The sequence below is a fragment of the Helianthus annuus genome, chromosome 7 (assembly GCF_002127325.2).
Source record: "Helianthus annuus cultivar XRQ/B chromosome 7, HanXRQr2.0-SUNRISE, whole genome shotgun sequence".
Classification (NCBI taxonomy): Eukaryota; Viridiplantae; Streptophyta; class Magnoliopsida; order Asterales; family Asteraceae; genus Helianthus; species Helianthus annuus.
In genome coordinates, this window is record NC_035439.2 from 119,950,877 (window position 1) to 120,022,965 (window position 72,089).

At 36.4% G+C, this 72,089-nt stretch overlaps 4 protein-coding genes across 5 annotated transcripts; 2 read left to right on the forward strand and 2 right to left on the reverse strand.

Moving 5' to 3' along the window:
- The first annotated feature begins 7,788 nt into the window (after positions 1 to 7,788).
- LOC110868330 (nuclear pore complex protein NUP1) lies at positions 7,789 to 16,949 on the forward strand. Of its 2 annotated transcripts, none has more exons than XM_022117460.2 (9): positions 7,789 to 8,159; positions 10,698 to 10,744; positions 10,827 to 10,928; positions 11,003 to 11,210; positions 11,752 to 12,053; positions 13,594 to 13,650; positions 13,740 to 14,312; positions 15,153 to 15,440; positions 15,515 to 16,949. In XM_022117460.2, the coding sequence occupies exons 5-9, from the start codon at positions 11,799 to 11,801 to the stop codon at positions 15,521 to 15,523; spliced, it is 1,182 nt and encodes a 393-aa protein (XP_021973152.1). In that variant the 5' UTR covers positions 7,789 to 8,159; positions 10,698 to 10,744; positions 10,827 to 10,928; positions 11,003 to 11,210; positions 11,752 to 11,798; the 3' UTR covers positions 15,524 to 16,949. The 2 variants fall into 2 exon arrangements, with proteins under 2 accessions (XP_021973152.1, XP_021973153.1); XM_022117461.2 differs by having other exon boundaries at positions 10,710 to 10,744.
- On the forward strand, positions 15,531 to 16,690 carry LOC110866808 (uncharacterized protein DDB_G0271670-like). The gene is made up of 2 exons (XM_022115955.1): positions 15,531 to 15,853; positions 15,937 to 16,690. Exons 1-2 carry the CDS (start codon positions 15,531 to 15,533, stop codon positions 16,688 to 16,690), a joined length of 1,077 nt encoding a protein of 358 aa, XP_021971647.1.
- A 4,411-nt stretch (positions 16,950 to 21,360) lies between the features above and the next one.
- LOC110866807 (calpain small subunit 1-like) lies at positions 21,361 to 49,448 on the reverse strand. The gene is made up of 2 exons (XM_022115954.2): positions 49,283 to 49,448; positions 21,361 to 21,786 (listed from the first exon to the last, which is right to left on the reverse strand). The coding sequence occupies exons 1-2, from the start codon at positions 49,413 to 49,415 to the stop codon at positions 21,605 to 21,607; spliced, it is 315 nt and encodes a 104-aa protein (XP_021971646.2). The 5' UTR covers positions 49,416 to 49,448; the 3' UTR covers positions 21,361 to 21,604.
- A 19-nt stretch (positions 49,449 to 49,467) lies between these two features.
- LOC118480244 (zinc finger protein JACKDAW-like) lies at positions 49,468 to 55,959 on the reverse strand. Its single transcript, XM_035974993.1, has 2 exons — positions 55,908 to 55,959; positions 49,468 to 49,877 (listed from the first exon to the last, which is right to left on the reverse strand). Exons 1-2 carry the CDS (start codon positions 55,957 to 55,959, stop codon positions 49,468 to 49,470), a joined length of 462 nt encoding a protein of 153 aa, XP_035830886.1.
- Between the last annotated feature and the right edge of the window lie 16,130 nt (positions 55,960 to 72,089).

Sequence of the window (72,089 nt, forward strand, 5' to 3'; positions counted from 1 at the left end):
AAAATAAAGACACGTGTCACGTTAGACAGATGTGTCTGAAAAACCGGAATAAATAAAAAGATGTTTGGTAGGATTTTAATAAAAAGGGACGTCATGTTATTAAAATACCTCTGAACGACCCAAGAGCGACATGTTATTAAATCACCTCTGAGCGACCCGAATTGTTATAGATCCCAAGATCCTTAAATCATTAGATAATCATCTTATATGATAACCGGTTGCTCTCAAATAAATAAAGTTGCATCTTTATTAAGGACTTTGGAATTATAGGTTGTTACTACTGAAAATGTTAAATAAAATCCTTGTAAATAGGAACCAATATAGTTAATTCCTTTGGCCAACCATTATGAGAATCCAAGACTCATTCTTGGTAATCTCCGTCACTTTGCAAGACCCTTGTGAGTTGAAATTTAATGGGGAACATGTAAGACCTAACCAAGCATGCAATGGCTGAGCATGTGGCCCCACTACTGAAAAAGATGGGCTCATTTTGGAGTTGGTTTGAGCGCATGGTCAAGACTTAAAAGTTCACAAGTTTTTGTCCTCTGGCCATCGGTTACGGACCGCAAAGCCTTAGGCTTACGGTCCGTAAGGAGGGTATCTGGGCATGTTTCAGTAAGGTCGGTTACGGACCGTAACCATTTCAGCTTACGGTCCGTAAGAGGTCCTTATGGACCGTAAGGCCTCAAGCTTACGGTCCGTAAGACCGTCGCTGGCAGCAGATTTTGGACAGCTGCCTGCCCAGCCTGTTGCACCGACTTAGAATGTTGGTTTTTGAAATCAGGGGCTTGCTAGGCAGTATTTAGGCTCATAGGGACACCTGGGTTGATCTTGTAACCATTCTAGGCTAGCTTGGCATGATCTTGGACCTTCTAGTTCACTATATAAGAGCTTGAAGTGTGACCATTTTCATTTGCTCATTTGAATCATTGATTCAAGACTTCTCTGGAGCTTCTCTGATCTACACCAAGTTTTCTTAGGCTCCCTAATCCTTCTTAGGACTCTTGTAAGTGTCCTTAACCTCCCTTAATCCATTCTAGCTTAGTTAATTAAGTAAAAGTCAAACCGTCGTAATTAAGGTTTGACTTCGTGATTAATTAAAATGTGCTCTGTCAAATCACGAATTAAAGATACCTTTAAGTAGGTAATTAAGTGGGTAACAAACCCCTAAAAGGGTATTTCCAGATTCCCACTCTAAGCATGTCAATTGTCGAGTCAAAGCTAACTATAAAAAGTCAACAGAAAGCTTAAATTCAAATTAACTTATAATTAGCAATGTAGGATGCATGCAATCTGTTTTATCATTAATATAATTTGGTAAATGATGTAAGAACATGTTCCAACATGTTCAACTCGACAATTTTCTGTTTAGACCCGGTCCGGAACCGAAAGTCGCATAGTTTGACTTTCGCTTTGACTTTCAGTTCTGACCCGTTTTGGTTAAGGTTAAGATTGCCTTAGAGCTTCTTTTGGACCTAATTACATGTTAGTATATCCTCCTGTGATTATACAACTTGGTTCATTAGATATCTTGTTCACATGCATGTTTCCGTTAAATGCCCATATGTTAACCATTATGCCTGAATGTCTAAAAATCATAATTTTTGAAAATGTAAAAGGGTAGACATCTTAGTTACTGAAATATAGACTTATCCCCAAAATTTGACATCAGTTTGAGGTCTAGATTAAGAGTTATGCTCATTAGCGTAATTAGAAGCTTTCTTAATGAATAATTAGCATAATTAGCGCATAGCCTATTTAAACTTAGATTTTATATCAAAACCTTATACCCACTGTTATATAATAATATTTTGGGAATTTTAAAGATTTTTATTTATTTTTAGGCTGAGCATAACTTAAGGTTTTAAGCTAAATTCGGCTTATGCCGGTTTTGCCCTTTTCGGCCATAAAATGAGTTTTACAAAACATTTTGACCCCAAACCTTTTTTCTACTGATTTATTATGTTAAATATAATCATTTGAGCCTTCTGGAATTATAAAAATACCAGCTTTTCTTTTAAAACCCGGAAATGGCTCCAAATCGCCTTTTTAGGCATTTTTACGACATAGTGTATGTCAAAACTAGTCTATATGCATAAGGTCTAATACCTACTGATATATTTAGTAAAATTTCATATTATAACAGTAAACTAAAGATGAAAACTCAGATTTCCCGTTTTTACCTTTTTAGCTTATGTAAAATTACCAAAATGCCCTTATGAGGCGTAATTGGTGTTTAAATTCATTTGGGGCATAATAGGGCATATCTTACTGATATTACAACACATTTGGTGCATATAATCTCAGGAAACTTGTATATGATTTATATGGTTACCCGTTACGCACTTTCGCGTTCGGATCGACTTATGTGTCTAGTTTACGCATATTAGCCGAAACGGGTCAAACCGTATCATCTTAGTCTCTAAATTCAGAATGTGTTTAGTTTACCCATGTTATACAAGTATCCAAGCTTGTAGGGTCTAAGTCACATTCCTTTTTGGTTTTCGCCTTCCTCGCAATTAAACCATATTTGTCCTTCGAAACTAACCGGTCTAAGCTTAGGCTATGTTAAAAGACCCGTTAGGATTCTAATAGGTTATTATAAACATTCGTTCCAGAATAGGAGCCCAGTAAAAGACACTTGCATTTTGCTTTTGTGGTTTATACTTGCTCAGGTAAATACTTTTAACTTATTTTCCCTTATACGGGCTTGGGGGTACGGTATATAAAATACCGCTTGGTCGGGCAATTGACCCTAACTCATTTGTAGTTGGGTACTATCAATGTGACCCGTTTGAAAACTGGTTTTGTTTGTTTTTACGCCTTTGGGAGTTTGATGACCATGTCCCGGATATCATTGGCATCATTTTTGGCCACGACCTTGACACCCGGGTGTAGGCGTACACCCGGTATTATGTCCATATTTATTAAGGTATAAACGTTGGCTTCCCGCCGCGGACTTATACTAAGTGGTGTGTCAATTAACCTTAAACCCGACACGACTCGGGCGACTGAACGCATGACGAACATGTAATTCTTTTACAAGTTTAACTTTGATTAATTATTCCCAAGTTATAAAATGTTTGTGCCTTGTGCATTTAAATCAATTTTTTAAAAACCTTTTCAAAATGAGTCAGTTAAATTGTATTTACCAGTGTAAACTGACGTATTTTCCCCAAAAAGATTAAGTGCAGGTGCTATACGAAATAGGCTGGCCTCTCCTTAGCATCATAGAGTCTCGCAAGCTTTGGGATGCATTTATCTGTTGAACAATTTCCTTCTTTTTATTTCGATCCGCCTGTGGATCTATTTCGACTATTTGTGATACTTGATATTACATTTAATGGTTGAAGTAAATCTATTTTCATTGCTTCCGCTGTGCATTATAATTTGTGTTGTTTGACAATGATGATATCAACTACGTCACGATACTCCCCCACCGGGCCCACAGGTGACACGTGGAAATTAGGGGTGTGACACCAGAGCAACTGCCAGTGACAACACAAATGTCACCAAAAACCACTCCTGCTACTTCCTCACAGCAGATGGTAGAAAGATCTCCACCTTTACCTCAAACTCCTCCTGCATCCTCACAAAAGGACCAGGTTGTAAACACAGGGACTCCACATTATGAAGCTCTGGATCCACTCGGATCCATCTTCCATAGTCCTGATCCCAAGGACATGTCTCTTTCAACACCCTTATCCTCACCCCTGACATTACCCCAATGCATGATACCTCTGTTGCATGCAGTTGATATAGCTCAGACACAAACCAGTTCCTCTCAATCACCTATCACTGAGAGCATACTCCTACAAGTGACTGGGTCTGATGATTATACCTCTGCTATCCCTGCAGCAACTGAGGAGGTTACACCCCTTGAGTTACAAGTAAGTCAAGGAACTCTTGGTGGTAGTTCAAGTGGAGCAGTAACTACAAGTGATGGATCAACAGGTCTACATTTGGACAGTTGTTCCATTAGTAAGACTCCCTTGAAGGCAATTTCTTCTATAGCACCTCTGGTAACCACCAGTGAGTTTGTTTTAACCACTGGTACCATCGAAAGGTTATCAAGTGCTGAAGAAAGAAGTCCCCAGTACCAAGAACAAGGGGCATCAATGGATGATTTCTGGGCTTCATGTCCTAAGTCACACATTGGTACAACCACTGCTGGTGGGGAAACAAATGATTCCATTAAATTGGATGATGATTCAAAATATCAGGAATTAACGGGCAGAGTTGAAAAACTTGAAACATCAATTGCTGAAATAAAGGATATGGTGCAACAACTGTTAAAAGCTTAAAAAGCACAATCCACTGCTGTTCCAGCTCAAGCACCTGCACAACCTGCACTTGCTGCAAATGAGCTATGGAGTGTATTCCAACCCCTGCTCCAAAAACAAAAACAAGCGGCTGATCACCAGCATGCAATACATGTATAAATGCTGACAAACATGGTGGAGTCTAGGTTCAAAGATACTCAAGCAGACATCAAGGCTATAAAGGCCAGTATCCAAAACACCACTAGCAAAGCTCCTTCCACTCTACTATTCTTTGATAACCCCCCTGCAGATAATGCCAAAAAGGGGGGATACTGAAGCAGTTGAAGAAGAAGGGAATATAACATGGCCTGTGTGTTGAACCCGAGCAAGAAAAACAGACATCTAAACCACCTCCCAAAGGCTCCAAACCTCAAACCACAAAAACTCAAACTTCCATTCAAACTGTTGATATGTCAGTAGTTTCAAAAACTACTAACCAAATAGCTGTCATCTCTTCAACACACACCACTACAACACACACTACAACCACTGCCCTACCAGAACCTAAAACTATAACACCATCCACCAAATTACCACCTGCTCAAAAGCATAAGACATCTACTGACACATCAGTAGTTGTAATGACAACAGAGGTTGAAACACCAGTTGTTTCAATAGTTGTTTGCCAGTTATCCACCACTGCTCTCATCAATGTCACATCACCACCATCACCTCCTGCGAAAAAGCAGAAGACATCACATGTTACAACATCTGTTGTAATGGCAACAGTAGTTGAAACACCAGTTGTTTCAACAACTGTTAGTCAGGCACCATTCACCACTACCCTCACTTCACTTCAAACCATCTTCACTCCACTCAACAAATCACCCAAAAGCACCCCTTCAATGAATAAAATTTACTCCAGAAAAAAGAAAAATAACTCAGGCAGATGAAAACAAACATGATCCGAATGCTGCAAAATATCAACTGGAACTGGAAGCTGTAAAAAATGAGACGAGACAATTCTACACCAAGGATGATCCTTCAACAAGAAGATTCCCTTCTCTCATCGGCTTCATAGTCCCAGAAGATATGGATGAATATCTCAAGCTCAAAGCAAGACAGGCTAAAATAAGAGCAAAAGTTGAATGTGAAGGTCAAAGTGACGAAGCCATCTCTGAAAAATTGGAATTCTTGCTCACTATGGTCAAGCAGATGGAAGACTATGCACAAGATCTAAACAAAGAAAAGACAGATCAACGAAATAAAATGAGAAAAGAATATCTTGCATATATCATGAAAGAAAAATTCTATCCTGCTGAAGAAAAACAATTTGAAGAATGGCCAGTAGTTGCTTTAAAGCATGAGGCAAACAGGATTGAAAGAATTAAAAACGATCCAAAAAAGAAGAAGACAGCTCCAAATTGGAACAAATTCAAAAAGCTCATTGCTGACCTTACATCTGAGTATAAAAGAAAGAAGCAAGAGCTGGTGGATGCTAAGGTGGATACTGCTGAAGCCACAGCAAAATGGACAAAGCAGTATACCGACGAGGCTTATGAAAGGCTTAAGAAAAGAAGGATAACAGTCTCAGACACTTCTAAGAAGCCTGATTACAAAAAGCTAGAACAGCAGATTGATGCTCTTAAAACACGGATCACATCAGTAGATAACCCTATCATTGTTGAAAACAAAGAAAAAGGAAAACTGCTGACCAGTGAAGAAGAAAAAGAAAAGGAAGCTGAGTATTTCACATAAGCCATCAAGAAAATGGATCTAAAAGAAGACAAATCAGCAAAGCTTCAAGACCTTGCCAAAAAGGTTTTAACCAAACCTGCATCACCAAACACTTCAGACATGACAGACATTGAACTAGATCAAAAGAAGAGGCAAGAGCAGATTGAAAGAGAGACTGTAGAAGATATAGCTGCATCAAATAATGTCATCGAAATGGCCTTCAAACAAATGTCTGAAAGTTTACAACTTTTCACAAGACCAATTTCTTCAAACTCATCAGAAAATAAATCTCTCCCAAGAAACCCATTGGGTACAAAAGTACTAAAGTGGATGTCTGATCAAAAGACCCACGTATTGACCTTGGTCAGATCCAATGGGGAAGTGAAGTACATATCAAGGAAAGAAGCACTAGGTCTTGGTGTTGAAGATTTGCAGGATCTCCTTGAACTTTCACTGTGCAGGGATGAGGATGACTCAAGTTCCAAAGACTTTGAAGAAGAATTTAAAAGACAAGCTAGGGAACTTCTGATGAGAAATAAAAATCCAGAATAATGAAGGGTTTTGGCATTATCTGTTCCAGGGGGATATTGTTGGGATTGAACCCTACCAGAGGAACAAATAATGAAAGCCAAAACTGGTGGCTCTCTACCCACTGTCCGTATACAACTGTTGCTACCCTCTAAACTGCTGACAAAGCCCTGAAGAAGTAAACACTGCTGGTTCTATCTACTGATGACAAAGCATTGCCCACTCAAGGACTGATCAACTTTGAGGAAAACACTGATGGAAGAGGATAGCAGTACTTTAGTATATTACTTGTTTTATGTAGAATCAGTGGTTAATAATAGCAGTATTTGTATAGGAACAGTTGTTACAGGTTGTTAGGCTGTTAGACGTCGCTTTCATGGTGACGTCAGCTGAGATGCCTCAGTTGTTTGGATTGTCTATAAATGGAGCAGTACCCTGTACTGTTACATTTGATCGTCTTGAGTGAGTTCTTCTCCTCAATTCAATCATTTCATCTTGTGCAACCAACCATGGAGTAATAGGCTGAGGGGGAGTTTAGTTTGTAAGCATGCTTGTAATCTTTTGCTTTGATTTGTAATCTTTCAACTTAATGAAAAGCAAATGTTTATCAAAACTATCTTCCTCTTTGATTGTGTTTACAAAGTTTGTTGTTCATTTCCGCTGCACTTAAACTCTGTTCATTTCTATTTGATTTGTTCAAATTATACAAACAAACACAATCACGAAACCCTCCGATCCTAACAAGGTTAGCTAACGGACTAACTACCGGTGTTTGTGTTAGTGTGTTGCGTGTTCCGCAGCATCGCGCGGGTTCCTTACTATAATAATATGGTAACTATCCATTAATAAGGATCACATGTGGAGTTACATTTTGTGAATTTATTGTTTGTTGAACATTTTTTTCCTGTAAGGAAGGTACTGATCGTTCATTTGTTTAAAAGTATATTAATAACTTTCTGCATCCTGGGAAGCAATCCCGATGATGTGAAAACATTGATGTTGAATCCAATGAAATGCTTGATGTAATGAGGTCGTATTAATAAGAAATAATAATTGATATAACTAAGTTTCCCGAGCCTGGGAAGCAATCCCGGTAAAAACCTAGTTCAAAAATAAACATAAACTCAAAAACTATTCACAAAATCAACAACCCTTGTTTATTTCATTCTCAGATAAAAACCCTAATTTCCACTCTCTGAGGGTGTTTGGGGTTCCTTTTGTTGAGGAAAAAAGGACTTTTGAGGGTGTTTGGCTTTCCTTTTGAAGGCAAAAATCCTTTGCAAAATTTTTCCAAAGAGACTTTTGGAAAAGTTGAAAATAAGTTAAGCCAAACATGCCCTCTCTCTACGCAAATTCCTCCTCAAAGCTCTCCAATGGCGACGGCGGGCGACGAACTCACAACCTACCAGAGCGGCGGAGACGGCGGAAAGCTCCGGAAGCGACCAATTCGCCGTAGCTCTCAAACGACGCCGTACGATCGGCCTCCTATTGCAATCAGGAACAATAACAATAACCCTAGCTTTTTTGCGAAACTTGTGGACCCTGCGTCTAGGCTTATATACGCCGGTGCTGATAGGTTGTTTGGCGTGTTTCGTAAGCGGATTCCTACGGTTCCTGCACAACGGCAGCTAGGTTTGATACTTTTAGGTTTTGGATTATTGCTTGTTGAATTGGTTGTGTTGTTGTAGAGGTTTTATGTGTGATTGATTTTGGATTTAGGTTGTATGTGGTGATTGCTGATTCTTTGTTTGCTTAGGGTTTGTTTGATTGTATATATTATTGTATAAAAGGTTGTGTTTTTAGTGCTAATCTGTTGCATTTTTTTTTTATTATGGTGGATTGTGTTGTGTTATTTTGCAATGGGGTGTGCGTGTTTTTGTTTTGGAAAAAAATGTTTTAATTGTCTGGTATACGGTTAGGATAGAGTGGCTTAGTTTTGATATAGATGAGCTGCTAATTGATGTGATTTTTAGTTGATTGGGTTTTCTGAGTGTGGACTTGAATTGTAGTTTGATGGAATGGGGGGGGGGGGGGGAGGGTGTTTCATGGACGGGGATAGTTTTTCTGCTAATATTAAGTTTGTTGCTATTTTGGTGAACGGGCTATAAATATTCAAGGGGTATGTACTATATAGGTTTTCAGATATAAACGGAATCTATTGCTGGCATCACATTGCTCAGTTTTTGTTTCATATATGTATATTTCACTTTGCAGTATAAATGATGATTGTATGGTTCTAGTTTGTGTCTCTTATGGTCTTTTTTCGCAAGATTTCTTTAGACATAAAATTGACAGACTGGCAAATGAAGTAGTTGCTAACACAGGTTTTTGATAAGTCGGGTTACTGGAAAAGACGACTAGGAAAGCGCTTCAGGGTCTTGAGGCTATGCCTCATGTACTTCTGTGTCAAGACTGGTTAAAGTTAGGGTTTGTAAGAGACTGATATGTAAGAACAACCAAAGGGATGAAGAAATTATGAAATGTCAAAGGTTTGCCTGATAAGACGGTTGATCTGTAAAACAGTTGAGAGACTTAGCTTCTAGATGTAAATAAAGCTTATTTGGTTCAATATAGAGCAATGCTTCGCATACATGATGCACACCATCTCAGTGTTTGGGTCTTATACGCCTTCGAGCGCGTCATGCTTTTCTAAAACAAGATGACTAGCATCGCAACAATATTTTTATGCCAGTTTTGTTAGAGTGACACAAGTAAATATATAGTTTACACTTTACAGGCACATACGAGTGTGGTGGTCATGTCTTGAAATAATAATTTATAATTAAATGTACAATTAAAATATTGTATGTATAGTTGCCACCGAATCAGTAATTGCTAAACAAATATGCTTAGACCATGTGTAGTGGTTTAGCTCAATAATGCCCCCACCATGGGGCGTTTTGCGACACGTGGCAGTCCAGTCAGCATAGGGCATTATTGGGCGTTATTGTAAAAGTGGCGTAGTGGGAATAATACCCAATAACGCCCATTCCAATTATTAAACAATTATTTTTTTATAGAGAGGAGGTTAAAAAAAAAGAAACTACTAGTGGACCACTCCCATTGGCCAGTCAACATGTTCTCTTCCAATTTGAGCGTTGTTTTAAAAACGCCAATCCAATTTTTTTTCAAAAATAATGCCCAAAAACGCCCTATGTAATTGGGGGGGGGGTTTGAAAATAATGTCCCACTACGGGTGGTCTTATAAGACCATGTGTAGTGGTTTAGCTCAATATTGCCCCCACCATGGGGCGTTTTGCGACACGTGGCAGTCCAGTCAGCATGGGGCATTATTGGGGGTTATTGCAAAAGTGCCGTAGTGGGAATAATGCCCAATAACGCCCCTTCCAATCATTAAACAATTATTTTTTTATAGAGAAAAGGATAAAAAAGAAATAAGAAAATGAAGCTTACACTTGGACCACTCCCATTGGCCACATGCAATTTTGAGTTGACCACTTCAGCGTTTTTTTTTATAACGCCGGAATCAATTTTTGTCAAATAAAACGCCGGAAAACGCCGGATGTAATGGCTCCGGGGCGTTATTTGGCGTTTTTTTTCTTTTAAACCGCCCCACTACGGGTGGTCTAAGACATGAGTATGTGATTTGCTATGTGTTGTATTTTTAACCCATCGCCTTTTTTATTTTAAGCTTCGTTAGTACTTTTTTCTTAGAGTTAAATGCCATTTTAGTCCCTGTGGTTTGGGTCATTTTGCCAGTTTAGTCCAAAGGTTTCATTTTTCACCTGTGGGTCCAAAAAGGTTTCACCGTTGCCATTTTAGTCCACTGGGTTAACTTCATCCATTTATTTTGTTAACGAGAAGGCGAATTCGGTCATTTTATTTGTAATTCTGTTAACTAGAAGAGTAATTTAGCCATATAAAATAACCGAATTGGCCTTCTCATTAACAGAAAAAATGGATGAAGTTAACCCAGTGGACGAAAATGGCAACAGGGAAACCTTTTTGGACCCACAGGTGAAAAATGAAACCTTTGGACTAAACTGGCAAAATGACCCAAACTACAGGGACTAAAATGGCATTTAACTCTTTTTCTTAAATACAAAGTTATGTGAATCAGTTGTGGTCTACTCCTTTTTTTACATGTTTTATTTATGTAAAAATTTGTTATAATTTCTTCCACATTCCTCACTAAAGCTTCTTTACTAGGGACTGTTGAAGAACCAAGGAATGTGTCTCAGGAAGCAGTTCCAAATGTAAGTTTATTACTGTTTGTATTACCCTTTTTTAATTAAAAATTTTGCATCATCACAAACATGATTCACTTAATTTTGACAGTCTGCATCAAAGAATCTCACTGGAGTAGTTGAACCGAACACCAATGAAGGTGGGAATGATATCAGATCTCGAGAATATGCTTAAACAAAAGACTTTTACTAGGTTCGTTTTTTCGGCCACTTGTCAAACATTGCTATGATATGTTTTCTATTACTGATATAGTACACCACTTACAGATCCGAAATTGAGCGTTTGATAGCATTGTTGCATTCGAGAACGACAGAGTCAAATGTTGTTGAAGGGGATAAAGCAAAGCTTCCTAGTACATCGTATCAAGTTGTAAAACCTGATGCATTTGCAAGTGGCACATTGAACAAACATGTGGAAGAGAGGGAAATCAGGAACTTAGATGCTGCCATTTTAACACCTGTTGTCAATTCTAGAGTAAGTTGTATGCTTTTGTTCAAGTTTTTGTGGTTTCTTCTGTTTTAATCTTAAAAATCTTGTCTGTAGTTAGATTTTGAGTAAAATGCCATTTTCGTCTCTGAGGTTTGGCCAGTTTTGCGATCTTCGTTCGAAGGTTTGTTTTTTCGCATCTGGACACAAAAGGATTGAAATCTTGTCATTTTCATTCGGCTCGTTAACTCCATCCATTTTTCTCTGTTAAGTCAGGGGCATTTCTGTCTTTTTTGTTAACTTAAAGGGCAATCCGGTCTTTTCACTTATTTAGCATAATATACAAGTATTAAAAAAACGAATTTCCCTTAAAGTTAACAAAAAGACGAAAATACCCCTGACTGAACAGAGAAAACTGGATGAAGTAAACGAGCCGCATGAAAATGGCAAGATTATAAACCTTTTAAGCGGAAGGCGCAAAACTCGCCAAACCTCATGGACGAAAATGGCATTTTACTCTAGAATTTTTTTATCAAAAGGGTTTATGTTTTCAACAAACAGCGTTATCATGTTGTCTACTTGTCTCTAGGCCTTTGAAGATGATGTTGCTTCACCGTTGAGCTGGCAAAGGCCTATATGGGGAGTAGGCCTACCAAACTATCACTATTACCCCTGAGACCACTCACTCAAACACCAAGACAGGATTTAGCGTTGCTTAATAACACAGCCACCTTCCCGAAAACACCTGCCACATCACATACACTAAAGACCACAGCTGCTATTAAGACCTGCGAAAATGGTTCAACCACCTTTAGATCTCGAGGCAGATCTGCTTTATACGATATTCCACGCACACCGTATTACAGAGGTCCTTCAACTTTAAGTCAAAAGGTTAGATAAACCTTACTTCGTATCTAGGCCTGTAAACAAACCGAACATTCATGAACTTGTTTGGCGGGAGGTTCGTTTATGTTCGTTTGTTTAATAAACTAAAGAACATGAGCCCAATTTTTTGTTCATTATTTAATTAAATGAACGAACATGAACACATATTTTGTTCGTTCACTTCATTTATGTTCGTGAACGTTCGTTCATGTTCATTCATTTATGTATGTTTATTTACATTTGTTTATGTTTGTTCATTTATGCTTATTTCAATTTAAATATATAAATATAAATAATAAACATAATAGGAACTTTCTAACTACTCGATAAATACAACTAATCGGTAATTGGGCTTTCTAGTAATATAAATGGTTTTTCAATGGAGTTTATCGTAATTAATCACTAATTTATATAAAATATTACTTTATGTTGGTTTGTGTTTCATAAATTATGTTCATTTACGTTTCTTTAATCATGTTCATTTGTGTTTCTTTAATCATGTTCATTTTGTAAGATTATTAAAGACTGAATGATTATTATTGAATGAGTACGTTACAATATATAGGGATTACGAGTAACCCTAGAAACCTAACCGAGCCCGTGGGCCCATAGTCTAATACTCCCCCGCAGTCGTAGCGGATGGAACTAGAAGGCTTAGACTGAAAACAAAAAAACAATAATAAACCCTAAAAATCTGTCTTCGACTTCGGTCAAAATTCCATAATCTTGCAATCTTCAATCCATAATCTTCGATACATGGTTTTGAATGATCTCGTATTCCAATAAGAGACAACTAATACAGCAGTGCAGCGGCGGCTGGTAGCGGCGCGGCGACGGATCGTAATCCTGAAGGCGGCATGGCGAAGACCGTAGTCTAATGAGCGGCGGCGGCATAGCGGCAAGGGGCGACTTGACGGAGATGCGAAATCAACAGGATGAGCCGTAGCATCATCTGTGTGGTAAGAGACTTTAAGAAGACCGGTGAATCTAGAACCGAAGACGAAGCTTTATTTGAACACAAAACTGAAAAAAATGGAAACGCAAAACGAACAAAGACCGGACAGGGCGGCAGTGGCGGCACGCCGCCCTGTCTAGGGTTTTTCTCAAGTGGTGACGGCTAGGGTTTGTATATTTGTGTGTGGCGTGGCGGAAATGGTATATAGCCTAGGCTGGCTCTGATACCGTGTAAGATTATTAAAGGCTGAATGATTATTATTGAATGAGTAAGTTGCAATATATAGGGATTACGAGTAACCCTAGAAACCTAACCGAGCCCGTGGGCCCATAGTCTAATACATTTAAGTTTTTTTATGTTCGTTTACGTTTGTGAACTGTTTGTTTAGGTTTTAAATGAACGAACATAAACGAATATGAACATGGCCCTTTTCTTTAATAAACGAACATGAACAAAAAAGTATGTTGTATTATCTGTTCGTGTTCGGTTAAAGTTAAATGATATGTTTGTGTTCGTTTGGTTCATTTGCAGGCCTATTTGTATCTCTTTTGACCTAGTGATGACCGTTTACTAATACGTGCTTGATTTCAGGGTGTGGCTTCACCATCTGTTTGGGAGCATGAAGGGTCAGTCGGGTCAAGCAGAATGGTATAGTCTATATTTGATTGAGTATTGTTTTGTAATATGCTTATCTGTAACTGGTGAATTTACTTGGACTGTTTAACTTTTGACTTCAAGCTGCAAAACGTAGGAGTTCTGCACTCGATGATACTGGGTCTGGTGGTCCCATGCATAGAATTAGACAGAAGGCCAATCTACAATCACAGCAAAGCTCGCTCTCTCGGGATAAAAGTCAACTTGGTTCAACTCAAAAGCTGCTTTTACGTAACGAACCCGAGCCGAATGCTTTTAAGGCAGTAGAGGAAACTGGGGAGATCAGTAAGCGTAACCAAAGTTACGGTTCGGTTCCTACAGAGTCTAGTAAAATGGCGTTAAAAATATTCGAACAACTCAAAAGAATGAGTCCGAAGGAACAACCTTCAGGATCCAAGCTAGCTGGGACTGGAACTACTGAGAACGTAGACTCGCTAATAGGTTTGTCAAGCTCTCAAGATAAGCAGAAATCAGAGGGTAAAGGTAAACATCACGTGTTGTTTTCGGATGCTCGTGAGCCAACCTTTCAAAGCAAAGACACTGTTGAAGAAAATGGTTCAAAAAATATTGTTTCCGTTGATGGAAATGTTAAAGTGCCAGTTGAAACAAAAGCTGGGTCTGCAACGAAACGAGCTTTTTCAATGAGTGCTCATGAGGTAGGTTGAACTTGTGATCCTTCTATATGATTCTTATTCTTATATATCTTAAAACATAATGTCGGTGGTACTTACCACCAACACCCTCTTTTTTGAAATCTTTCACTTTTAACCCGTGTATTATTACTTTGTATTTACACTGTTCAACTTTTAAAAATTACAATTTTATTCCCTAGATACAACTCCATTTTACACTTCCTAAAACTTTTAAATTTGCATTCTTAATTTATCTACTATTACTTCATTTTACACCCCTCAACTTTTGAAGTTTGCCTTGTTAACCCTCAAGTTTGAATTTCGCCACCACCCCACAGGTTTTAAACTTTGCGTTCACCGTTTTTAGCCCTTGCACTGTTACTCCATTTATATCACCACCACCCCCTCAAGTTTTAAACTTTGCGTTTTTACCCCTTTCACTATTACCCCCCTCAAGTTTTAAACTTTATGCTTTTACCCCCTTTGCACTATTACTCCGTTTTTATCGCCACCACCCTCAAGTTTTAAACCTTGCGTTTTTTTACTCCTTGCACTGTTACCCCCTCAAGTTTTATTAAACTTTTCATTTTTACTTTTTGCACTATTACTCCATATTTACCGCCACCACCCCGTCAAGTTTTAAACTTTGCGTTTTTACTTATTGCACTATTACTTCATTTTTACACCTCTTCAACTTAGAAAATTTCATATGGTTAATGCATCACATAATGCTTGGAATAATTCACTCGATGTTGTGATTACTTGCGCCGCAACACGCGCAGGTTTGAGTAATTGCTAGTTTCGATTATAGTTGATGTTTCTTTCTATAACTTACAAGTTAGATTTTTTTTTGGTCTTGTGAAGGATACTCTGGATCTAGATGATGACAACCATTCTAACGGGCATGCAAATATCTCAGTCGGTGTAAATAAGAAGCTGGGGGCATCTGTGTTAGCAAACAACGGCGTTTCTACTAAGTTTGCACTACCTGAGTCCAAAAAAGGTGCCATATCTCCTGGTAGTTCTGTTGTTAATAACCAGAAGCTCGGTTTTTACGTACCTGCTTTGACTTCGTCGAGCAGTACTCAGTCAACAGTGCTTTCTCAACCAACCTCCGTAGTTGATACAGTTGAAACCACTTGGCGCAACCAGGTAAATAAGTTTTTTGTTGTAAATGAAGTTATTTGTGGTGAATCTTACGCTTGTTTCTTTCTGGTGCTATGCAGCTTTATTAATTCAACCATGAATAATGATAATGGCAACAGTCAGAAGCCGGAAAATTTGTTTGGTAGTTCAGGATCTTCGTCCTCTGCTATCCCGACAACTGCATCAGCAAATGGTGTATTTTCATTTGGTGTCTCAACGAATAATTCCGCTATTATTATTAACGGGACTTCTTCAAGTCCATCAATTTTTGCTTCTTCGTTTTCTTTTCAATCTTTCGGAACCAACACAAACAATGTTTCCAGTAGTAGCTCATCCACTGTTCTTTCTTCTACCACCACTACTACAGCTGTTAGCAGTACTTTTGCGACATCTGTGTCTGCATCCGCATTTAGTTTTGGGTCTGCAACTGCTTCATCAACTACATTGAGCAACGGTGGTAGCATATTTGGATTCAGCTACATTAACCGCCAACGGATCTCAGGCAGGCTGCATTTACTGCCGTTACACAGGCGGTCCCATTCAAGTTTGGCTCAGGGACTAGCGAGACACCATCATCCGCTTCAGCGGGGTCTCTTTTTAGTTCTTCAGCTCCTAGTTTTGGTCTTACTTCTGTCGCCACCTCATCTGGCGGCTCGACCAGTAGTTCCACCACCACCATGTTCAGTTCTGGCTCCAGTGCAACACCAAGTTTTGGACTTAGCTCTACTGTCGCCTCATCGGAGACCAAATCTGGTGGCTCTGGTTTCGGTTCAACACTGAGTTTTGGAGTTAACTCTACTGTTGCTTCGTCAGAGACCAAATCTGGATCATCTAACGCAGGTGCTTCAACGGGATCATCCTTGTTCTCATTTTCTTCAAAACTGTCTTCTCCTGCTCCAGTCGGAAACTCGACTCCTGTTTTCGGAACTTCGCCCCCTAGTAACACTGATCAAATGAGCATGGAAGACAGTATGGCCGATGACTCCAACCAAACACCAAGTCCAGCGCCTGCTTTCGGTCAAGCTTCCAGCGGCACACCACCGGGTTTCATGTTTGGTTCCGTCACGCCGACAACGGTTCAGCCACCTGGTTTCTTGTTCGGTGCGCAGATGCAACCACAAGCGCAAGCACCGTCTCAGAGTCCTTTTCCGGCAACACAGTTTAGTGCGGGAGGAAGGTTCTCGTTAGGTAGCGGTGGAGGGGACAAGTCTAATAGAAGGGTTGTTAGAGTTAAAAGACAGACCAGGAGGAAATGATAAAACATGGGAAGGGGTCGCTTGTTATGGCTTGGTTTGACATTCTACAACTTGTGTCAGGTATTGTGGTAGTTAGATTGTTCTTGTGTCTCATTTTTGGAGGAAGTGTTTTGTATGAGGTCCATCGGTATAACATCTTATTCTTTTTGTGTATCCATGTAAAAACATACAAGGTAAAGACATTGCAACTCTAGAGTCATAATGCTGATATAGCTTGTATTTCTGTTTTTATAATATATGGATGTTGTCTTTAGCTGACGTTCGACAAGGTTCTATACATGGACTGTATAGCCATTGGCTAACCGGTTCTTGTGGCCCGTTTGGCGTCAAACTGGTGCCATTTGATGATTATGTAATCGGGCCTGCGATTTTTTGTCATCTTATTTTGCTGCAATCTCCGGGTAGACCTTTGAGTGGCATCAACATCGTCATCATATGGTGTTTGCATATCCGTCTTGGCATTTTTGATTGATTGAATGTAACCAAATGGCTTTTATAACAACAATAAAGTTGACTTTTGTCGCCGAATAATTTCTCTATCAGTTTCTTAAAATCTCATCATATAAATGAAACAGGTCAAAAGTTATTGTGAAGGTTACCTTTATATATAGAGTTAATTATATAGTTAATGTGGTTTACATAAAGTAACAATCTAAGGTACTAATAGTTTAAAATTACATTCTTGGGTACTAACTTTCTATTTTTTAACATGTGAGTGTATTAATTACATAGTTAGTCCTTGTGGTGTATACAAACTAACAATCTAAGGTACTAATAGTTAACAGGGAATTAACGTTAATAACCTCACATGTTTAAATACCTCAGGATGTGATTTTAAACTATTAGTACCTTTGATTGTTATTTTGTGTAAAGCACGACTAACTATGTAATTAACTCTTACATCTATATCTATATCTATATCTATCTATGGGGACCGCTAAAATGAAAACCACCTCTAGTTGTAAGAACCATGAGAACTTTTTGATCCGGGGCGAGTTGGACCAAATTTTTTTTCATAAACGTAGATGCGTGTATTATAAACACATTTGTAAAAAAAATTCAAAAAAATATGTCGTGAGTGTAGTTTTGAGCACCACAAGTTTATTTTTACGGGTACTTGGTACCCGTAAAAACAAACTTGTGGTACCCGTAAAAACAAACTTGTGGTGCTCAAAACTACACTCACGACATTTTTTTTTGAATTTTTTTTTAATGCTTATGGTACAATAAGTTAGTAAAGGGCCAAGATGGTCTTTTCACATGAATATTAAATCTTAAAGCTTTCTAAGTAATGAGTATTAATTTACAAAACTATTATTACTATCATTTATATAAATTTTAATCTTTTAGTAAAAGAAAAATTATGATAGAAAGAAAAAGGAATTGAAGAGTCCTATGATAGAAAGAGAAAGGAATTGAAAAGTCCTCTTTTAAAAAATTAAATTTCACCTATTTAATGACTTAATATAGACATGATACAATTGCATGATGTAACAGGTACCATAATGTTGGAATCCAACTGTTTCTAGACTGTACGTGTCCATAGGAAAGTTCAAATGTGTTATTCAATTCATTAGTGAAAAAATCAACCAGTAGCTTATCATAGCATCACTCGAACCATAACTTACGACTCGATATCCTCCAAATATCATGTGGTAATCGAGACCATTCTAAGCACCAAAGCCATTTGTCAACGACGATGACATCCTCTCAGCTTATGCCAATGACCCGATGGTGGATATTCGAGCGGCTGCGATGAAGAAGTGGATCGGAAGGTTTTGTAGGCAGGGGGGGGGGGTTGGAGGATCTTGCAATGGAGATTTTGGGGATTTACATGAATAAGCTGAAACTTTTGTGTATGAGCAACTGGGAGGCTAGAGAGCTAAATGAAAGTCAAGTGGACATGTGTCGATCCTTATGCTTCGTACATCGATCAAAGGGTTGTTTTACTTCAAAATTAAATAAGTTCATGCTAGTTTTTTTGTTTCTTTTGGATTAATTTAACTATGTAAGCTTTCGTTGCGATTTCTATTTCAGCCTATGATAATAAAAAGCTTGTTCAACATTGTTTGTTTTTTTATCCAAAGAGATTTACAACATAGAAGATGAGTTAAAAATAACTTGTTTATGCATTCTCAAAGTGGTAAGAGAATATGAGTAGTGATGCAATTAGAATTTTTCTAGCTGACTTGAGCTAATCTGTTATTATAAAACAATCATAAATTAACTTGTTTCTCTCTCTATATTATAATGATATGTTATGTGGAATTTCCTTGCAACAATTTTTTTAGACGTTAAATTTTCTTCAAATGTAAATTTCAATAAAATTGTGACATTTTTTGCATGTTTTAATAGTATGTTTATTACTTAAGTAACACATAAAATATAGTATTTTAACATGAACAATTTTTATGTCAAATATCTTGATACACTTTTTAAGTTAGTGGTCAAATTAGAAAAAAGTGAAATTTAACACTTTTGCATTATATTCATACTAGGTTATATACCCGTGAGTTTCACGGGTAATGGGTTGTGTTAAAAAAAATCTGTCTATAAAATAATAACTTCACATAGTAAGACACATGTTTGACAGCCTTACCGAGACAAAAAAAACATAAATTGAATAAATTAGGGCATTTACTTCACAGAAAAATATCTTATTTAACGGTGTTGTCGGGTACATCAATGGTATAATGACATAAGTATTTCAAAAACGGCAGCAAATCAAGATTATTATGCAATTGAAATATTTTTGTAAGAATGTTTATATACCAATGAGCTTGACGGGTTATCGGTTGATTTTTAAAAATTTATATTTGCAAAAGAAATAAAAAAGCATGGATGATGCTTTTGGAATCAAAGATTGATTGATGTCCTATTTTACTATTTTGAAAAAGAGAGAGAGAGAGAGAGAGAGAGAGAGAGAGAAAAGGTTATCTCCCCTTTTATTTGTAGCGACTCTTTCAACTTATAAATATCTAATGCGGTGGGAAAGTTAAGTATTTTTTACCCAAAACATATTTTCTGTGTTTCGAGCTCCATATTGTATAAACACCGAAATTCCTCACAAAAGCATAAGATAGTTTCGTATTATATTTTAATTAGTTGTGTGTATGTATATTCGTGTATATCTTAATCATTTAATTTGGCATCTAGTAATTGGACTTGATCATTCTCAACACCGAAGTAAAAAGACTTAGTCAGACCTCCCTTCTCCTAACACCTATACCGAATGAAATTGTTGAACAAAAAATGGCTACATCAGTCCAAAGATGCATCCATAAGTTAATAATTAAGTTAGACATTACTCATGTATTCTCACTTGAATATTAATACATACAGAAAGTTGTTATATTCTTAATGTACCACTAAAAAAGATCCTATGGTAAAGAAATAAAAACAACAAAAAAACTATATGATAATTAAGCTTAATACCTGACATATATATGTGTATTTTTTTTACCTAAGTTGCACAACAAATATCATTGGTGAGGCGAGAGGCCGGGGGGAGGAGGGTGCCAGTACGCGATGGGCCAAGCCGACCAAGGAACACGCCCCACACCCACAAGCCTAATCGAACCAACCGCTTTTGTAATGAGATTGACGTAATAAAACTTAATAACTAAGAATATAAAAAAGTTATGCTATAATTAAATCGGTTGATCGACAAAAGAAAGTTTAAAAGTATAAAAATGTAAATAGGATCATGTTAATGTTATAACTTATAAAGCCAATTATAAATTATAAAAGTTATCAAGAATATAAATATTTACACATATATCATATCATTTTAATTTGTATAACCCAGGACTCAGATAGTCAGATTTATAGTTTTTTAAACTTACTTTTAACAATAACATATATCTTGTGTCACATTACTTAATTAAAAGTTTCATTTCATTTATAATGTTTTCTTATCTCTCATTGCCCAAGGTAAGAAGTTTATATATTATTAAGGTGTAATAAATTTATTGAACCAAGTTTGTTTGGCCAGACTCAATCCATAAGATCCATTTAACTGGGTCTACAATTTGCCAGTTCAATCACAAAGTAAAAAAAGAAAAAACCAGGGGCAGTCCAATCCACTCGATACGACTTGTGGAAGGTCCGATTCTTCGACCCAACCGGGCTTAACATCATAAGCTATGTGAGGCACTTCTTCCTATTTTTTCACCTTTCAACACGTATGTTTCGTAGTTTTCAAAATATATTTTCTCAATCATTTAATCTTTTTTTTGAATTACAACGATTGCTTTATTCAATTACACCAAAATATTCCTAACTAATCTCCTACGCCCAGGTTTGAACCTGGAATCTCACCTCTAAGATCACACGGAGTTTTGAATGGCACTTGTTTTTTTTTTATTATTAAAACTCCACTTTTACGTCCCTCCCACTCCGTTTTTTACCACATATCCATAATTTATATATTTAAAAATTTTTACAGATAAATTAAGCCTTTAAATCGTTCATGCATATTGAGGTGACAAAAGTTTGCATATAGATGGTAACTTTTCTTCGAATCAAAGAAGACCAATTATGATGTATAATACCCAGTTTATTTTATAACAACATTGCTATAATTGAAATCGAAAACTTCATAAATATTAGAACACAATATATAAAATAATAAAATACACAATTGGGATACAGCAAAAGCACACTCAAAAAACATTCCCTTTATGTTTATGCGTGTGTTTTTGTTTGAGTTTTTTTTTAATCAAAATTGTGAGGAATTGACACCTAGGATTAAATTAGAATGGAGGCTTAATATGAGGACACGTGGCCTATCAACTTTTCCTTTATTATATAGGAGGATAATGATCAATGAAATTACCGTACACAATATTATAATGAAAATACCGTACACAATATTATATATTGTATATATAGATTCTCCTATCAGCATCATCTTTAATCAAAATACCACGACCACCGCGGTTCATCATATATCATTTCCGGTGGTGAGTCTAACAAAAGTGGTGACGTTGGTTTTGCTCCACTGATGTCATTGTTGTCTAAGACTCCACCAACTATATCTTGGAGCAGTCCGCCACCGTTGCCGCCACCACCAACTATATCTTGGAGCAGTCCGCCACCGTTGCCGCCACCACCACCACCGCCGTCAATAGTGTTGTCTAACACTCCACCAACTATATCTTGGAGCAGTTCGCCACCGTTGCCGCCACCACCACTACCACCGGCGTTCATTGGAAGTGAAGCCTCTCTTGAGTTTTCTTCCATCCTATTTCACATACACAAAGATGCAAACCATAAATAATAAACAAACAAAGCTCTATGTTGTGAAAACCCTATCGCGACTAAATGTAGTGTCGTACTCTCTATTACTGCAAATCTTGATATGAGCTTTCCAATCCGATTGAACCGCATACTTCCTTGGACACGTTTCACAGTTCCATATCTTTTCTCCATGTTTCCGACTATAATGCTTCTTAATTGCGTGCAGATTTGCGAGAGCTCGAGAAGGGTCATGATTAGCACAGCTTTTCTCTGGACATATGTACACTTTATTCTTCACCACTTCATTCTTGTTTCTTTGCTTAAGAGTCGATGGCAAGTTGTGTCCTCTTCTATGAAGCTGTAAATTCTGGTCTCTTAGAAAACCCTTATTGCAGATCTCACATACGAAGTGATTCGTAGCGGTTAATGATGTTGGCGATAACTCGATAACCTCAGCTTCTGGATCTGTACATATTTGTCCGGTGTAAGTAAAAAAAACCCTAAATTGTTTATGAAAGTATTTAAATTGAGCAAAGAAGAAGATGGATATTGTTTTACCTGGATTACACTTTCGTTTGCCCTAGGGGTGTTCAAAACCGGATATCCGAAAATTCGGATATCCGAATTTCGGATATCCGATAAGTTCGGATAGTTCATTTCGCTATCCGAATCCGTATCCGAAATTTCGGATACCCGAATTTCGGATATCCGAAAATTCGGATACGGATTCGGATAGTGAAACGGATATCCGAAAATCTAAAAAAATCAAACATTATCTCTACTTTCAAGATAAAATATTCAAAAAATCAAACATTATTTCCACTTTCAAGATAAAAATTCAAACTTGAAGAGCATTCTACTTTTATCATCGGCAGAAGCTCAAGCAACCCAAATTTAAAATCAAAAAATGAAAGCTACCTAAATACAAAATCAAAGAAATTAAAAGTACACATGAAAAAAAACTACTCATTATAATCAAAATATACTAAAGAAAAAGCACAAGAATCCACGAGCATCTTGTATTTTGAGTATTTAGTTTGGCATCTCCAAAAATTAATTAGTGGTGGAATGAAGCACTGTCAAACAGTTCAAACCTCAAGCAGATTGAACGATGATGAAGTCACGAAGAACAGATCAAAGGGTGGAAAAGATAAGATGAAGAAGAGGTTGAAGGTATCAGATCTAGATCTCTAGAGAAAAAGGGTGGAAAAGATAAGATGGAAAGAGGCTAGGGTTTTCACTTGTTGGTATATATATTTATTATCTAATAAATAAAAAATAATATTATTTAATATTTAATTATCCGAAAATTTTCAATATTGCTATCCGAATCCGAATTTTTGGATATCCGAAATTCTGATATCCGAAATTTCGGATATCCGAATTTTCGGATAATTCGGATTCGGAATTTCGGATAGTTTGGATTCGGTTTCGGATCCGGATTTTTTTGAACACCCCTAGTTTGCCCGAACGGGAAGAATTAGGGTTAGGGTTGGAAGAAGGTGGTGATGAAAACCCAGACATCCTTGAATCTTTAATAAAGGAAAAACAAGTTTAAGCGTTAAGCAAGTGATGAATCAAGTTGTGAGATAGTTGTGAGATAGAATGTTCGTATTTGTTTAAGCAAGTGATCAATCAAGTTGTGAGATAGTTGTGAGATAGAATGCTCGTATTTGTATGAATCATATATATACACACAGCCACGGTTTGCTTGTACAATTTGACATCTTTTTTTGCTAAAAATAAGGGAATTTGGAAATTTGCAATATTAGTGGTTTGCTCAACATAGCGGACACTGGAATCGTAATACTATTTTTTTTGGTAAAATAACGGAATTTGGAACTTTGTAATATGTTTTATTTCGAATGCGAGTTTGTTAACAAAATCCATACTGGTTAGAAGGTGAACCGTTAAAAGTTTTGTATCCTACTTTATTCCGGCTCGAGAAAAATAAATGGTGTGTGGTGGTGGAGAGATAATGTTATTTAATATTTCGGATATCGGATATCCGAATTATCCGAAAATTTTCAATATTGCTATCCGAATCCGAATCCGAATTTTTGGATATCCGAAATTCTGATATCCGAAATTTCGGATATCCGAATTTTCGGATAATTCGGATTCGGAATTTCGAATAGTTCGGATTCGGTTTCGGATCCGGATTTTTTTGAACACCCCTAGTTTGCCCGAACGGGGAGAATTAGGGTTAGGGTTGGAAGAAGGTGGTGATGAAAACCCAGACATCCTTGAATCTTTAATAAAGGAAAAACAAGTTTAAGCGTTAAGCAAGTGATGAATCAAGTTGTGAGATAGTTGTGAGATAGAATGTTCGTATTTGTTTAAGCAAGTGATCAATCAAGTTGTGAGATAGTTGTGAGATAGAATGCTCGTATTTGTTTGAATCATATATATACACACAGCCACGGTTTGCTTGTACAATTTGACATCTTTTTTTGCTAAAAATAAGGGAATTTGGAAATTTGCAATATTAGTGGTTTGCTCAACATGGCGGACACTGGAATCGTAATACTATTTTTTTGGTAAAATAACGGAATTTGGAACTTTGTAATATGTTTTATTTCGAATGCGAGTTTGTTAACAAAATCCATACTGGTTAGAAGGTGAACCGTTAAAAGTTTTGTATCCTACTTTATTCCGGCTCGAGAAAAATAAATGGTGTGTGGTGGCGGAGAGATAATATTATTTAATATTTCGGATATCGGATATCCGAATTATCCGAAAATTTTCAATATTGCTATCCGAATCCGAATTTTTGGATATCCGAAATTCTGATATCCGAAATTTCGGATATCCGAATTTTCGGATAATTCGGATTCGGAATTTCGGATAGTTCTGATTCGGTTTCGGATCCGGATTTTTTTGAACACCCCTAGTTTGCCCGAACGGGAAGAATTAGGGTTAGGGTTGGAAGAAGGTGGTGATGAAAACCCAGACATCCTTGAATCTTTAATAAAGGAAAAACAAGTTTAAGCGTTAAGCAAGTGATGAATCAAGTTGTGAGATAGTTGTGAGATAGAATGTTCGTATTTGTTTAAGCAAGTGATCAATCAAGTTGTGAGATAGTTGTGAGATAGAATGCTCGTATTTGTTTGAATCATATATATACACACAGCCACGGTTTGCTTGTACAATTTGACATCTTTTTTTGCTAAAAATAAGGGAATTTGGAAATTTGCAATATTAGTGGTTTGCTCAACATGGCGGATACTGGAATCGTAATACTATTTTTTTGGTAAAATAACGGAATTTGGAACTTTGTAATATGTTTTATTTCGAATGCGAGTTTGTTAACAAAATCCATACTGGTTAGAAGGTGAACCGTTAAAAGTTTTGTATCCTACTTTATTCCGGCTCGAGAAAAATAAATGGTGTGTGGTGGCGGAGAGATTGGGGATGGATGGTCATCATAATGCTATCTCATGGAGTTGGAAAGCTTATCCAAGGTCCACTGATGAAATTCAAGAGCTAGTGGAATTGCATAGGAAGCTCACGACTTATGTGTTGAATGGAGATAAGGATATGTAGCATTGGAACAGTGACTCGGACAATGTTTTTTCCGTCAAAGAGGTTCGAAAGTGGTTAATGTCCCGTGAGCAAGTCGTATTAAACTTTCTAATTTCAGTCAGTATACTCTCACTTTACCCTATTTTGTATTTTGAGACTTGGATCATAATGAAAAATACATCGTTTTGATCATATGCTTGTTTTAATACTATGTTATGTTATTACACTTTAAACTATGTCAAACACGTAAAAACGATTGAAAGATATTCCAAATCCCAACTCTTAAATCAAGTATTATCAAGAGATTACCCTAGACTAGACAAAAATCGAGAATTCGTACGTTAATTCGGTAAATTTCCAGAAATCTGGGCTAAATCAAATAATTATAATTATATATATTAGTTAAATAACTAAATATAGTATTTATAATAATTAAATAAATAAATTAATTAAATAAATTAGTATTGTAAATAAATAAAAAGGGATTTTAATGAATTTTAGTTAGTTTAAACTAACTTAGTTAGCTAATCCTTTGTAACAATGGACTTAACATGGTTAAGTCTAACCAGGTCAATAATTACCAAAGGAAACCACTAACTGAGTTAGAAAACTCAGTTAGTTAGTTTGGTTAAGTCAAAAAAGAACAAAAAGGGGGGGGGGGGCATGCAAAATAAATTCATATTAGGGAATCGAACTCGCGACCTCGTGCATAACAAAGGATCTCTCAACCATCCGGCCGGGCATGCCACATCCAACCATATAAGGGAACTAATTAATATTATGCGGTATTTCAGACTTTCTTTTTTTTCCTTCAAACCTTGCCGCCTAAAACGATTTACAGAAATCCTTTCCTTTTATGATCCGGACTATGTGCGGTAGTAAAATCATTCCAAATACCGGTTTATCAATTATTTCCAAACACACGTCCATTACCATTCATACATGATTTCGTTTCCGCAAATACGAGACATCCGAACGGCTATAAATACCGAAACCCTTCGTCACTGCTCGACACCCTCATATCATTCTCGAAAATATCTCACACCTTCACAGCTCCAAACTCTTGCCGGAGAAAGCTACTCGTTGCCGGAGACATCCGAAGCACGACAAGGATTCATGTCCAACGATTCGGTATTCGTTCCTGTCTATCTTTCTTTCTTTTTATTTCGGTTTCGAGTAATGGTATTCGTGATTAATACAGACGATACTAACAGCGACCAGATCCTTGTTCTTGTTCGGTCTTAAGAGAAGAACTTACCGGAGCTTTCGACGGACTCGACTTGACTCGATTCGGTATAATACTTGCTATCCAATTACCCTTGTTAATGTCCCGTGAGCATTGTTATTGACCTTTTTATCTTATTTTATTATTATTATTATTATTTTATATATAATCAGTATTATTGTTAATATTATTATTAATATAAATCAGTATTGTTATTATTAATATTAATGTTAATACAAAATCAGTTATTATTTATATAATTAATAAAAAATTCAGTAAATACTATTTAATTAGTTAAAAATTCAGCATCTATTAGTATTATAAAAAAATAGATTATATAAAGCTAATTGATATAAATTCAGTAATTATATAATTATAATCCGATATTTAATCAAAATTCGGTAATTATTATATTAAATTGTTATCTGTATTTAATATATTTAATATGAATGCAATTATTTATAATGTAAATTATTATCATTATTAAGATAAAAACCATTTACTATTATTAATAACAAAATAAATTCAAGTATTATAAAATTAGTTATATTATTATTGTTATTTCTAATATTATATTTATTGTTCTTAATATCAGTAAATATTAACATTAAGAATATCATTTTATTATCATTATTATTATTATTACATTTTTATTATTGTTCATACTATTATTACCATATTTGCATCGAGTACTATTAAAATACTATTATTTAACAAATTAATAATCTGCACATTATTATTAATCCCCATCATCATTTTAAGCATTGTTCTTAACATATACTTAAAATCAAATAGGGTGATCTCTTGCGCTCGTTACAAATCTCTTGGACAACTCTTTCTCTTAATCTCTTACCAAGAAACGCAACGCAAACTAAGGTGAGTATACATGACCCATTTTCTATTTTCCACTTTTGGGTGCAATATGTATTCTATATCAAACATCACAATCACATCAAACATTTTACGCACACTCTATCTTTACCCTATGTGATACATATTAATCATGTTAGACATGTTATGCTAATGTAAACATTCATGACTATGTGTTCATTAACTTCGTACAAGCCTCCCCTAACAATGGTAGCGCTATAGGTTGAGAAACGCCCCTCTCGTTATATTAACGAGTATTGTTAGGTTAAACTATGTTAAAACCACCCGTACACTTTTGGGTTGGACACTTTAATTGCGTTAAACTTTGGTTTGGACACATAGAGTAACATCGTTTCGAGTATATACTGTCAATATGATATTGTATTTCACATTTGGATATGAGCAACATTTTAAACACGTATTATGCTATGTATGAAAACTTGTATACTCGCCAACATGCTTTTGTTGACTTTATTTTAATACATATTGCAGGTTGAATGTTCAAGAATTAAGAAACAAGCTAGGATGGCTTTAGAAACCCATTTTAGCATTTTAGTTAATGATTGAATTTATGTTTGTTTATTTGAGACAATGTACCCTACTTTAGAATTTAATAAAATGATTTAATTTATATTGTCACATTTAGTGTTATGTTGTTTTGAGCAATTTGTTCGTCTCATCCCGATGTTTCCGCCATCGGTTGGGGTGTGACAGATTGGTATCAGAGCCATAACTATAGGGAATTAGGTAGGATTGCCATACTTTTCCCTAGTCTATAGTAGGAGTACTCTGATACCAGATTGGTATCAGAGCCATAACTATAGGGAATTAGGAATGTCTTGCCTAGTCTATAGTTTAGGAGCTTTTTCACTATGTGTTGCTTAAAACAACTTCCCTTCTATCTTCTTTGCTTCTCTCTACTTTCTTTTGGACTCTTAATATGCATGCCTTCCCTAAGGCTAACACAATACACACTTGGAGGCTTTGAAGACACTCTTACAACACAATCGAAATGATTCATCAAGATAGGGGTGATTCCCACACTTGGTGATGATTTTCACTCAGCTATACTTTGATTTTTTCACGAAATCTACCCTCAAGTTAGGAGTGATATCCAAACCTTGATGGGAGTTTTCCATTTCATATTCCAGTGGACCCTTATCTTAGGATAAGTACCAACCACGTTAGGGTACGATGTTATCAAGTTAGAGGTGATACTCGCATCTTGTTTAACTAGTCCCACTCTTTGATTTTCAATCTCGCCAAAGTTTCGATTTTCCCAATCGATTAAGGACGTGTAGTAACTGGAAGGACAAATACCGTTAGTCGCTTCTCGATGAGAGTATCTGTCTAATAGGCCAAAGCACGTTTCCTTAATTCGAAAAGGACTTTGATTCACTTTGGAATTGTCACATGTTACGTTCCGTGACAATCCATATTTTACGTTAAATCTCTTTTTATGTTATCTCAATTATTATGTGTTTTACGTTTGAGCATTTCATTCATTTCTAGCTAGGAGACACATTTCGCACTATTGTCGCAATCTAAAACAATTAATGATACTCTTTCGTAAACAAATTAAATTTATTATGCCTTCACCATACAGGTTACCCTATGTGAAAATTCATGTCACTTTATTCATGTTATACTATGTGAAATTCTATGTGAAACAAGGTGCTATGTGGTGCATTCATGAAAACAAGTTTTACCTAAACAAACATTATGATCAAGGTCTTATCTGTCACACCCCCAAAATCCACCATGCGGAGTACCACCACTTGGAGGCGTGACCTGACCAGGATCGAGCCACCAATCATATTGAACAACGTATTTAAGTAAATAAAACCAACCACAATACAATTGGTGACCAAAAGCCAGTTAACCAAGTTTTAAATTAAACAGCGGAAGCATAATACGTGATACCAAAATATAAGTTCATAGTCCATAAGTTTAAAATCCAAAACATAGATTTAATAAGTTCATAAGGATTAAGTGTTTATTACGGAACATGACAGTCCGTATCCCACAACGACTCCTTCCTCGTGCAAGCTCCAAGCATTTAACGACCTGTAAGGCATGTAACAACGAGTCAACAACAAAGTTGAGTGAGTTCACGTTTAGTTGTTTAGTTTTAAGTTGTTTCTGAAAACGTGGTTTGTCTTTCGTTGGCGTAATTGCCGTGGGGGTTACCCCGTAGTTGAAAGTAAGATTAACCAGTTCATTCTTTATTACCCAAACCATTTCCATGATTAGTGGGGGCTTCCCCATGTGAACCACTAGACCGTATGATATCGACTACTACGCAAGTAAGTTGTGCCCTACATCAGTGTCTATCATCACTGATGGTTTGCCATAGTCCATTAGTACACGCCCGTCCGACTGGCACGGTGTGAGGTTTGTTAAACCTAATAGCGCTATTAACTAATGACCCGCTCGCCATTGGCCTCGGCGATTAAGTCGATATAAAATGAGGGACTTAATGATAGAGTTTTGTCTAGTAAGTTTTAAGGTTGTTGTCCTACCCAAGGAGGACGAACGTACGTAGTTCTCCCCAAGGAGAATACGCGGGAATAATATTGGCATCCTACCCAAGGAGGATGGCCGTACATATCCTACCCAAGGAGGAATATGTAGATTCAATTTTAAGTTCTTTAACCCATTCCCAAACCACCGGGAATCCCATGCCTTAGAAAGTGTGTCAACTCACCTCGGCTTGCTCGGTTAGATTCTCAAATATAGCTAACAGTCAAGGTCGGTCAATCACATCCTAATATAATTTACCAGTTAGTCATTTAGTGGCTTTCAAATAGAACACAAAGTTCCTACACGTATCTATCACACAACATGCATCGTTTTAACGGTTTATGCCCATCTAAGTTTCCCATCCATTCCCCACTCAAAATCAAACATACGATAATGCACATAACATATATAACATGTTAGATCATTCACGGATAGCATACTCGACATTTAGACACGCAAGTCACAACTTATCTCAATTCAGCATTTATATTCAAAACCGGCTGTTTTTGGACATTTTAATAAAATAGTTAAATTATTCCAAAAATTCCCAAATTTTTACAGGATGTCTTAAACGTTCCATATCTTATTGTGCAAAAATATCGAGGTCCGGTTCACTACCAATATTTTATAAAAAATCATATTCCAGACTGAACTCAGATTTATGCATTTCTGACCACAGTCCACGGAACAATTTATTAAAAATTCATCGAGTGTCCGATTTACGAAATTCCAGTGGGGTAATTACAAATGCATCGGTTGTCATCTACTGTACAAATCTCATGGTCTGATTCTACACGAAATACAAGTTACAACAGAAAATACAACACTTATTTATTGCTGTAAAAACTCAGCCTAAGCTGCTGTTACGAATCGGTTCTTTAAAAATAGTAAACGAAGTCCAAAAATTACGATTCCGGTGCCATTAGAACCGTATTTTATAACACCTAAATCTAGTCTTCAGAAAATACATTTTTCGTTAAGTTATGGTCCTGTTACAGCCTGATGAAGTCGGCTGAAATCATTACTCAGCTTGCTGTTTTGTGGTTTAAATGTTACTAAAACGTATTAACAAGTGTCCGAACAACGGGCTTATCAAAAGTTTGATGATCAAACATCATATATACATTAACCACCCTTAAACCAACAAGTTTTCATATTTATGTATCAATCATAAGTAAACTTTTATATTTATCTATTTGTTCTTGACACTTTAGTGATTTTAAACATACTACACCCTTTGATCATAGAAACAAGATTAACAAGAGTGTAACAAGAGACTTACTACTAGCTTATAGCTAGGGTAGAATCTAGTGCAAAGTTGGTAAGGAGAAGATGGTTAAAAGACTTGAAACAAGCTCCTTTGAAAAGTCCTTCAAGATGTAACCTCCATGGCTCACTTTGAAGCTTTGTATGGAATATGTAAATGAATAAGATGAAGGTGTAAGGGTGATGGTGGTGGATTCAGTTGTAGTAAACCGAATGGAGAGAGAGAGAGAGAAGTGGAGTGAGAATGATTTCTATGGAATGATGAACAATCTATGATCCATGCTTTTTAAAGATTCATTCACATATCTTGGTTACTATCACAAGTAATAATCTAATAAAATATGGCAATATAATCAAAGCAAATATTTGAAGTATGGATGTTTGATATGGTGGGGTCCATGAGGGACTAGAATCGTTGGGGGGGGGGGGTCTTAATGTAACATTGTGACCAAAGTGGTAAATAATAGTTAGACTAGATTTTATATGTTAGTGAATTGATTTCTAGCGGGTGTTATGGCATACGGGGACCATGACTAGCCAAAAAATAATTACACAATGTATTTGACAAATATTTGGTGTCCCGGGTAATGTCCGGTTGTTTGGTCAGATACTGTTCCGTTAAACTGCTTAATTAATCCGTAAAGCGTCCTACATATATATTTTTGCAACGTTTTTAATTTTTAACACTCAGGAAGGCATACCGGACTATTTAGTAACTTTTCTGTATCCTACTAGTATGTTAACAAATACATGTAAGTATAACACAGATATCAGAAAGCAGTTAAGTAATTCCACACAGTCGTCAAACACTTTAATTATCATTAATGAATTGTACGGAATACATGGGATTTTGAGGGTTGTCACATTCTCCCCCTGTTAAGAGAATTTCGACCCGAAATTTAGCGCGTGGTTACTGAGGAAGCTAGTTAAGTTGCGTTGTTTTCCTGATTTTCCTGGGGTGTCACATCATTCCCTTGTTGATTTGGAATTTCGTCCCAAAATTCTGCAGTAGCTTCAGTCTCAGTAGTGTTTGCTCTTTTCTTAAACAGCTGGGTATACTTGAGTTTCATTTGGTCTTCTCATTCCCAGGTATACTCTGGGCCACGACGGGAATTCCAACGAACTCGGACGAGAGGTATTATGGTGTGCTTGAGAATCTTAACGTCTTGATCCGTAATCTCTACTGGTTCCTCAACGAATCGCAGCTTGTCGTCGATTGTGAGCTCTTTGAGAGGAACTATGAGGGTCTCATCTGACAAATAAATGGTGTGTGGTGGCGGAGAGATTGGGGATGGATGGTCATCATAATGCTATCTCATGGAGTTGGAAAGCTTATCCAAGGTCCACTGATGAAATTCAAGAGCTAGTGGAATTGCATAGGAAGCTCACGACTTATGTGTTGAATGGAGACAAGGATATGTAGCATTGGAACAGTGACTCGGACAATGTTTTTTCCGTCAAAGAGGTTCGAAAGTGGTTAATGTCCCGTGAGAAAGTCGTATTAAACTTTCTAATTTCAGTCAGTATACTCTCACTTTACCCTATTTTGTATTTTGAGACTTGGATCATAATGAAAAATACATCGTTTTGATCATATGCTTGTTTTAATACTATGTTATGTTATTACACGTTAAACTATGTCAAACACGTAAAAACGATTGAAAGATATTCCAAATCCCAACTCTTAAATCAAGTATTATCAAGAGATTACCCTAGACTAGACAAAAATCGGGAATTCGTACGTTAATTCGGTAAATTTCCAGAAATCTGGGCTAAATCAAATAATTATAATTATATATATTAGTTAAATAACTAAATATAGTATTTATAATAATTAAATAAATTAATTAATTAAATAAATTAGTATTGTAAATAAATAAAAAGGGATTTTAATGAATTTTAGTTAGTTTAAACTAACTTGGTTAGCTAATCCTTTGTAACAATGGACTTAACCTGGTTAAGTCTAACCAGGTCAATAATTACCAAAGGAAACCACGTGCATAACAAAGGATCTCTCAACCATCCGGCCGGGCATGCCACATCCAACCATATAAGGGAACTAATTAATATTATGCGGTATTTCAGACTTTCTTTTTTTTCCTTCAAACCTTGCCGTCTAAAACGATTTACAGAAATCCTTTCCTTTTATGATCCGGACTATGTGCGGTAGTAAAATCATTCCAAATACCGGTTTATCAATTATTTCCAAACACACGTCCATTACCATTCATACATGATTTCGTTTCCGCAAATACGAGACATCCGAACGGCTATAAATACCGAAACCCTTCGTCACTGCTCGACACCCTCATATCATTCTCGAAAATATCTCACACCTTCACAGCTCGAAACTCTTGCCGGAGAAAGCTACTCGTTGCCGGAGACATCCGAAGCACGACAAGGATTCATGTCCAACGATTCGGTATTCGTTCCTGTCTATCTTTCTTTCTTTTTATTTCGGTTTCGAGTAATGGTATTCGTGATTAATACAGACGATACTAACAGCGACCGGATCCTTGTTCTTGTTCGGTCTTAAGAGAAGAACTTACCGGAGCTTTCGACGGACTCGACTTGACTCGATTCGGTATAATACTTGCTATCCAATTACCCTTGTTAATGTCCCGTGAGCATTGTTATTAACCTTTTTATCATAATAATCCTCTAAACACAAGTTTGAAAAAAAAAAAGAAAGAAAGAAACATATACAGTCGATTAGAGGGGAAGGTGATGAACCCCCTTCATTTCTTTTATTCTTATTTTATTATTATTATTATTATTATTATCATTAAATAAATATCAAAATTATAATACTATTAATTATCAGAATTATTATTATTATTATTAATATATATATTAATCAGAATTTTTATTATCATTATTATTAATGTATAAATTCAACTATTATTTTTACTATTATTATAACTATTATTATTAATATTCTTGTTGATATATAATCAGTATTATTGTTAATATTATTATTAATATAAATCAGTATTGTTATTATTAATATTAATGTTAATACAAAATCAGTTATTATTTATATAATTAATAAAAAATTCAGTAAATACTATTTAATTAGTTAAAAATTCAGCATCTATTAGTATTATAAAAAAATAGATTATATAAAGCTAATTGATATAAATTCAGAAATTATATAATTATAATCCGATATTTAATCAAAATTCGGTAATTATTATATTAAATTGTTATCTGTATTTAATATATTTAATATGAATTCAATTATTTATAATATAAATTATTATCATTATTAAGATAAAAACCATTTACTATTATTAATAACAAAATAAATTCAAGTATTATAAAATTAGTTATATTATTATTGTTATTTCTAATATTATATTTATTGTTCTTAATATCAGTAAATATTAACATTAAGAATATCATTTTATTATCATTATTATTATTATTACATTTTTATTATTATTCATACTATTATTACCATATTTGCATCGAGTACTATTAAAATACTATTATTTAACAAATTAATAATCTGCACATTATTATTAATCCCCATCATCATTTTAAGCATTGTTCTTAACATATACTTAAAATCAAATAGGGTGATCTCTTGCGCTCGTTACAAATCTCTTGGACAACTCTTTCTCTTAATCTCTTACCAAGAAACGCAACGCAAACTAAGGTGAGTATACATGACCCATTTTCTATTTTCCACTTTTGGGTGCAATATGTATTCTATATCAAACATCACAATCACATCAAACATTTTACGCACACTCTATCTTTACCCTATGTGATACATATTAATCATGTTAGACATGTTATGCTAATGTAAACATTCATGACTATGTGTTCATTAACTTCGTACAAGCCTCCCCTAACAATGGTAGCGCTATAGGTTGAGAAACGCCCCTCTCGTTATATTAACGAGTATTGTTAGGTTAAACTATGTTAAAACCACCCATACACTTTTGGGTTGGACACTTTAATTGCGTTAAACTTTGGTTTGGACACATAGAGTAACATCGTTTCGAGTATATACTTTCAATATGATATTGTATTTCACATTTGGATATGAGCAACATTTTAAACACGTATTATGCTATGTATGAAAACTTGTATACTCGCCAACATGCTTTTGTTGACTTTATTTTAATACATATTGCAGGTTGAATGTTCAAGAATCAAGAAACAAGCTAGGATGGCTTTAGAAACCCATTTTAGCATTTTAGTTAATGATTGAATTTATGTTTGTTTATTTATTTGAGACAATGTACCCTACTTTAGAATTTAATAAAATGATTTAATTTATATTGTCACATTTAGTGTTATGTTGTTTTGAGCAATTTGTTCGTCTCATCCCGATGTTTCCGCCATCGGTTGGGGTGTGACAGATTGGTATCAGAGCCATAACTATAGGGAATTAGGTAGGATTGCCATACTTTTCCCTAGTCTATAGTAGGAGTACTCTGATACCAGATTGGTATCAGAGCCATAACTATAGGGAATTAGGAATGCCTTGCCTAGTCTATAGTTTAGGAGCTTTTTCACTATGTGTTGCTTAAAACAACTTCCCTTCTATCTTCTTTGCTTCCCTCTACTTTCTTTTGGACTCTTAATATGCATGCCTTCCCTAAGGCTAACACAATACACACTTGGAGGCTTTGAAGACACTCTTACAACACAATCGAAATGATTCATCAAGATAGGGGTGATTCCCACACTTGGTGATGATTTTCACTCAGCTATACTTTGATTTTTTCACGAAATCTACCCTCAAGTTAGGAGTGATATCCAAACCTTGATGGGAGTTTTCCATTTCATATTCCAGTGGACCCTTATCTTAGGATAAGTACCAACCATGTTAGGGTACGATGTTATCAAGTTAGAGGTGATACTCGCATCTTGTTTAACTAGTCCCACTCTTTGATTTTCAATCTCGCCAAAGTTTCGATTTTCCTAATCGATTAAGGACGTGTAGTAACTGGAAGGACAAATACCGTTAGTCGCTTCTCGATGAGAGTATCTGTCTAATAGGCCAAAGCACGTTTCCTTAATTCGAAAAGGACTTTGATTCACTTTGGAATTGTCGTATGTTACGTTCCGTGACAATCCATATTTTACGTTAAATCTCTTTTTATGTTATCTCAATTATTATGTGTTTTACGTTTGAGCATTTCATTAAGTTCTAGCTAGGAGACACATTTCGCACTATTGTCGCAATCTAAAACAATTAATGATACTCTTTCGTAAGCAAATTAAATTTATTATGCCTTCACCATACAGGTTACCCTATGTGAAAATTCATGTCACTTTATTCATGTTATACTATGTGAAATTCTATGTGAAACAAGGTGCTATGTGGTGCATTCATGAAAACAAGTTTTTCCTAAACAAATATTATGATCAAGGTCTTATCTGTCACACCCCCAAAATCCACCATGCGGAGTACCACCGCTTGGAGGCGTGACATGACCAGGATCGAGCCACCGATCATATTGAACAGCGTATTTAAGTAAATAAAACCAACCACAATACAATTGGTGACCAAAAGCCAGTTAACCAAGTTTTAAATTAAACAGCGGAAGCATAATACGTGATACCAAAATATAAGTTCATAGTCCATAAGTTTAAAATCCAAAACGTAGATTTAATAAGTTCATAAGGATTAAGTGTTTATTACGGAACATGACAGTCCGTATCCCACAACGACTCCTTCCTCGTGCAAGCTCCAAGCATTTAACGACCTGTAAGGCATGTAACAACGAGTCAACAACAAAGTTGAGTGAGTTCACGTTTAGTTGTTTAGTTTTAAGTTGTTTCTGAAAACGTGGTTTGTCTTTCGTTGGCGTAATTGCCGTGGGGGTTACCCCGTAGTTGAAAGTAAGATTAACCAGTTCATTCTTTATTACCCAAACCATTTCCATGATTAGTGGGGGCTTCCCCATGTGAACCACTAGACCGTATGATATCGACTACTACGCAAGTAAGTTGTGCCCTACATCAGTGTCTATCATCACTGATGGTTTGCCATAGTCCATTAGTACACGCCCGTCCGACTGGCACGGTGTGAGTTTTGTTAAACCTAATAGCGCTATTAACTAATGACCCGCTCGCCATTGGCCTCGGCGATTAAGTCGATATAAAATGAGGGACTTAATGATAGAGTTTTGTCTAGTAAGTTTTAAGGTTGTTGTCCTACCCAAGGAGGACGAACGTACGTAGTTCTCCCCAAGGAGAATACGCAGGAATAATATTGGCATCCTACCCAAGGAGGATGGCCGTACATATCCTACCCAAGGAGGAATATGTAGATTCAATTTTAAGTTCTTTAACCCATTCCCAAACCACCGGGAATCCCATGCCTTAGAAAGTGTGTCAACTCACCTCGGCTTGCTCGGTTAGATTCTCAAATATAGCTAACAGTCAAGGTCGGTCAATCACATCCTACTATAATTTACCAGTTAGTCATTTAGTGGCTTTCAAATAGAACACAAAGTTCCTACACGTATCTATCACACAACATGCATCGTTTTAACGGTTTATGCCCATCTAAGTTTCCCATCCATTCCCCACTCAAAATCAAACATACGATAATGCACATAACATATATAACATGTTAGATCATTCACGGATAGCATACTCGACATTTAGACACGCAAGTCACAACTTATCTCAATTCAGCATTTATATTCAAAACCGGCTGTTTTGGACATTTTAATAAAATAGTTAAATTATTCCAAAAATTCCCAAATTTTTACAGGATGTCTTAAACGTTCCATATTTTATTGTGTAAAAATATCGGGGTCCGGTTCACTACCAATATTTTATAAAAAATCATATTCTGGACTGAACTCAGATTTATGCATTTCTGACCACAGTCCACGGAACAATTTATTAAAAATTCGTCGAGTGTCCGATTTACGAAATTCCAGTGGGGTAATTACAAATGCATCGGTTGTCATCTACTGTACAAATCTCATGGTCTGATTCTACACGAAATACAAGTTACAACAGAAAATACAACACTCATTTATTGCTGTAAAAACTCAGCCTAAGCTGCTGTTACGAATCGGTTCTTTAAAAATAGTAAACGAAGTCCAAAAATTACGATTCCGGTGCCATTAGAACCGTATTTTATAACACCTAAATCTAGTCTTCAGAAAGTACATTTTTCGTTAAGTTATGGTCCTGTTACAGCCTGATGAAGTCGGCTGAAATCATTACTCAGCTTGCTGTTTTGTGGTTTAAATGTTACTAAAACGTATTAACAAGTGTCCGAACAACGGGCTTATCAAAAGTTTGACGATCAAACATCATATATACATTAACCACCCTTAAACCAACAAGTTTTCATCTTTATGTATCAATCATAAGTAAACTTTTATATTTATCTATTTGTTCTTGACACTTTAGTGATTTTAAACATACTACACCCTTTGATCATAGAAACAAGATTAACAAGAGTGTAACAAGAGACTTACTACTAGCTTATAGCTAGGGTAGAATCTAGTGCAAAGTTGGTAAGGAGAAGATGGTTAAAAGACTTGAAACAAGCTCCTTTGAAAAGTCCTTCAAGATGTAACCTCCATGGCTCACTTTGAAGCTTTGTATGGAATATGTAAATGAATAAGATGAAGGTGTAAGGGTGATGGTGGTGGATTCAGTTGTAGTAAACCGAATGGAGAGAGAGAGAGAAGTGGAGTGAGAATGATTTCTATGGAATGATGAACAATCTATGATCCATGCTTTTTAAAGATTCATTCATATATCTTGGTTACTATCACAAGTAATAATCTAATAAAATATGGCAATATAATCAAAGCAAATATTTGAAGTATGGATGTTTGATATGGGGGGGTCCATGAGGGACTAGAATCGTTGGGGGGGGGTCTTAATGTAACATTGTGACCAAAGTGGTAAATAATAGTTAGACTAGATTTTATATGTTAGTGAATTGATTTCTAGCGGGTGTTATGGCATACGGGACCATGACTAGCCAAAAATAATTACACAATGTATTTGACAAATATTTGGTGTCCCGGGTAATGTCCGGTTGTTTGGTCGGATACTGTTCCGTTAAACTGCTTAATTAATCTGTAAAGCGTCCTACATATATATTTTTGCAACGTTTTTAATTTTTAACACTCAGGAAGGCATACCGGACTATTTAGTAACTTTTCTGTATCCTACTAGTATGTTAACAAATACATGTAAGTATAACACAGATATCAGAAAGCAGTTAAGTAATTTCACACAGTCGTCAAACACTTTAATTATCATTAATGAATTGTACGGAATACATGGGATTTTGAGGGTTGTCACATTCTCCCCCTGTTAAGAGAATTTCGTCCTGAAATTTAGCGCGTGGTTACTGAGGAAGCTAGTTAAGTTGCGTTGTTTTCCTGATTTTCCTGGGGTGTCACATCATTCCCCTGTTGATTTGGAATTTCGTCCCAAAATTCTGCAGTAGCTTCAGACTTTCTTTTTTTTTCCTTCAAACCTCGCGACCTCATACATAACAAAGGATCTCTCAACCATCCGGCCGGACATGCCACATCCAACCATATAAGGGAACTAATTAATATTATGCGGTATTTCAGACTTTCTTTTTTTTCCTTCAAACCTTGCCGCCTAAAACGATTTACAGAAATCCTTTCCTTTTATGATCCGGACTATGTGCGGTAGTAAGAGACTGATATGTAAGAACAACCATCCGGCCTGGCATCACATTGCTCAGTTTTTGTTTCATATATGTAATATGTATATTTCACTTTGCAGTATAAATGATGATTGTATGGTTCTAGTTTGTGTCTCTTATGGTCTTTTTTCGCAAGATTTCTTTAGACATAAAATTGACAGACTGGCAAATGAAGTAGTTGCTAACACAGGTTTTTGATAAGTCGGGTTACTGGAAAAGACGACTAGGAAAGCGCTTCAGGGTCTTGAGGCTATGCCTCATGTACTTCTGTGTCAAGACTGGTTAAAGTTAGGGTTTGTAAGAGACTGATATGTAAGAACAACCAAAGGGATGAAGAAATTATGAAATGTCAAAGGTTTGCCTGATAAGACGGTTGATCTGTAAAACAGTTGAGAGACTTAGCTTCTAGATGTAAATAAAGCTTATTTGGTTCAATATAGAGCAATGCTTCGCATACATGATGCACACCATCTCAGTGTTTGGGTCTTATACGCCTTGGAGCGAGTCATGCTTTTCTAAAACAAGATGACTAGCATCGCAACAATATTTTTATGCCAGTTTTGTTAGAGTGACACAAGTAAATATATAGTTTACACTTTACAGGCACATACGAGTGTGGTGGTCATGTCTTGAAATAATAATTTATAATTAAATGTACAATTAAGATATTGTATGTATAGTTGCCACCGAATCAGTAATTGCTAAACAAATATGCTTAGACCATGTGTAGTGGTTTAGCTCAATAATGCCCCCACCATGGGGCGTTTTGCGACACGTGGCAGTCCAGTCAGCATAGGGCATTATTGGGCGTTATTGTAAAAGTGGCGTAGTGGGAATAATGCCCAATAACGCCCATTCCAATTATTAAACAATTTTTTTTATAGAGAGGAGGTTAAAAAAAAGAAACTACTAGTGGACCACTCCCATTGGCCAGTCAACATGTTCTCTTCCAATTTGAGCGTTGTTTTAAAAACGCCAATCCATTTTTTTCAAAAATAATGCCCAAAAACGCCCTATGTAATTGGGGGGGGGGGGTTTGAAAATAATGCCCCACTACGGGTGGTCTTATAAGACCATGTGTAGTGGTTTAGCTTAATATTGCCCCCACCATGGGGCGTTTTGCGACACGTGGCAGTCCAGTCAGCATGGGGCATTATTGGGGGTTATTGCAAAAGTGCCGTAGTGGGAATAATGCCCAATAACGCCCCTTCCAATTATTAAACAAATATTTTTTTTATAGAGAAAAGGATAAAAAAAAAATAAGAAAATGAAGCTTACACTTGGACCACTCCCATTGGCCACATGCAATTTTGAGTTGACCACTTCAGCGTTTTTTTTTATAACGCCGGAATCAATTTTTGTCAAATAAAACGCCGGAAAACGCCGGATGTAATGGCTCCGGGGCGTTATTTGGCGTTTTTTTTAAACCGCTCCACTACGGGTGGTCTAAGACATGAGTATGTGATTTGCTATGTGTTGTATTTTTAACCCATCGCCTTTTTTATTTTAAGCTTCATTAGTACTTTTTTCTTAGAGTTAAATGCCATTTTAGTCCCTGTGGTTTGGGTCATTTTGCCAGTTTAGTCCAAAGGTTTCATTTTTCACCTGTGGGTCCAAAAAGGTTTCACCGTTGCCATTTTAGTCCACTGGGTTTACTTCATCCATTTATTTTGTTAACGAGAAGGCGAATTCGGTCATTTTATTTGTAATTCTGTTAACTAGAAGAGTAATTTAGTCATATAAAATGACCGAATTGGCCTTCTCATTAACAGAAAAAATGGATGAAGTTAACCCAGTGGACGAAAATGGCAACAGTGAAACCTTTTTGGACCCACAGGTGAAAAATGAAACCTTTGGACTAAACTGGCAAAATGACCCAAACTACAGGGACTAAAATGGCATTTAACTCTTTTTCTTAAATACAAAGTTATGTGAATCAGTTGTGGTCTACTCCTTTTTTTACATGTTTTATTTATGTAAAAATTTGTTATAATTTCTTCCACATTCCTCACTAAAGCTTCTTTACTAGGGACTGTTGAAGAACCAAGGAATGTGTCTCAGGAAGCAGTTCCAAATGTAAGTTTATTACTGTTTGTATTACCCTTTTTTAATTAAAAATTTTGCATCATCACAAACATGATTCACTTAATTTTGACAGTCTGCATCAAAGAATCTCACTGGAGTAGTTCAACCGAACACCAATGAAGGTGGGAATGACATCAGATCTCGAGAATATGCTTAAACAAAAGACTTTTACTAGGTTCGTTTTTTCGGCCACTTGTCAAACATTGCTATGATATGTTTTCTATTACTGATAGATATAGTACACCACTTACAGATCCGAAATTGAGCGTTTGATAGCATTGTTGCATTCGAGAACGACAGAGTCAAATGTTGTTGAAGGGGATAAAGCAAAGCTTCCTAGTACATCGTATCAAGTTGTAAAACCTGATGCATTTGCAAGTTGCACATTGAACAAACATGTGGAAGAGAGGGAAATCAGGAACTTAGATGTTGCCATTTTAACACCTGTTGTCAATTCTAGAGTAAGTTGTATGCTTTTGTTCAAGTTTTTTTGGTTTCTTCTGTTTTAATCTTAAAAATCTTGTCTGTAGTTAGATTTTGAGTAAAATGCCATTTTCGTCTCTGAGGTTTGGCCAGTTTTGCGATCTTCGTTCGAAGGTTTGTTTTTTCGCATCTGGACACAAAAGGATTGAAATCTTGTCATTTTCATTCGGCTCGTTAACTCCATCCATTTTTCTCTGTTAAGTCAGGGGCATTTCTGTCTTTTTTGTTAACTTAAAGGGCAATCCGGTCTTTTCACTTATTTAGCATAATATACAAGTATTAAAAAAACGAATTTCCCTTAAAGTTAACAAAAAGACGAAAATACCCCTGACTGAACAGAGAAAACTGGATGAAGTAAACGAACCGCATGAAAATGGCAAGATTATAAACCTTTTAAGCGGAAGGCGCAAAACTCGCCAAACCTCATGGACGAAAATGGCATTTTACTCTAGAATTTTTTTATCAAAAGGGTTTATGTTTTCAACAAACAGCGTTATCATGTTGTCTACTTGTCTCTAGGCCTTTGAAGATGATGTTGCTTCACCTGCTGAGCTGGCAAAGGCCTATATGGGGAGTAGGCCTACCAAACTATCACTATTACCCCTGAGACCACTCACTCAAACACCAAGACAGGATTTAGCGTTGCTTAATAACACAGCCACCTTCCCGAAAACACCTGCCACATCACATACACTAAAGACCACAGCTGCTATTAAGACCTGCGAAAATGGTTCAACCACCTTTAGATCTCGAGGCAGATCTGCTTTATACGATATTCCACGCACACCGTATTACAGAGGTCCTTCAACTTTAAGTCAAAAGGTTAGATAAACCTTACTTCGTATCTAGGCCTGTAAACAAACCGAAGATTCATGAACTTGTTTGGCGGGAGGTTCGTTTATGTTCGTTTGTTTAATAAACTAAAGAACATGAGCCCAATTTTTTGTTCATTTAATTAAATGAACGAACATGAACACATATTTTGTTCGTTCATTTATGTTCATGAACGTTCGTTCATGTTCATTCATTTATGTATGTTTATTTACATTTGTTTATGTTTGTTCATTTATGCTTGTTTCAATTTAAATATATAAATATAAATAATAAACATAATAGGAACTTTCTAACTACTCGATAAATACAACTAATCGGTAATTGGGCTTTCTAGTAATATAAATGGTTTTTCAATGGAGTTTATCGTAATTAATCACTAATTTATATAAAATATTACTTTATGTTGGTTTGTGTTTCGTAAATTATGTTCATTTACGTTTCTTTAATCATGTTCATTTGTGTTTCTTTAATCATGTTCATTTTGTAAGATTATTAAAGACTGAATGATTATTATTGAATGAGTACGTTACAATATATAGGGATTACGAGTAACCCTAGAAACCTAACCGAGCCCGTGGGCCCATAGTCTAATACTCCCCCGCAGTCGTAGCGGATGGAACTAGAAGGCTTAGACTGAAAACAAAAAAACAATAATAAACCAACCGCAACCACAAGCGCAAGCACCGTCTCAGAGTCCTTTTCCGGCAACACAGTTTAGTGCGGGAGGAAGGTTCTCGTTAGGTAGCGGTGGAGGGGACAAGTCTAATAGAAGGGTTGTTAGAGTTAAAAGACAGACCAGGAGGAAATGATAAAACATGGGAAGGGGTCGCTTGTTATGGCTTGGTTTGACATTCTACAACTTGTGTCAGGTATTGTGGTAGTTAGATTGTTCTTGTGTCTCATTTTTGGAGGAAGTGTTTTGTATGAGGTCCATCGGTATAACATCTTATTCTTTTTGTGTATCCATGTAAAAACATACAAGGTAAAGACATTGCAACTCTAGAGTCATAATGCTGATATAGCTTGTATTTCTGTTTTTATAATATATGGATGTTGTCTTTAGCTGACGTTCGACAAGGTTCTATACATGGACTGTATAGCCATTGGCTAACCGGTTCTTGTGGCCCGTTTGGCGTCAAACTGGTGCCATTTGATGATTATGTAATCGGGCCTGCGATTTTTTGTCATCTTATTTTGCTGCAATCTCCGGGTAGACCTTTGAGTGGCATCAACATCGTCATCATATGGTGTTTGCATATCCGTCTTGGCATTTTTGATTGATTGAATGTAACCAAATGGCTTTTATAACAACAATAAAGTTGACTTTTGTCGCCGAATAATTTCTCTATCAGTTTCTTAAAATCTCATCATATAAATGAAACAGGTCAAAAGTTATTGTGAAGGTTACCTTTATATATAGAGTTAATTATATAGTTAATGTGGTTTACATAAAGTAACAATCTAAGGTACTAATAGTTTAAAATTACATTCTTGGGTACTAACTTTCTATTTTTTAACATGTGAGTGTATTAATTACATAGTTAGTCCTTGTGGTGTATACAAACTAACAATCTAAGGTACTAATAGTTAACAGGGAATTAACGTTAATAACCTCACATGTTTAAATACCTCAGGATGTGATTTTAAACTATTAGTACCTTTGATTGTTATTTTGTGTAAAGCACGACTAACTATGTAATTAACTCTTACATCTATATCTATATCTATATCTATCTATGGGGACCGCTAAAATGAAAACCACCTCTAGTTGTAAGAACCATGAGAACTTTTTGATCCGGGGCGAGTTGGACCAAATTTTTTTTCATAAACGTAGATGCGTGTATTATAAACACATTTGTAAAAAAAATTCAAAAAAATATGTCGTGAGTGTAGTTTTGAGCACCACAAGTTTATTTTTACGGGTACTTGGTACCCGTAAAAACAAACTTGTGGTACCCGTAAAAACAAACTTGTGGTGCTCAAAACTACACTCACGACATTTTTTTTTGAATTTTTTTTTAATGCTTATGGTACAATAAGTTAGTAAAGGGCCAAGATGGTCTTTTCACATGAATATTAAATCTTAAAGCTTTCTAAGTAATGAGTATTAATTTACAAAACTATTATTACTATCATTTATATAAATTTTAATCTTTTAGTAAAAGAAAAATTATGATAGAAAGAAAAAGGAATTGAAGAGTCCTATGATAGAAAGAGAAAGGAATTGAAAAGTCCTCTTTTAAAAAATTAAATTTCACCTATTTAATGACTTAATATAGACATGATACAATAGCATGATGTAACAGGTACCATAATGTTGGAATCCAACTGTTTCTAGACTGTACGTGTCCATAGGAAAGTTCAAATGTGTTATTCAATTCATTAGTGAAAAAATCAACCAGTAGCTTATCATAGCATCACTCGAACCATAACTTACGACTCGATATCCTCCAAATATCATGTGGTAATCGAGACCATTCTAAGCACCAAAGCCATTTGTCAACGACGATGACATCCTCTCAGCTTATGCCAATGACCCGATGGTGGATATTCGAGCGGCTGCGATGAAGAAGTGGCTCGGAAGGTTTTGTAGGCCGGGGGGGTGGAGGATCTTGCAATGAAGATTTTGGGGATTTACATGAAGAAGCTGAAACTTTTGTGTATGAGCAACTGGGAGGCTAGAGAGCTAAATGAAAGTCAAGTGGACATGTGTCGATCCTTATGCTTCGTACATCGATCAAAGGGTTGTTTTACTTCAAAATTAAATAAGTTCATGCTAGTTTTTTTGTTTCTTTTGGATTAATTTAACTATGTAAGCTTTCGTTGCGATTTCTATTTCAGCCTATGATAATAAAAAGCTTGTTCAACATTGTTTGTTTTTTTATCCAAAGAGATTTACAACATAGAAGATGAGTTAAAAATAACTTGTTTATGCATTCTCAAAGTGGTAAGAGAATATGAGTAGTGATGCAATTAGAATTTTTTTAGCTGGCTTGAGCTAATCTGTTGTTATAAAACAATCATAAATTAACTTGTTTCTCTCTCTATATTATAATGATATGTTATGTGGAATTTCCTTGCAACAATTTTTTTACACGTTAAATTTTCTTCAAATGTAAATTTCAATAAAATTGTGACATTTTTTGCACGTTTTAATAGTATGTTTATTACTTAAGTAACACATAAAATATAGTATTTTAACATGAACAATTTTTATGTCAAATATCTTGATACACTTTTTAAGTTAGTGGTCAAATTAGAAAAAGTGAAATTTAACACTTTTGCATTATATTCATACTAGGTTATATACCCGTGAGTTTCACGGGTAATGGGTTGTGTTAAAAAAATCTGTCTATAAAATAATAACTTCACATAGTAAGACACATGTTTGACAGCCTTACCGAGACAAAAAAAACATAAATTGAATAAATTAGGGCATTTACTTCACAGAAAAATATCTTATTTAACGGTGTTGTCGGGTACATCAATGGTATAATGACATAAGTATTTCAAAAACGGCAGCAAATCAAGATTATTATGCAATTGAAATATTTTTGTAAGAATGTTTATATACCAATGAGCTTGACGGGTTATCGGTTGATTTTTAAAAATTTATATTTGCAAAAGAAATAAAAAAGCATGGATGATGCTTTTGGAATCAAAGATTGATTGATGTCTTATTTTACTATTTTGAAAAAAAAAAAAGAGAGAGAGAGAAAAGGTTATCTCCCCTTTTATTTGTAGCGACTCTTTCAACTTATAAATATCTAATGCGGTGGGAAAGTTAAGTATTTTTTACCCAAAACATATTTTCTGTGTTTGGAGCTCCATATTGTATAAACACCGAAATTCCTCACAAAAGCATAAGATAGTTTCGTATTATATTTTAATTAGTTGTGTGTATGTATATTCGTGTATATCTTAATCATTTAATTTGGCATCTAGTAATTGGACTTGATCATTCTCAACACCGAAGTAAAAAGACTTAGTCAGACCTCCCTTCTCCTAACACCTATACCGAATGAAATTGTTGAACAAAAAATGGCTACATCAGTCCAAAGATGCATCCATAAGTTAATAATTAAGTTAGACATTAGTCATGTATTCTCACTTGAATATTAATACATACAGAAAGTTGTTATATTCTTAATGTACCACTAAAAAAGATCCTATGGTAAAGAAATAAAAACAACAAAAAAACTATATGATAATTAAGCTTAATACCTGACATATATATGTGTATTTTTTTTACCTAAGTTGCACAACAAATATCATTGGTGAGGCGAGAGGCCGGGGGGAGGAGGGTGCCAGTACGCGATGGGCCAAGCCGACCAAGGAACGCGCCCCACACCCACAAGCCTAATCGAACCAACCGCTTTTGTAATGAGATTGACGTAATAAAACTTAATAACTAAGAATATAAAAAAGTTATGCTATAATTAAATCGGTTGATCGACAAAAGAAAGTTTAAAAGTATAAAAATGTAAATAGGATCATGTTAATGTTATAACTTATAAAGCCAATTATAAATTATAAAAGTTATCAAGAATATAAATATTTACACATATATCATATCATTTTAATTTGTATAACCCAGGACTCAGATAGTCAGATTTATAGTTTTTTAAACTTACTTTTAACAATAAGATATATCTTGTGTCACGTTACTTAATTAAAAGTTTCATTTCATTTATAATGTTTTCTTATCTCTCATTGCCCAAGGTAAGAAGTTTATATATTATTAAGGTGTAATAAATTTATTGAACCAAGTTTGTTCGGCCAGACTCAATCCATAAGATCCATTTAACTGGGTCTACAATTTGCCAGTTCAATCACAAAGTAAAAAAAGAAAAAACCAGGGGCAGTCCAATCCACTCGATACGACTTGTGGAAGGTCCGATTCTTGACCCAACCGGGCTTAACATCATAAGCTATGTGAGGCACTTCTTCCTATTTTTTCACCTTTCAACACGTATGTTTCGTAGTTTTCAAAATATATTTTCTCAATCATTTAATCTTTTTTTTGAATTACAACGATTGCTTTATTCAATTACACCAAAATATTCCTAACTAATCTCCTACGCCCAGGTTTGAACCTGGAATCTCACCTCTAAGATCACACGGAGTTTTGAATGGCACTTGTTTTTTTTTTTATTATTAAAACTCCACTTTTACGTCCCTCCCACTCCGTTTTTTTACCACATATCCATAATTTATATATTTAAAAATTTTTACAGATAAATTAAGCCTTTAAATCGTTCATGCATATTGAGGTGACAAAAGTTTGCATATAGATGGTAACTTTTCTTCGAATCAAAGAAGACCAATTATGATGTATAATACCCAGTTTATTTTATAACAACATTGCTATAATTGAAATCGAAAACTTCATAAATATTAGAACACAATATATAAAATAATAAAATACACAATTGGGAAACAGCAAAAGCACACTCAAAAAACATTCCCTTTATGTTTATGCGTGTGTTTTTGTTTGAGTTTTTTTTTTAATCAAAATTGTGAGGAATTGACACCTAGGATTAAATTAGAATGGAGGCTTAATATGAGGACACGTGGCCTATCAACTTTTCCTTTATTATATAGGAGGATAATGATCAATGAAATTACCGTACACAATATTATAATGAAAATACCGTACACAATATTATATATTGTATATATAGATTCTCCTATCAGCATCATCTTTAATCAAAATACCACGACCACCGCGGTTCATCATATATCATTTCCGGTGGTGAGTCTAACAAAAGTGGTGACGTTGGTTTTGCTCCACTGATGTCATTGTTGTCTAAGACTCCACCAACTATATCTTGGAGTAGTCCGCCACCGTTGCCGCCACCACCACCACCGCCGTCAATATTGTTGTCTAACACTCCACCAACAATATCTTGGAGCAGTTCGCCACCGTTGCCGCCACCACCACTACCACCGGCGTTCATTGGAAGTGAAGCCTCTCTTGAGTTTTCTTCCATCCTGTTTCACATACACAAAGATGCAAACCATAAATAATAAACAAACAAAGCTCTATGTTGTGAAAACCCTATCGCGACTAAATGTAGTGTCGTACTCTCTATTACTGCAAATCTTGATATGAGCTTTCCAATCCGATTGAACCGCATACTTCCTTGGACACGTTTCACAGTTCCATATCTTTTCTCCATGTTTCCGACTATAATGCTTCTTAATTGCGTGCAGATTTGCGAGAGCTCGAGAAGGGTCATGATTAGCACAGCTTTTCTCTGGACATATGTACACTTTATTCTTCACCACTTCATTTTTGTTTCTTTGCTTAAGAGTCGATGGCAAGTTGTGTCCTCTTCTATGAAGCTGTAAATTCTGGTCTCTTAGAAAACCCTTATTGCAGATCTCACATACGAAGTGATTCGTAGCGGTTAATGATGTTGGCGATAACTCGATAACCTCAGCTTTTGGATCTGTACATATTTGTCCGGTGTAAGTAAAAAAAAAAACCCTAAATTGTTTATGAAAGTATTTAAATTGAGCAAAGAAGAAGATGGATATTGTTTTACCTGGATTACACTTTCGTTTGCCCTAGGGGTGTTCAAAACCGGATATCCGAAAATTCGGATATCCGAAAATTCGGATATCCGAATTTCGGATATCCGATAAGTTCGGATAGTTCATTTTGCTATCCGAATCCGTATCCGAAATTTCGGATACCCGAATTTCGGATATCCGAAAATTCGGATACGGATTCGGATAGTGAAACGGATATCCGAAAATCTAAAAAAATCAAACATTATCTCTACTTTCAAGATAAAATATTCAAAAAATCAAACATTATTTCCACTTTCAAGATAAAAATTCAAACTTGAAGAGCATTCTACTTTTATCATCGGCAGAAGCTCAAGCTACCCAAATACAAAATCAAAAAATGAAAGCTACCTAAATACAAAATCAAAGAAATTAAAAGTACACATGAAAAAAAACTACTCATTATAATCAAAATATACTAAAGAAAAAGCACAAGAATCCACGAGCATCTTGTATTTTGAGTATTTAGTTTGGCATCTCCAAAAATTAATTAGTGGTGGAATGAAGCACTGTCAAACAGTTCAAACCTCAAGCAGATTGAACGATGATGAAGTCACGAAGAACAGATCAAAGGGTGGAAAAGATAAGATGAAGAAGAGGTTGAAGGTATCAGATCTAGATCTCTAGAGAAAAAGGGTGGAAAAGATAAGATGGAAAGAGGCTAGGGTTTTCACTTGTTGGTATATATATTTATTATCTAATAAATAAAAAATAATATTATTTAATATTTCGGATATCGGATATCCGAATTATCCGAAAATTTTCAATATTGCTATCCGAATCCGAATTTTTGGATATCCGAAATTCTGATATCCGAAATTTCGGATATCCGAATTTTCGGATAATTCGGATTCGAAATTTCGGATAGTTTGGATTCGGTTTCGGATCCGGATTTTTTTGAACACCCCAAGTTTGCCCGAACGGGAAGAATTAGGGTTAGGGTTGGAAGAAGGTGCTGATGAAAACCCAGACATCCTTGAATCTTTAATAAAGGAAAAACAAGTTTAAGCGTTAAGCAAGTGATGAATCAAGTTGTGAGATAGTTGTGAGATAGAATGTTCGTATTTGTTTAAACAAGTGATCAATCAAGTTGTGAGATAGTTGTGAGATAGAATGCTCGTATTTGTTTGAATCATATATATACACACAGCCACGGTTTGCTTGTACAATTTGACATCTTTTTTTGCTAAAAATAAGGGAATTTGGAAATTTGCAATATTAGTGGTTTGCTCAACATGGCGGACACTGGAATCGTAATACTATTTTTTTGGTAAAATAACGGAATTTGGAACTTTGTAATATGTTTTATTTCGAATGCGAGTTTGTTAACAAAATCCATACTGGTTAGAAGGTGAACCGTTAAAAGTTTTGTATCCTACTTTATTCCGGCTCGAGAAAAATAAATGGTGTGTGGTGGCGGAGAGAGAATATTATTTAATATTTCGGATATCGGATATCCGAATTATCCGAAAATTTTCAATATTGCTATCCGAATCCGAATCCGAATTTTTGGATATCCGAAATTCTGATATCCGAAATTTCGGATATCCGAATTTTCGGATAATTCGGATTCGGAATTTCGGATAGTTCGGATTCGGTTTCGGATCCGGATTTTTTTGAACACCCCTAGTTTGCCCGAACGGGAAGAATTAGGGTTAGGGTTGGAAGAAGGTGGTGATGAAAACCCCGACATCCTTGAATCTTTAATAAAGGAAAAACAAGTTTAAGCGTTAAGCAAGTGATGAATCAAGTTGTGAGATAGTTGTGAGATAGAATGTTCGTATTTGTTTAAGCAAGTGATCAATCAAGTTGTGAGATAGTTGTGAGATAGAATGCTCGTATTTGTTTGAATCATATATATACACACAGCCACGGTTTGCTTGTACAATTTGACATGTTTTTTTGCTAAAAATAAGGGAATTTGGAAATTTGCCATATTAGTGGTTTGCTCAACATGGCGGACACTGGAATCGTAATAATATTTTTTTGGTAAAATAACGGAATTTGGAACTTTGTAATATGTTTTATTTCGAATGCGAGTTTGTTAACAAAATCCATACTGGTTAGAAGGTGAACCGTTAAAAGTTTTGTATCCTACTTTATTCTGGCTCGAGAAAAATAAATGGTGTGTGGTGGCGGAGAGATTGGGGATGGATCGTCATCATAATGCTATCTCATGGAGTTGGAAAGCTTATCCAAGGTCCACTAATGAAATTCAAGAGCTAGTGGAATTGCATAGGAAGCTCACGACTTATGTGTTGAATGGAGATAAGGATATGTAGCATTGGAACAGTGACTCGGACAATGTTTTTTCCGTCAAAGAGGTTCGAAAGTGGTTAATGTCCCGTGAGCAAGTCGTATTAAACTTTCTAATTTCAGTCATTATACTCTCACTTTACCCTATTTTGTATTTTGAGACTTGGATCATAATGAAAAATACATCGTTTTGATCATATGCTTGTTTTAATACTATGTTATGTTATTACACGTTAAACTATGTCAAACACGTAAAAACGATTGAAAGATATTCCAAATCCCAACTCTTAAATCAAGTATTATCAAGAGATTACCCTAGACTAGACAAAAATCGGGAATTCGTACGTTAATTCGGTAAATTTCCAGAAATCTGGGCTAAATCAAATAATTATAATTATATATATTAGTTAAATAACTAAATATAGTATTTATAATAATTAAATAAATTAATTAATTAAATAAATTAGTATTGTAAATAAATAAAAAGGGATTTTAATGAATTTTAGTTAGTTTAAACTAACTTGGTTAGCTAATCCTTTGTAACAATGGACTTAACCTGGTTAAGTCTAACCAGGTCAATAATTACCAAAGGAAACCACTAACTGACAGTTAGTTTGGTTAAGTCAAAAAAAGAACAAAAAGGGGGGGTCTCCTGGGTGAGAACCGGCCCCCCTTGGAATCGAACTCGCGACCTCGTGCATAACAAAGGATCTCTCAACCATCCGGCCGGGCATGCCACATCCAACCATATAAGGGAACTAATTAATATTATGCGGTATTTCAGACTTTCTTTTTTTTCCTTCAAACCTTGCCGCCTAAAACGATTAACAGAAATCCTTTCCTTTTATGATCCGGACTATGTGCGGTAGTAAAATCATTCCAAACACCGGTTTATCAATTATTTCCAAACACACGTCCATTACCATTCATACAAGATTTCGTTTCCGCAAATACGAGACATCCGAACGGCTATAAATACCGAAACCCTTCGTCACTGCTCGACACCCTCATATCATTCCCGAAAATATCTCACACCTTCACAGCTCGAAACTCTTGCCGGAGAAAGCTACTCGTTGCCGGAGACATCCGAAGCACGACAAGGATTCATGCCCAATGATTCGGTATTCGTTCCTGTCTATCTTTCTTTCTTTTTATTTCGGTTTCGAGTAATGGTATTCGTGATTAATACAGACGATACTAACAGCGACCGGATCCTTGTTCTTGTTCGGTCTTAAGAGGAGAACTTACCGGAGCTTTCGACGGACTCGACTTGACTCGATTCGGTATAATACTTGCTATCCAATTACCCTTGTTAATGTCCCGTGAGCATTGTTATTAACCTTTTTATCTTAATAATCCTCTAAACACAAGTTTGAAAAAAAAAAAAAGAAACATATACAGTCGATTAGAGGGGAAGGTGATGAACCCCATTCATTTCTTTTATTCTTATTTTATTATTATTATTATTATTATTATTATTATTATTATTATTATCATTAAATAAATATCAAAATTATAATACTATTAATTATCAGAATTATTATTATTATTATTAATATATATATTAATCAGAATTTTTATTATCATTATTATTAATGTATAAATTCAATTATTATTTTTACTATTATTATAACTATTATTATTAATATTCTTGTTGATATATAATCAGTATTATTGTTAATATTATTATTAATATAAATGAGTATTGTTATTATTAATATTAATGTTAATACAAAATCAGTTATTTTTTATATAATTAATAAAAAATTCAGTAAATACTATTTAAGTAGTTAAAAATTCAGCATCTATTAGTATTATAAAAAAAAATAGATTATATAAAGCTAATTGATATAAATTCAGTAATTATATAATTATAATCCGATATTTAATCAAAATTCGGTAATTATTATATTAAATTGTTATCTGTATTTAATATATTTAATATGAATTCAATTATTTATAATATAAATTATTATCATTATTAAGATAAAAACCATTTACTATTATTAATAACAAAATAAATTCAAGTATTATAAAATTAGTTATATTATTATTGTTATTTCTAATATTATATTTATTGTTCTTAATATCAGTAAATATTAACATTAAGAATATCATTTTATTATCATTATTATTATTATTACATTTTTATTATTATTCATACTATTATTACCATATTTGCATCGAGTACTATTAAAATACTATTATTTAACAAATTAATAATCTGCACATTATTATTAATCCCCATCATCATTTTAAGCATTGTTCTTAACATATACTTAAAATCAAATAGGATGATCTCTTGCGCTCGTTACAAATCTCTTGGACAACTCTTTCTCTTAATCTCTTACCAAGAAACGCAACGCAAACTAAGGTGAGTATACATGACCCATTTTCTATTTTCCACTTTTGGGTGCAATATGTATTCTATATCAAACATCACAATCACATCAAACATTTTACGCACACTCTATCTTTACCCTATGTGATACATATTAATCATGTTAGACATGTTATGCTAATGTAAACATTCATGACTATGTGTTCATTAACTTCGTACAAGCCTCCCCTAACAATGGTAGCGCTATAGGTTGAGAAACGCCCCTCTCGTTATATTAACGAGTATTGTTAGGTTAAACTATGTTAAAACCACCCGTACACTTTTGGGTTGGACACTTTAATTGCGTTAAACTTTGGTTTGGACACATAGAGTAACATCGTTTCGAGTATATACTGTCAATATGATATTGTATTTCACATTTGGATATGAGCAACATTTTAAACACGTATTATGCTATGTATGAAAACTTGTATACTCGCCAACATGCTTTTGTTGACTTTATTTTAATACATATTGCAGGTTGAATGTTCAAGAATCAAGAAACAAGCTAGGATGGCTTTAGAAACCCATTTTAGCATTTTAGTTAATGATTGAATTTATGTTTGTTTATTTGAGACAATGTACCCTACTTTAGAATTTAATAAAATGATTTAATTTATATTGTCACATTTAGTGTTATGTTGTTTTGAGCAATTTGTTCGTCTCATCCCGATGTTTCCGCCATCGGTTGGGGTGTGACAGATTGGTATCAGAGCCATAACTATAGGGAATTGGGTAGGATTGCCATACTTTTCCCTAGTCTATAGTAGGAGTACTCTGATACCAGATTGGTATCAGAGCCATAACTATAGGGAATTAGGAATGCCTTGCCTAGTCTATAGTTTAGGAGCTTTTTCACTATGTGTTGCTTAAAACAACTTGTAGGTCCCTTTCCGGAGGATGACGAACCTAAACCTTGTTATACAAACCTACTAGCGAGTGCGGAATCCAAGCTAGCAAGCAAACCGGGATGAAGCAAGTATAAACACAACACACAAGGTTCACCGATTAACACCAATGTATTAATACGTATGAAGGTTTCGGTTACAAGCACAATGTTTACAAATCTAACTTGCAAACTCTCACTATGTGTGTGTGTGTTTCGGACAGAATGCTCTCAAGAACTCACTCTTGCTATCTGTGTGCATCTATCTGTTCTCAACACACTGCATGGGTATTTATACCCATACACTGCAAGTCTGTCCGAAGGATCAAGGGGACTGCTCGATAGATGATCTATCGAGCATCCAGCATTCGAAGGATAGGCATATACCTCGAAGGATGGTGTATCCTTCGAGGTCCAACTGCATCCATCGAATGTTCATCTTTCGAGCACGTCGAAGGATCTAAATCAACCTTCGATGTCTCGTCCTTCGAGACAGACAAATTACAACTAATTTACTAACTGTTGGCCAAGTCAAACCAGGAGGACGGTTGACTTGGTCAACTTACAGGACTGACAAGGACATCGTTTACATCGAGACCGAATACAGACAAAGTACAGACACAAGTGCACCAACAAACTCCCCCTTGGCTGTAGCTTTGTCTCGAACTTCGATGATTGTAAATTTGTCTCGATCTTGATCATCTTTGATCTTCATGTCTTCAAGACTCTGATGTCCTTTCAAGTCTTCAATGTCGGAGGATCTTCAAAGTCTTCACGTCTTGAAAGCAGAGAGTGTATCAACAAACTACCCGTATTATGTAGGAAGTGTGTTAACAAACTCCCCCTTAAGATAAGCTCCCCCTTGAGCTATGCTCGTGAATGACTTGATCTTTATGAAGTGAGATCCTTGTGGTGTTGATGATGGCCAGCGGCAACTCGATCATTTTCATCTTTTGAGCGCCTTCACGTCGTGTCTTCATTCCGAAGCTCGTCATCGACCATGTTCTCCTAGCCTTTAGAATCTGCACATACAAGAAATTTAAACGCGTAATGAGAACAACTGCTTGGAATATAGTTAACATAAACAAATGACACACGTATGACCATGTCACAATCAAACACCGTCCGACAGTTTGAAAGTTTAATAAATTTGTCAATTTAGTTTAGCTTTCAAAACTTGCAAATTTCGACCGTTTATGAAGATTTAGTCAGTTCGGTTTTCAGTCAGGTTTCAGGTAACGAAGACTAGAGTTCCAACATCGTACGATCGAAAATAAAATAGAAATAAAATCTTTTTGGCTTTTATAAAGTTTATATTAAAACACGCCTAAAATCTTTTTGGTATTTTTGAAATTAAAAGGCAACAATTTTAATATCCTTTGAATGTTATCAAACGACATCACCGCTAATGTCGTGCTGATATGCACCAAACGACGAAACTGTTTAAAAGAAAAAACAATAAAAGTTAAGCAGTAAATAAATAAATATATACAGACATTCTTTTTGCGAGTTTCGAGGGTAAGAGAATCATATCAGTGTACGGTCATGCCAAAACACTCTTGTTGTTCAGTTAGTTAACATTAAAATAAGCATCCTATAACAATTATCGGTATTGTTGTCCACTTAAGCTCAACTTATCAGATGTAATCATGGCGAGGGGATACGTTAAGGTATGATTTATACTTACCGACCGGTGTTCATCCACATCACGACACATTCCCGTATCAAGGTATGCACGAGAGTTCATCTTACCGGTGAGTATACCTATTATCATCTGTTTGACCGTATAAGCTGTGAGATACTCACTTATTTTGAGTGAAAACAAGCCCTATGTGATAGAATCACTTATTTATGAGGAACTTGATTTTCGTATGCATGAGGGCACAGGTGCAAGTCCGTGAACAGGTCAGTACTTCCGTACAGCAGAGAGACGAACTTGACACCCGGATAAATGTGATATTTTATCACTTATTTGTATTGGACATGTGATTGTTTATCACTTATTGAGGTCGAATGCAGTATGTAATATGTACACGTATGTATAGTATCATGGAAAATCTAGACTTGCGTCCCCGTTATTTTTCGGTAAAAGATACAACCATGATACCCAGATGATAAGCAGCATAAAGACCGAATATCTCAGAACCTCGGCAATCTGTCAAACGAAATTTCGGTACTAAGACCATATGCCAATGAATGGTTCCCACCAGGTCTTCAGTCGATTTAAGATTTATATCACCCTGCACACTTTAAAATGATTGAGAGCCTACCGATACATCTTATATAGAGCTGCTTATCATTTTTCATTTAAGGTTTAAAGAGGTTTGGATAGACCACTGATGTACTATCATTTTCTCTTTTGCTCGCCAGGAAACTCATTTTTGCTTTTCTATTGTTTTTGTGTTTTTGAAATTTTTTCGATGTTTTTGGATTTTCAGATTTTTGGATTTACTCCCCCTAAAATCAATAAACTAAGACAAATTTAAAACACACAGAGATATTTACAAAAATGATTTTCCGATGTTGGTTTACTCTTGCTTGACCTTAATGCCGTTTACCAATAATAGGAAGTCAAATCTAGATTTGTCAAAAGCTTTGGTAAATAAGTCGGCACGTTGGTCATCGGTGTGGACCTTAACAACATCGATTAGCCTTTTCTCAAAGCAATCACGTATGAAGTGATATTTGATTTCGATGTGTTTGGTCTTTGAGTGCTGCACAGGATTTCTAGTGATATCTAAAGCAGCAGAATTATCAACGTAAATAGGAGTAGTTAGGAATTCAAAACCGTAGTCCCGCATTTGTTGTTGGATCCAAAGAACTTGGGAGCAACAACTTGAGGCAGCAATGTATTCAGCTTCGCATGTTGATGTAGCAACGCACGTCTGCTTCTTGCACTGCCATGTGACTAGGCGATTTCCTAAAAACTGACATCCAGCCGTTGTGGATTTACCGTCGATTTTGCATCCGCCAAAATCAGAATCACTGAAAGCTACCAATTCAAAGTTATTATCCCTAGGGTACCACAGACCGGTGTCAGGGTACGCCTTCAAATAACGAAAAATCCTTTTGACAGCTGCAAGATGTGAGGCCTTCGGGTTAACTTGATATCTGGCAAGCAGGCACGTTGGGTACATTATGTCTGGCCTTGATGCTGTGAGGTACATAAGAGATCCGATCATTGCGCGATAGTTTGAGGGGCTAACAGCTTCTCCCTTCAAGTCAGGAGTAATTCCGTGATTTGTTGGCAATGGGGTACGAATGGGCGTTGCATCAGACATCTGGAACCGGCTCAAGATGTCACCAACATATTTAGTCTGATGGATGAATATCCCAGACTCTGTTTGTTGTACTTGTAGGCCCAAGAAAAAGGTCATTTCCCCCATAGCACTCATCTCGAATTTATCCTGCATTATGCGCTCGAAATTCCTACACAAGACATCATTAGTAGAACCAAAAATAATATCATCAACGTATACCTGTACCAGAAGAAGATCTCCATCTTGTTCTTTGATGAAAAGAGTACAGTCGATAACACCTCTACGAAAACCGTTCTCCAGCAGATAGTGTGATAAGGTTGCATACCAAGCTCGTGGTGCTTGATGAAGACCATAGAGAGCTTTGTTGAGCAACCAAACCCGATCAGGATGGATAGGATCTTCAAAACCTGGAGGCTGTTCGACGTATACCTCTTCTTCAACCACACCATGTAAGAATGCACTTTTCACGTCCATCTGATAAACCTTGAATCCTTTGAAGGACGCATAGGCTAGAAAGATTCGAATTGCTTCGAGACGTGCCACTGGTGCATACACTTCGTTGTAGTCGATTCCTTCAATCTGACGAAAACCTTGAACGACTAAACGTGCTTTGTTTCGGATAACAACTCCGCGGTCATCCTTTTTGCATTTGAAGACCCAACGGGTACCAATCTTCTTGTATCCAGCAGGTTTCTCTACTAGTTTCCAGACACCCAGCTTCTGGAATTGTTGCAGTTCTTCCTGGATTGCTTCAACCCAAGCATTATCTTTCAAGGCTTCTTTCCAAGTTCTTGGCTCTTCCTGTGAGACATAACACGCGAAGGACCAATCGTTTTGTTGCCCGGATTCTCGAATAGCTGCATACAAGCCTGCATTGTTGTTGTTTCGCAACATGTTTCTTGTTTGAACGCCACTTTGCACATTTCCAATGATGTTTTGTTGAGGATGGGTATTATGAATTCTTGTTTCAGGATTATCTGGAACTGGAATATTTATACCCAGGTTGTTCAGATTAAGATCAACAACCAAATCAAGGCCCGGAATTGACGAAGAGGATGATGCAGTAGCCTCAGCTGTTCTATGGGCATCCACTGGAGGAGTACCCTCTGAAGTACCATGAACTGCTGTTGTGGGAGCTTCCTGATCTGCATCTAGAAATTCATCATCCTCTAAAGATTCGTTCAATTCGTTTGCATCATGAAAATCCTCATTGTTGAGAGTATTATTGTTCACCGAAGAAGATGGTTCTTGATTAACAAGAATTGGACGAACCACCGGTGAAACTGTTGCATTGTCACTCTCGAAAAACATCCTAGCCGCAGCATTTTCTTCAACGGCTTCAACATTGATCGAATTGAAGAAGTCATCGTACTCAAACATCCAAGGTTGACCCGGATTTTTGACTGGCAAGGTGTGCCTTTGTACTCTGACCTCAGACCATTCCTCGACCCTTTTAGTCTCTAGATTCCAGACTCGTAAGTTAGGGGTGGCATACCCAAGAAAGTAGCCATCAATTGCTTTTGCCCCAAACTTTCCATTAGGGTCGATGATTGTGCATGGAGCTCCAAACGGTTCTAGATCAGACAAATCTGGTTTCCGTTTTTGAAGAAGCTCAAAGCAGGTCTTGTTGTGCCTTTTGACTGTAAGGACTCTGTTCAATGTGTAACATGCAGAGGCCACAGCGTCAGTCCAGAATGGAATGGGTAGTTGTGACTCTACCAACATTGTCCTAGCAGTCTCGATCAATGTGCGGTTCTTACGTTCAGCGACACCATTCTGTTGAGGAGTATAAGCTGCACTAAACTCATGAAGAATACCCTTTGAAGTGCAGAACTCCGCCATGGAATGATTTTTAAATTCAGTACCATTGTCGCTACGTATCCGCCTAACCTTCAACTTATACAAATTCTCAATCTGAATGATCAAGTTTTTGATAATGCCAAAGGTTTCACTCTTGTGTGCCATGAACGCCACCCAAGAAAATCTTGAATAGTCATCAGTTATCACGAGGCAGTATTGATCACCCCGAATACTCTTGTGTTTGACAGGACCGAATAAATCCATGTGCAAGCGTTCAAGAGGTACTGCCACCGTGTTGATCTTCTTTGCAGGGTGCTTCTTCTTTGTTTGCTTTCCTTTCTGGCACGAAACACAGACGTCTTGAAGATGGAAATTTTTGAGGGGAACACCATTCACCAATTCATTTGAAACCAAATGATTCATTTTGCGTAAGTGAATGTGACCCATTCGTCTGTGCCAAGAGATAGTGTCTTTTTCTGTGGCTTTGGAAACGAAACAAGTTGCTTGTGCAGATGTGGTAATAGCTTGGCTCATATCAAGGACGTACAAATCATTTATCCTTGGAGCCGACAAGAGAATCCATTCTTTTGGAATTTTGAAGCCGGGTTTCAGCACATAACATCCATTAGCATCAAAGTGTACTGAAAATTGCTTGTCGCAGATTTGAGAAACACTAAGAAGATTGTGATCAAGTTGTTGCACAAAGTTGATCTTGTCAAAGCTGACAATCCCGTTGGATATCATTCCTTCACCCATTATATATCCACCTTTATCTCCAGCAAAAGCAACATAACCTCCTCTAATAGATTTGACGTCGTAGAGAAGCTTCATGTCGCCTGTCATGTGCCTGGATGCCCCACTATCAACAATCCAATGACTACTGACAGTTCCTCCTGGAACACCCTGCACATGAACTCAAATGAATTAGTTGGAGATGGGGACCCAAGCCATTGTGGTCTTGGGTCTTCCATTTTCATCAATGACAATAACTTCTTGTCTTTGATGGTTGGTGAATTGTGATGGTCCCCCTGATTCAGTAACCGATTTAGGTTTCCAGGTCTGTTTTGTTTTACCAGTGTCTTTCTTTAAAATTTTAACTTCTTGATTGTTTGAAGTTGTAGAATTGTCTGGTTTTACAGCAACAGATTGTTTTTGAACCACATCGGTTTTAATTGCTTTTTCAATCTTCTTGACCTGTTGGCGTTTCTGTTTCTTTTCCCTTTCTTTTGCAAGGCGGGGATCTTGTTTTACAGAAATAGATCGCTTACGGTCATTGTGGTCACGGGGAACATCAACCTTTTCTTTTTGTTTATGAAGATATGGACAATTTCGAATAATATGTCCAATTGTTCCATATTCAAAACATGATCTTCGTTCAACAAACCCCGAAGTATCATGTGATCGATTAGCCGATGATGTTGAACTTTGTGAACCCGAGGTACTATGTTTTGAACTGCTTGGTTCATTCCTTTTCTGTATTATAGCTTTCTTGACAAAATCTAAGTTAGATTTGTTTTCAAAAGTCTCAATTTTGTCCGTTCCCGTCGATTTCACAAAGTTAACGTTTTTCTTCTTCTTTTGATTCGGCTTCTTTTGGGCTTGACCCGGTGATTTTTCTTTGGGCTTGGTGTGATTTTGCTGTTTTGGCACTGTTGGTAATTTCTTGTTGCCAAATTGTTTTCGAATTTCAGCCTTTGGAATAGGAGGACACTGTGTAACTGTAACACGTGGTCCTGTCTTCCCCAAAAACTTACTTGTCGAATTTTCAAAGACTTTACAGATTAAGGATTGATTAACATTCTTAATGGGAAAATCTTTGTCTGAGTAAATTTTATCATCACCAACTAGAGTGTACAGCAAATTCACACTCTCCGACTCATCTTCAGACGAGGACTCGATTGCAACAGTCTTAGCGGGTTCTGCAGGGGGATCACATAGAATGTGATTCTCGAGAGGTATGTCCTCATTTTTGGCTACCGCATCAGACTTTGCTGGGACAGTATCATCAGATTCATCATCAGAAGAATCAGCATCCTCAATCACAACTGGAGAATCTTGATTCTGTTCAGCACTTACAAATGTATCTGCTGACACATCTGAATCTGAGGATACTTCCTTTTGGTATCCGAGTCCTGCAGCAAACTCTTTCACATCTAGAGGCACAGATGGTTCAAAGAACACCCTGTCCTCTTCATCAGGCATGGCATCATAATTGTGTCTAACTGGTGGTGGACATTTCTTGTAGCCAATGCATGTGACATCCTTCTTTTCCTTCTGAACATCAATGATGTGATCCAACACATAGCTAGAGCTCAAATAACTGTCTAGCTTAAGCTGGATCGCATCGCTTTCTGTTTTCACACAAGCCATCTCTTTTTGCATAATCTCCAGGCGAGATATATACAAATTAATATCAGTTTGTTTTCTTGAAACCATTTTTGTCAGTTCAGTTTTATCTTTCTTTAAGGTCTCAATTACTGACTTAAATTCTTTTTCATGGTTTTCATAAAACATGTTGGCTTCTGTGCATTTTGAGAGATCCACAGTCAACTTCTGATTGTGGATGAATGTCACATCATATTTCTCTTGCAAAGCCTCATGCTTGCTTTGCAAGTCACACCACTCAGCACTCAAGGAACTATGTTTGTCTTGCAAGTCAAACAAACTAGCTTGTAAAGCATCATGTTTGGCTTGCAACTCAGACATGTTTCCTTTTAAGTCAGCACACCTAGCATGCAATCTATCACATTCATCACAGTTAATAGCAGTGGGTTCATCGACACATACCTGACTTGATGAACCGTCGACATTAGCCATAAAGGCTTAATGGAGAGAAGACGAAGTATAAGCAGCTTGATCCACCAGAATAGATCTTCTTTGAGCTTCTGCTGCAGCTTCCTCCAAAAGTTCATCAATATCTGCATCGATTGTTGCATTTGATGTCTCACCCACATGATCATCACCAGAATTGGATGATTCTTCATCAACACTCCTGCTGTACCCAGACGAGTCTTCATCTTCAGACGATTCACCACCACTGGCAGAAGATTCTCCACCACTGGTGTGAACTAACTTCTTCACAACCTGAGCAAAACATGTTGTTCCATTGGGAGCATCACCACCCAACTGGATTGACCAGTCACAACCTTCATCCACCTGAACTGCAAGTGCCCGGTTGGTTTGGTTGTTGACAGGCACCAATGTACGCTCATTGTTTCTGTTCTGCTGGTTGCCTTGGTTTCTGAAGGGGTTTAGATTCCCGTGCTGGGCTGGCTTTGTACATTCCCTCTTAAAGTGACCCCGTTCACCACAGTTAAAGCACTTCACTGCCTGTTTATCGAACCCATACTTGGTGTCTCTCTTACTTTCCAAGCTGGTTCTGCCAGTACTTTCCATCCAATCCTTTGCTCTTCTCACAGCACTCGCAAAGGCCCACTTGATATCCATCAAGTCCATCTCTTCTTTATCAATCTGCCGGTAGTCTTCTTGTGTCAGATTAATATTGCCAATCTGACCTTCTATCAACCCACAGTACACGCTCACTACAGTGTTAAGCAGCTCCATGTGTTCCTTGGCTACTTCTACACTGACTTTAGAAAAGCTTGAAGTGTCGAGCTGTACAGTACTTGGCTTTGATTGTTGACCAGCAGATGATGTTCCTCCATAACATGCACGTTGTTGTTGAGCAGGAGGAGGAGGAGGTGGTTGTATTGGATTTCCATACATGTCTGTGATGGGAGGTGGCTTAACAGGAACTTGCACCGGATTGCCATACATATCCGTGCTTGTGACAAACGCCGTTTGTAAAGGAGCATGTGGACCTGTTCTTGCAGACGAAGTATTGGAAGTTCCACAATACATTTCAGGATTTTGTGGCAATGGAACTCTCTTCGCCTTTAATGTTTCCTCCTGATCCTTGTTTTCCAGAAGCTGCACGAAGTCGTTGATATTTGTAGTTTTCAACACTCCGTTATACTTCAGGATTTCCAAGAAACTACTCCATTAGGGAGGCAAAGCATCAGCAAACTTTTTCACCACTTCCGCTTGAGTTGTTGTCACACCAAAATTATTCAACTCAGTAAGCAAATGATAAAACCGACTTGTCATGTCTCCCAAAGACTCCTTATCTAAACACGTGAAACAGTCGAATTCTTTCTTGAGCAGATCATGACGCAATTGACGTGTTGCTTCATTCCCTACTCCCCTGGTTTTCAAACCGTCCCACAGTTTCTTCGTAGTCTTGAAGCTGACAAACTGATGATAGATGTCTTTGCTTAACGCCTGAGTGAGAATGGCGTAGGCTTTCTTTTCCAGATCATATATTTTCTTTTGATCCTCTGGAAGGTCGGCAAAACTAGCAGTTGATGAAGCGGCGACTTCGATAGCTTGATCAAAGTCTGTGGTGAAGCGTATCCACAGCTCTGTATTTTGACCCAGAACATATGTACGGAATCTATCAGCCCAACCCGGATACTCGTTTAAATGCATCAGCTTTGGAGGTCGATTCAAACTTCCTGTTTCGCTTTCGCTCAGTAAGATACTTTGGATACTCGGAGTTTGATTCGATACCAATGCCCATTGATTTCCCTGAGAAGATGTCGATACCGGAGACTCGGCCCATGAAGGCGATAGACTTGTAGACGTGTATTTTCCACTGTCTGGCGCCGGTGTACCCCACCATGAGGGAGTGACACCAGAACTGGTATATTTTCCACTGTCTGGGGCAGGATTCCACCAATTCGGATTCATGATTGATAAGCAAAATAAATGCTAAGTTAATATTCCGAAAGATCACACAGTCGAAGGATCCTGTTTGAAAGATCTGAAATCACAGAAACTTGTTAATAACAGAAAGACCACAATCGAAAGATCAAATCTTGTTCGAAGGATCAACAGTGCTCGAAAGATCACTGTTGAATTTCGAACAATGATTTCGAAAGATTCACAAACTCGAAGGATTCACTATTTGAAAGATCCCTATATTTCGAGTATTTATCCTTATCTTTCGAATAACTGTCTTTCGAATAGATTCCCTGATCGAAAGATATGTTTCGGGCTTCGAAGGATGGGTCGAAAGATGATGATCTATCGAGCCTTCCTTGATCGAAAGATGGTCTTTCGATGTCGAAAGATATCTTTCGAGATCCACTGACACACTGACACAGATGTGACTGGTTGGTGAAAAGGTGATGGGTTGGTAAGTCAACTTTCGGCAAAAGGGATGTGCAGGTTGTACTTTCCCACCAACTTTGAAAATGTTACCCAAAATAAACACCCCTTATCCAGAACCAGTCACCGGAATACTTACCGGAGATATGGCCGGAAATTACCAAGTCACTTAAAAACAAGTTTTCAAGTTACCCAACCCAACCTAGAACACTCCCGAAGGTTTAGAACTCGTTTTTCAGTTTAAAAGTGCAATAAAAACTCCAAAAACGGGTGCAAAACCAAATGTCCAAACACACCAAGAACTTGAATAAAACCCGGTTTTAAACAAGGTAAAGAGCCTTAGCTCTGATACCACTTGTAGGTCCCTTTCCGGAGGATGACGAACCTAAACCTTGTTATACAAACCTACTAGCGAGTGCGGAATCCAAGCTAGCAAGCAAACCGGGATGAAGCAAGTATAAACACAACACACAAGGTTCACCGATTAACACCAATGTATTAATACGTATGAAGGTTTCGGTTACAAGCACAATGTTTACAAATCTAACTTGCAAACTCTCACTATGTGTGTGTGTGTTTCGGATAGAATGCTCTCAAGAACTCACTCTTGCTATCTGTGTGCATCTATCTGTTCTCAACACACTGCATGGGTATTTATACCCATACACTGCAAGTCTGTCCGAAGGATCAAGGGGACTGCTCGATAGATGATCTATCGAGCATCCAGCATTCGAAGGATAGGCATATACCTCGAAGGATGGTGTATCCTTCGAGGTCCAACAGCATCCATCGAATGTTCATCTTTCGAGCACGTCGAAGGATCTAAATCAACCTTCGATGTCTCATCCTTCGAGACAGACAAATTACAACTAATTTACTAACTGTTGGCCAAGTCAAACCAGGAGGACGGTTGACTTGGTCAACTTACAGGACTGACAAGGACATCGTTTACATCGAGACCGAATACAGACAAAGTACAGACACAAGTGCACCAACACAACTTCCCTTCTATCTTCTTTGCTTCCCTCTACTTTCTTTTGGACTCTTAATATGCATGCCTTCCCTAAGGCTAACACAATACACACTTGGAGGCTTTGAAGACACTCTTACAACATAATCGAAATGATTCATCAAGATAGGGGTGATTCCCACTCTTGGTGATGATTTTCACTCAGCTATACTTTGATTTTTTCACGAAATCTACCCTCAAGTTAGGAGTGATATCCAAACCTTGATGGTAGTTTTCCATTTCATATTCCAGTGGACCCTTATCTTAGGATAAGTACCAACCATGTTAGGGTACGATGTTATCAAGTTAGAGGTGATACTCGCATCTTGTTTAACTAGTCCCACTCTTTGATTTTCAATCTCGCCAAAGTTTCGATTTTCCCAATCGATTAAGGACGTGTAGTAACTGGAAGGACAAATACCGTTAGTCGCTTCTCGATGAGAGTATCTGTCTAATAGGCCAAAGCACGTTTCCTTAATTCGAAAAGGACTTTGATTCACTTTGGAATTGTCGTATGTTACGTTCCGTGACAATCCATATTTTACGTTAAATCTCTTTTTATGTTATCTCAATTATTATGTGTTTTACGTTTGAGCATTTCATTCATTTCTAGCTAGGAGACACATTTCGCACTATTGTCGCAATCTAAAACAATTAATGATACTCTTTCGTAAACAAATTAAATTTATTATGCCTTCACCATACAGGTTCCCTATGTGAAAATTCATGTCACTTTATTCATGTTATACTATGTGAAATTCTATGTGAAACAAGGTGCTATGTGGTGCATTCATGAAAACAAGTTTTTCCTAAACAAACATACATTATGATCAAGGTCTTATCTGTCACACCCCCAAAATCCACCATGCGGAGTACCACCGCTTGGAGGCGTGACGTGACCAGGATCGAGCCACCAATCATATTGAACAACGTATTTAAGTAAATAAAACCAACCACAATACAATTGGTGACCAAAAGCCAGTTAACCAAGTTTTAAATTAAACAGCGGAAGCATAATACGTCATACCAAAATATAAGTTCATAGTCCATAAGTTTAAAATCCAAAACGTAGATTTAATAAGTTCATAAGGATTAAGTGTTTATTACGGAACATGACAGTCTGTATCCCACAACGACTCCTTCCTCATGCAAGCTCCAAGCATTTAACGACCTGTAAGGCATGTAACAACGAGTCAACAACAAAGTTGAGTGAGTTCACGTTTAGTTGTTTAGTTTTAAGTTGTTTCTGAAACGTGGTTTGTCTTTCGTTGGCGTAATTGCCGTGGGGGTTACCCCGTAGTTGAAAGTAAGATTAACCAGTTCATTCTTTATTACCCGAACCATTTCCATGATTAGTGGGGGCTTCCCCATGTGAACCACTAGACCGTATGATATCGACTACTACGCAAGTAAGTTGTGCCCTACATCAGTGTCTATCATCACTGATGGTTTGCCATAGTCCATTAGTACACGCCCGTCCGACTGGCACGGTGTGAGGTTTGTTAAACCTAATAGCGCTATTAACTAATGACCCGCTCGCCATTGGCCTCGGCGATTAAGTCGATATAAAATGAGGGACTTAATGATAGAGTTTTGTCTGGTAAGTTTTAAGGTTGTTGTCCTACCCAAGGAGGACGAACGTACGTAGTTCTCCCCAAGGAGAATACGCAGGAATAATATTGGCATCCTACCCAAGGAGGATGGCCGTACATATCCTACCCAAGGAGGAATATGTAGATTCAATTTTAAGTTCTTTAACCCATTCCCAAACCACCGGGAATCCCATGCCTTAGAAAGTGTGTCAACTCACCTCGGCTTGCTCGGTTAGATTCTCAAATATAGCTAACAGTCAAGGTCGGTCAATCACATCCTAATATAATTTACCAGTTAGTCATTTAGTGGCTTTCAAATAGAACACAAAGTTCCTACACGTATCTATCACACAACATGCATCGTTTTAACGGTTTATGCCCATCTAAGTTTCCCATCCATTCCCCACTCAAAATCAAACATACGATAATGCACATAACATATATAACATGTTAGATCATTCACGGATAGCATACTCGACATTTAGACACGCAAGTCACAACTTATCTCAATTCAGCATTTATATTCAAAACCGGCTGTTTTTGTACATTTTAATAAAATAGTTAAATTATTCCAAAAACTCCCAAATTTTTTCAGGATGTCTTAAACGTTCCATATTTTATTGTGTAAAAATATCGGGGTCCGGTTCACTACCAATATTTTATAAAAAATCATATTCCGGACTGAACTCAGATTTATGCATTTCTGACCACAGTCCACGGAACAATTTATTAAAAATTCATCGAGTGTCCGATTTACGAAATTCCAGTGGGGTAATTACAAATGCATCGGTTTTCATCTACTGTACAAATCTCATGGTCTGATTCTACACGAAATACAAGTTACAACAGAAAATACAACACTCATTTATTGCTGTAAAAACTCAGCCTAAGCTGCTGTTACGAATCGGTTCTTTAAAAATAGTAAACGAAGTCCAAAAATTACGATTCCGGTGCCATTAGAACCGTATTTTATAACACCTAAATCTAGTCTTCAGAAAATACATTTTTCGTTAAGTTATGGTCCTGTTACAGCCTGATGAAGTCGGCTGAAATCATTACTCAGCTTGCTGTTTTGTGGTTTAAATGTTACTAAAACGTATTAACAAGTGTCCGAACAACGGGCTTATCAAAATTTTGATGATCAAACATCATATATACATTAACCACCCTTAAACCAACAAGTTTTCATCTTTATGTATCAATCATAAGTAAACTTTTATATTTATCTATTTGTTCTTGACACTTTAGTGATTTTAAACATACTACACCCTTTGATCATAGAAACAAGATTAACAAGAGTGTAACAAGAGACTTACTACTAGCTTATAGCTAGGGTAGAATCTAGTGCAAAGTTGGTAAGGAGAAGATGGTTAAAAGACTTGAAACAAGCTCCTTTGAAAAGTCCTTCAAGATGTAACCTCCATGGCTCACTTTGAAGCTTTGTATGGAATATGTAAATGAATAAGATGAAGGTGTAAGGGTGATGGTGGTGGATTCAGTTGTAGTAAACCGAATGGAGAGAGAGAGAGAGAAGTGGAGTGAGAATGATTTCTATGGAATGATGAACAATCTATGATCCATGCTTTTTAAAGATTCATTCACATATCTTGGTTACTATCACAAGTAATAATCTAATAAAATATGGCAATATAATCAAAGCAAATATTTGAAGTATGGATGTTTGATATGGTGGGGTCCATGAGGGACTAGAATCGTTGGGGGGGGGGTCTTAATGTAACATTGTGACCAAAGTGGTAAATAATAGTTAGACTAGATTTTATATGTTAGTGAATTGATTTCTAGCGGGTGTTATGGTATACGGAGACCATGACTAGCCAAAAATAATTACACAATGTATTTGACAAATATTTGGTGTCCCGGGTAATGTCCGGTTGTTTGGTCGGATACTGTTCCGTTAAACTGCTTAATTAATCCGTAAAGCGTCCTACATATATATTTTTGCAACGTTTTTAATTTTTAACACTCAGGAAGGCATACCGGACTATTTAGTAACTTTTCTGTATCCTACTAGTATGTTAACAAATACATGTAAGTATAACACAGATATCAGAAAGCAGCTAAGTAATTCCACACAGTCGTCAAACACTTTAATTATCATTAATGAATTGTACGGAATACATGGGATTTTGAGGGTTGTCACATTCTCCCCCTGTTAAGAGAATTTCGTCCCGAAATTTAGCGTGTGGTTACTGAGGAAGCTAGTTAAGTTGCGTTGTTTTCCTGATTTTCCTGGGGTGTCACATCATTCCCCTGTTGATTTGGAATTTCGTCCCAAAATTCTGCAGTAGCTTCAGTCTCAGTAGTGTTTGCTCTTTTCTTAAACAGCTGGGGATACTTGAGTTTCATTTGGTCTTCTCATTCCCAGGTATACTCTGGGCCACGACGGGAATTCCAACGAACTCGGACGAGAGGTATTCTGGTGTGCTTGAGAATCTTAACGTCTTGATCCGTAATCTCTACTGGTTCCTCAACGAATCGCAGCTTGTCGTCGATTGTGAGCTCTTTGAGAGGAACTATGAGGGTCTCATCTGACAAAAAATGGTGTGTGGTGGCGGAGAGATTGGGGATGGATGGTCATCATAATGCTATCTCATGGAGTTGGAAAGCTTATCCAAGGTCCACTGATGAAATTCAAGAGCTAGTGGAATTGCATAGGAAGCTCACGACTTATGTGTTGAATGGAGACAAGGATATGTAGCATTGGAACAGTGACTCGGACAATGTTTTTTCCGTCAAAGAGGTTCGAAAGTGGTTAATGTCCCGTGAGCAAGTCGTATTAAACTTTCTAATTTCAGTCAGTATACTCTCACTTTACCCTATTTTGTATTTTGAGACTTGGATCATAATGAAAAATACATCGTTTTGATCATATGCTTGTTTTAATACTATGTTATGTTATTACACGTTAAACTATGTCAAACACGTAAAAACGATTGAAAGATATTCCAAATCCCAACTCTTAAATCAAGTATTATCAAGAGATTACCCTAGACTAGACAAAAATCGGGAATTCGTACGTTAATTCGGTAAATTTCCAGAAATCTGGGCTAAATCAAATAATTATAATTATATATATTAGTTAAATAACTAAATATAGTATTTATAATAATTAAATAAATTAATTAATTAAATAAATTAGTATTGTAAATAAATAAAAAGGGATTTTAATGAATTTTAGTTAGTTTAAACTAACTTGGTTAGCTAATCCTTTGTAACAATGGACTTAACCTGGTTAAGTCTAACCAGGTCAATAATTACCAAAGGAAACCACTAACTGAGTTAGAAAACTCAGTTAGTTTGGTTAAGTCAAAAAAAAGAACAAAAAGGGGGGGTCTCCTGGGTGAGAACCGGGCCCCCTTGGAATCGAACACGCGACCTCGTGCATAACAAAGGATCTCTCAACCATCCGGCCGGGCATGCCACATCCAACCATATAAGGGAACTAATTAATATTATGCGGTATTTCTGACTTTCTTTTTTTTCCTTCAAACCTTGCCGTCTAAAACGATTTACAGAAATCCTTTCCTTTTATGATCCGGACTATGTGCGGTAGTAAAATCATTCCAAATACCGGTTTATCAATTATTTCCAAACACACGTCCATTACCATTCATACATGATTTCGTTTCCGCAAATACGAGACATCCGAACGGCTATAAATACCGAAACCCTTCGTCACTGCTCGACACCCTCATATCATTCTCGAAAATATCTCACA

What these genes read in the sequence shown, in the direction of transcription:
- LOC110868330 (XM_022117460.2), top strand. Translation starts at nt 11,799, where the DNA reads ATGGGGAGTAGGCCTACCAAACTATCACTATTACCCCTGAGACCACTC. An exon ending in CTTCAACTTTAAGTCAAAAG is followed by an intron (nt 12,054 to 13,593) that starts GTTAGATAAACC and finishes GCTTGATTTCAG; the next exon opens with GGTGTGGCTTCACCATCTGT. An exon ending in TTTCAATGAGTGCTCATGAG is followed by an intron (nt 14,313 to 15,152) that starts GTAGGTTGAACT and finishes GGTCTTGTGAAG; the next exon opens with GATACTCTGGATCTAGATGA.
- LOC110866808 (XM_022115955.1), top strand. Translation starts at nt 15,531, where the DNA reads ATGAATAATGATAATGGCAACAGTCAGAAGCCGGAAAATTTGTTTGGT. An exon ending in GCATCCGCATTTAGTTTTGG is followed by an intron (nt 15,854 to 15,936) that starts GTCTGCAACTGC and finishes AACGGATCTCAG; the next exon opens with GCAGGCTGCATTTACTGCCG.
- LOC110866807 (XM_022115954.2), bottom strand. Translation starts at nt 49,415, where the DNA reads ATGGAAGAAAACTCAAGAGAGGCTTCACTTCCAATGAACGCCGGTGGT. An exon ending in TATTGACGGCGGTGGTGGTG is followed by an intron (nt 21,787 to 49,282) that starts GTGGCGGCAACG and finishes GCGGCAACGGTG; the next exon opens with GCGGACTGCTCCAAGATATA.
- LOC118480244 (XM_035974993.1), bottom strand. Translation starts at nt 55,959, where the DNA reads ATGAACATTCGATGGATGCAGTTGGACCTCGAAGGATACACCATCCTT. An exon ending in AGGATACACCATCCTTCGAG is followed by an intron (nt 49,878 to 55,907) that starts GTATATGCCTAT and finishes AAATATGTACAG; the next exon opens with ATCCAAAAGCTGAGGTTATC.